Source organism: Dendrobates tinctorius, unplaced genomic scaffold (assembly GCF_039654945.1).
Source record: "Dendrobates tinctorius isolate UK_male_01 unplaced genomic scaffold, ASM3965494v1 ptg000107l, whole genome shotgun sequence".
In the NCBI taxonomy this organism is placed as follows: Eukaryota; Metazoa; Chordata; class Amphibia; order Anura; family Dendrobatidae; genus Dendrobates; species Dendrobates tinctorius.
The window spans coordinates 24,799,365-24,871,453 of record NW_027361775.1 but is presented as its reverse complement, the minus strand read 5'-3'; the positions used below and the strand labels follow the sequence as shown (position 1 = coordinate 24,871,453).

At 47.1% G+C, this 72,089-nt stretch overlaps 2 long non-coding RNA genes across 4 annotated transcripts; one reads left to right on the top strand and one right to left on the bottom strand.

Moving 5' to 3' along the window:
- Positions 1 to 28,993: 28,993 nt before the first annotated feature.
- On the top strand, positions 28,994 to 53,976 carry LOC141100660 (uncharacterized). 3 transcript variants are annotated; one of them, XR_012234734.1, is made up of 3 exons: positions 28,994 to 29,200; positions 51,644 to 51,768; positions 52,662 to 53,976. It is a non-coding gene; the product is annotated as an uncharacterized lncRNA (long non-coding RNA). The 3 variants fall into 3 exon arrangements; XR_012234733.1 differs by lacking the exon at positions 28,994 to 29,200 and adding an exon at positions 35,289 to 35,401; XR_012234735.1 differs by lacking the exon at positions 28,994 to 29,200 and adding an exon at positions 35,422 to 35,532.
- On the bottom strand, positions 31,251 to 35,254 carry LOC141100775 (uncharacterized). The gene is made up of 3 exons (XR_012234770.1): positions 35,224 to 35,254; positions 32,093 to 32,124; positions 31,251 to 31,464 (listed from the first exon to the last, which is right to left on the bottom strand). It is a non-coding gene; the product is annotated as an uncharacterized lncRNA (long non-coding RNA).
- Positions 53,977 to 72,089: the final 18,113 nt, after the last annotated feature.

Here is a 72,089-nt window from a genome sequence, read left to right as displayed (position 1 = left end):
ACCTATCTACCCTATTTACCAGAATTATTTTATACCATCTCCCACATAAGGTGATTTTATGAACAATCTTCTAAAGGAGTGCACCCCTATATGTGAACAAGGGAGGGAACTAAGGGTGCTGTCATGGGCTTCCGAAAAATACTGTTACCGGTACGTAACTTAATACTTTATTCGGACTCCCATGACAGCACCACGAGAGAATTACAGAGATGTAAACTAACTTAGGGAGGGACTACAGCCTGCAGCACCCTTAGCCCGAAGGTGAGGTCTGAGGAGGCACCCATGTCTAACCGATAGTGGTTAAAAAAGGTGGAAGGAGATGACCAGGTGGCCGCCTTACATATTTAATCAATAGATACTCCAGCTCTTTCCGCCCAGGATGATGCCATGGCCCGAGTGGAATGTGCCCTCAGATTCTGTGGAGCTGGGCCGCCACCTGCTGTGTAGGCAAGAGAGATAGCCTCCCTAATCCACCTTGCTAATGTGCGTTTTGATACTCTGTATCCTTTCCTGGGACCTTGGAAGGATAGGAATAATGCGTTCTCCTTCTTCCAAGGATCCGTGGCTGCTAAATATGTCAGTAAGCATCTCCTAATATCTAACGCCTGGAGTTTCTGCTCTTTAGGGTTGGTTGGATTAGGGAGGAAGGAAGGCAGAACTATCTCCTGTGTCCTGTGGAATTGTGTTGCTACCTTGGGAAGGTATGCTGGATCTGGCCTTAGGATTACCCTATCCTGTAAGAACTCTGTGTAAGGGGGCAATCTGGAAAGTGCCTGTATATCGCTCACCCTACGTGCGGATGTTATTGCTACCAGAAATGCTGTCTTAAGAGATATAATCTTTAGTGAGGCGGAATCTAAAGGTTCAAACGGACTTTCCGTCATGGCTGTAAGGACTAGGTTTAAGTCCCACGGCACGCATCTGTTTTTGTGTATAGGTCTCGATCTGGCCGCTGCTCTGATGAACCTTGCTACCCAATAATCTTTTGCAATATCACCTGCAAACAGGGCCCCTAAGGCTGAAACTTGTACTTTTAGCGTACTTGTGGAGAGACCCAATTCGAAACTTTTCTGGAGAAATTCCAGAATATGTTTCGTGGGAATTCCGTCTCTGATGTCAAAGTGAAAGGTGGACAGGAAGCGTTTCCAGGTCCTAGCATAGATATTAGTGGTAGTTAATTTTCTGCTTTTTAGGAGGGTGTCAATTAAGTTCTTGGAGAACCCTCTATCTTTTAATAGTGACCTTTCAAATACCACGCCGTCAAATGAAGTCCCGCTACTTGTGGGTGGCTGACTGGCCCCTGGTAGAGGAGATCCGGAAGGTTCGGCAGTACCCAGGGATCGCCTACCGACATGGTCCTCAACCACGCGAACCAGGTCCTCCTGGGCCAAAAGGGGGCAATCAGTATGACTTTTGCCCGATCCTCTCTGATCTTCCTGACTACCAGAGGAAGAAGATTCAATGGTGGGAAGGCGTATGCCAGAGAAAAGTCCCATCTTATCAGGAGGGCATCCACCGCCAGGGGATTTTCCCTGGGGTTCAGAGAGCAGAACAATCTTTCTTTTCTGTTTTTTCTGGTGGCAAAGAGGTCTACCTCTGGCTGACCCCATCTGCGGACAATCTGGTGGTAAATATCTTTGTTCAAAGCCCATTCTCCTTGTCTTAGAGCCTTGCGGCTTAAAAAGTCTGCTCTTACGTTGTCCTTTCCGCTGATGTGGAGCGCGGTTAAAGATAGACAATTTTTCTCTGCTATCTGGAGGAGCCGTTCTGTTATCTGCATCAGAGCGCTGGAGCGGGTCCCACCTTGGTGGTTGACATATGCTACCGCTACCTGGTTGTCCGAGTGTATCCTCACATGATGGCCCTGTAGGTAGATAATGAGTTTCTTGACTGCCCGTTCTATCGCCAATAGCTCTCTCTGGTTGGATGAGATATCAGAATCAGAATCCCACTGTCCCTGTAACACTATGTCCCCCATATGGGCTCCCCAACCGAAGGAACTTGCGTCTGTGGTTATAATACAGGTTATCTGTGTTATCCAGGGCACCCCTGACGCTAGGTTCTCGCTATCAAGCCACCATCTCAGTGATGTAACAGTTGAGGGGCTTAGCCACATCCGACCTTGTAAGGAGCCTCCAAGGGCCCTGCTATTAACCAAGACGTCGTTTTGAAGGGGTCTGGTATGGAACTGTGCCCACCTTACTGCTGGGATGCACGACGTTAGAGAGCCTAACAGGGACATGGCCTGTCTGAGGGTCATAGATGGATTATCAATTGCCCGAAGAACCTGCTCCTGTATCTTTTGTAATTTATCTAGTGGCAGCAGGCACCGCTGAGTCTCTGAATTTAGTACTAACCCTAAAAATTTCTGTATTTTTAAGGGCTGGAGTCGGGATTTCTCGTAGTTTAAAATCCATCCCAGGTTTTCTAACCTGGATCTAGCTTTTTCTATCTGGGATTTACAATGACCCACCGATTTTCCTACAATCAAGAAATCGTCTAAATATGGAATGATTAAGACGTCAACCTCCCGTAAGTGAGCCATAACTTCGGCCACTATCTTTGTAAAAACCCTGGGTGCTGCTGAGAGACCAAAGGAAAGGGCTCTATACTGAAAATGACGCACTGTGCCCTTTACTGAAACTGCCACCCTCAGGAACTGCTGGAAGTCTGTATGGATAGGTACATGATAGTACGCGTCTTTCAAATCTATGACTGCCATAAAACAACCTTTAAACAATATTTTTATTGTTGTATTAATGGACTCCATTTTGAATGTATGATTAATCAAAAACTCGTTAAGGGAACGAAGGTTTATAATCGTTCTGAATGTGTTATCAGGTTTCTGGATTAGAAACAGGGGAGAGTAAAACCCTCTTCCCCTTTCAGCTTCTGGAACCTCTACCAGGACATTTTTCTGGCATAGGCTCAAGACTTCCGCTTCTAAAGCCGCTTGTTCGAGATGAGAAGATCTTAAAGGGGTTAGTTTAACGGTGTCCCGCGGGATCTGGGTAAATTCCAACCTAAGCCCGGTGGATATTACCTTACGCACCCAATCACTATTCGTAATCTGTGACCATGCCGGGAAGAAGGATGACAGTCTACCCCCCACGGGAACTTCTAGTTATTGATTTGGTCTCTTTTGATCTCTCGACGAGCGTGTGAACATATAGCCCGTACCTCATCTCCTTCTGTCTTCCCATCTGGGCCGATCTCTAACAGGCGAAGAGTTGCGCCTTCTCCCCTGGCCAAATCTCCTTCTACCAAATGGACGACGGTAGGACGCTGACGAAAGGTTTGGGAATCTTTTCTTGTCGTCCCCTGCCTTCTCAAGCAGCTTGTCTAGGACAGTTCCAAACAAATATTCGCCCTCACATGGAATCGCACAGAGCTTTGCTCTGGACTGGATGTCTCCCTGCCAGCACTTTAGCCACAGGGCTCTGCGAGCTGCATTAGAGAGACCTGCTGCTCTGGCGGCCATTCTCACTGCATCGGCTGAGGCATCTGCTAGGAAGGCTGCTCCCTCCTGGATGGTCGGTAGGGCCCCAAGAATTGTCTGTCTTGATGTACCCTGTTTTAGTTGTGACTCCAACTGGTCCAACCAGACCATCATGGACCTGGCCGTGCACGTTGAAGCCACTGCTGGTCTTAAGGACCCGGCCGCCATCTCCCAGGTGTTTTTCAGGAAAGTATCAGCCTTCCTGTCTAGGGGATCTTTAAGGGATCCCATGTCCTCAAAGGGGAGCGAGGATTTTTTTGATGCCTTTGCAATGGCTGCGTCTAATTTGGGGGCTCTGTCCCAAGAACTTACTGTCGGATCGTCGAAGGGGTATCTTCGTTTGAGGGCTGGTGGTAGCGACCCTCTTTTGTCCGTTTTTTTCCACTCTCTGTGGATCAGATCCTGTATCTTTTGATTTAACGGAAAGACTCTCCTCTTCCTCTGTTCCAGCCCACAGAACATGACATCCTGCATGGACAAATGGGGCTTAGGCTCCTCTACCTCCATTGTCCCTCTGACTGCTTTGACCAGCTTGTCTACCCGGTCAAGAGGCAGACAAAATCGCCCCGAGTCCTCTTCTCCTGAGGAGGACGAGGGAGATGAAGCCTGGGAGTCTCTGCTTTTTCTCCACTCTACCGAGGAATCAGACTCCGCCGGGACCTCGCCCTTTAGACTTTGCGGCTGGGACAAGGACTTTAGGGTTTCCCTCATTTCTGCCCTGACAATGTCCCTTAAACTCGCCGCTACTGCGGGCGACTCTTCTGCCACCGTCTGCTGAATACAGGGGGGGCACAATCTTTTGAGGCACGCGTCCGGTAATGGGCATGCACAGAGTGCGCATTCCCTATGTTTATTTTTACTTGTAGCTTTTTTCCCCTAGAAAAAAACACAGAAGGGGGGTCCCGTCACTGAGTGAACTTTCACGAAGATCACTTACCAGTGCCACACTCAAGTACCGGAGAACGAGGGGGATTTCTTTCGGTCGATGCTCCTGTCTGCCTGGAGGAGCTCTTACGAGTGGACTGGTCACTTTGTCCCGTATTACTGTCACGGGACACTTTCTTTTTCTGTTTGACCTGCCGAAGGTCATCCAGGGGCGGCAGTGATGTTTGCCGCTGCTGTCGCCCTTGCTTCTGCCGCTGCTGCTGCTGCTGCTGCTGCTCTCGATCACTCTCCATTACCACTGCTGCTGCTGTACACTGCTGCATGTAGTAATGTGGCCAAGGCAAGGTACCCTGCCAGGGTCCCGCCTAAATACCCCTCCTCCAGTCAGCAGTATCCATGCCGCGCCCCTCCCCCCCCTTAACGGGGCTCCCTACCCCAGCTGGCGCCGGACCCGGCGCCATCGGTGTTTCCAATGGGCGCCGCCATTTTGGAATCCTCGCGCATGCGCAGTGGCGCGCTGACCCGGAAGCGCATCCTCCGCCCGCCCCCTGACGCCACCGCTACCCCGGGAAACACCGGAAGTCACGTGGGACGCCCGGGAGCCCCGGAAGCAGCGCCACCCGGTCGCAGCCCCCTGCACAGCGCTGCCGTCGTACCTGCGCTGCCAGAGCCAGGAACCCCCGGGGGGAATATACTTACCGGCGGCGGCCTAATTCCGGAGACGGACATCCTCCGGACGCCGCTCCCTGCTGCACACGCCACCGCCGTGACACCCATCCTGGGCCACCGTGGCGTCCTCCAGGAGATCCACACCAGGCCGAGGTAGGAGACCCCCTCGCTACCGGTATCGGCTGGCCGGCCTGGCATCCGGTTCTTCTGTAGGATCCCGTCCCTCAGGAACAGGAAACCAACTGATGCATGGGAGAGGTGCCGCCCTTTTTGTATCTGTAGGTTTCCTGTTCCTATAGGGCGGATCCCCTCTCTCGTGGTGCTGTCATGGGAGTCCGAATAAATTTGGCACAAAAACCTAGTGTACAACTAGCTCACATTACTGCCCTGCAGTAATTATGGGCGGAATCTGCTGACATAGGTGTGATGTCACTCCTCTCCTCCCCTTCTGGGTGTTTGCTAAGGGAAAAGCGAGGATGACATGTAGGAACACAGTGATCAGCCATTTTGATGGGGCAAAGTTCCTGACTGTCTTTGTATGTAAAGTCTGGATCAGAACAGGTCATCAATCAGCAGAAATGTTTCCTGGATTTCTGTGGAGCAGACAAACAGACGGTCCATCCAGGTGTATAAAACACAGCATTCTATGTACAATCCCTGGCACCAAACAGGGTGCCCCCCATAGACCAGCACACTGCTCTCCTGAAATACTCTGTGCTGCTGTCACCCAGCTCCTTCCACCATATATCAGGCCCGTCGCCTCGCTTTCACACATTGCCAGGAGAGGAATGTGGTCTTCTGTCACCGAGGATGGCAGGCAGGAAGGATTCTGGGAGCAGGGTGACAGCAGCACAGAGTATTTGAGGAGAGCAGTGTGCTGGTCTATGGGGGGCACAGAGGGAGATATATGGGGGAGGAGCAGGGTGACAGCACCACAGAAATCCAGGAAACATTTCTGCTGATTGATGGCCAGTTCTGATCCAGACCTTGCATGCAAAGACCCCATTCCCCTCCTCAGATCCTGTCCTGGCGATGTGTGACAGCGAGGCGACAGGCGCAGTCCGGGGTGACGCTGGGAAGCAGGCTGGGGGGGGAATGTAGCCATACAGTAACGATAAAAATGAGACCCCTCTCTTCAGCTGCCTCACCAGCCCTCCCCTGACTGCATTTATTACCCCTGACCCGTGTGCAGGTGCTCAGCCAGAACCACCCTAGAATGGGTCCCATTCCTGCAGATAATACTGCCATAGTGTTCTCACATAATACCGCCATATACTTCACACATAATACCACCATATAGTTCACACATAATGCCGCCATATAGATAATACACAATACCACCATGTAGATCACACATAAAACCAGCAGGGTGACAGCAGCACAGATTATTTCAGGGGAGCAGTATCACACGGGATAGGATTAGATACACGGCTCAGCAGACAGTATCACATGGGATAGGATTAGATACACAGCTCAGCAGACAGTATCACACAGGAGAGGATTAGAAACACGGCTCAGCAGTCAGTATCACACAGGAGAGGATTAGATACACAGCTCAGCTGTCACCATCACACAGGAGATGATTAGATACACGGCTCATCAGTCAGTATCACACAGGAGAGGATTAGATACACGGCTCAGCAGTCAGTATCACACAGGAGAGGATTAGATACACGGCTCAGCAGTCAGTATCACACAGGAGAGGATTAGATACACGGCTCAGCAGTCAATATCACACAGGAGAGGATTAGATACACAGCTCCGCAGTCAGTATCACACAGGATAGGATTAGATACACAGATTAGCAGACTGTATCACACAGGATAGGATTAGATACACAGATCAGCAGACTGTATCACACAGGTTGGGATTAGATACACAGCTCAGCAGAAGGTATCACACAGCATAGGATTAGATACACAGCTCAGCAGACAGTATCTCACAGGATAGGATTAGATACACGGATCAGCAGACTGTATCACACAGGATAGGATTAGATACACAGCTCAGCAGACGGTATCACACAGGATAGGATTAGATACACGGCTCTGCAGTCAGTATCACACAGGATAGGATTAGATACATGGCTCCGCAGTCAGTATCACACAGGATAGGGTTGGATACATGGCTCAGCAGACGGTATCACACAGGATAGGATTAGCTACACGGATCAGTAGACAGTATCACACAGAATAGGATTAGATACACAGCTCAGCAGACAGTATCATACAGGATAGGATTAGATACACGGATCAGCAGACTGTATCACACAGGATAGGATTAGATACACAGATCAGCAGACTGTATCACACAGGTTGGGATTAGATACACAGCTCAGCAGAAGGTATCACACAGCATAGGATTAGATACACGGCTCCACAGTCAATATCACACAGAATAGGATTAGATACACGGATCAGCAGACAGTATCACACAGGATAGAATTAGATACACGGCTCCGCAGTCAGTATCACACAGGATAGGATTAGATACACGGATCAGCAGACTGTATCACACAGGATAGGATTAGATACACAGATCAGCAGACGGTATCACACAGGATAGGATTAGATACACGGCTCTGCAGTCAGTATCACACAGGATAGGATTAGATACACGGCTCCGCAGTCAGTATCAGGATAGGGTTGGATACACGGCTCAGCAGACGGTATCACACAGGATAGGATTAGATACACGGATCAGTAGACAGTATCACACAGAATAGGATTAGATACACAGCTCAGCAGACAGTATCATACAGGATAGGATTAGATACACAGATCAGCAGACTGTATCACACAGGATAGGATTAGATACACGGATCAGCAGACTGTATCACACAGGAGAGGGATTAGATACACGGCTCATCAGTAAATTAGAAGAAAAAGCTACAGACTAGAACCAGGATCACCCGAATAAATTTAATATAAGTTTATTAGATACAAAAAGACAAAACCAAAATTAAAAACATTTAAAAGTCACAAAAAATGACAATAATTAAACCCTATTTAGCACACAATAGAGCTATATAACTCCAACAAGACTCAATATTGCACAACGGCTATATATATTATCAGATATCATATAAATCAATATATCCTTAAATGTAACAGATACACATACATGCAATAGGCACTCGGCATAATTCAACCTCAAAATTATTTATAAGGTAATTCATCTGTCCCCTATATGTAGATATAGATTATTATAATGTAGCTTAGATAAATGGTCCCAATGTTTCAAATCGCCATAAATAAAGCAGAGTACTCCATCAAAAGGGAACAGAAACAAACTACCAAAAAGGTCAATAAAGTATCACCAGGTAGATACAAGAAGCCAATAAGGCTAAAAAATACCCATCACGCCAAAAAGAAGGCTGAATGCCGTAACATGGGGATATCAGTTGCTGGGGGAGCTTGTGGAGATGCCCGACGCGTGTTCGCCACAACTAGGTGGCTTCGTCAGGGCTCAGCAGTCAGTATCACACAGGAGAGGATTAGATATACGGATCAGCAGTCAGTATCACACAGGAGAGAATTAGATACACGACTCAGCAGGCAGTATCACACAGGATAGGATTAGATACACGGCTCAGCACACAGTATCACACAGGAGAGGATTAGATACACGGCTAAGCAGTCAGTATCACACAGGAGAGGATTAGATGTCCAGCAGATGGCCAAGTGTTTTGAAAGAGCAGGGAGCAGCTCCTCCTATGTTTTGCAAGAGCAGGGGCTGCAGCTGGTCGGGTGTTTTGGAAAGAGCAGCTCGGTCTCCAGGAGCTCGTCCTGTATCCTCTCCTGCAGCTGGTATGTGCAGAGTGAACATCCAAGCCCTGTTATGCTGGAACAGTACAGCATCCAGGGCATGCAATAGAGTGTAAATGGAGCTAAAAGGAAAGCACTGGGCTCTAATAAAATGGCGCCTGGCCACACCTACAGCTGCCCACAGAGGCGTGCCCAGTTCACAGCTGATGCTGCTGCAATGATACAGATAGGGTCGGAAGCCGACTCTTGTCTCTTATGCCCAGGGACTGCCGTAAATGAGCATGGAAAGTGTCGTTCAGCAGCCAGAAAGGTAAGATGGCAGCCCCCAGTGGCTGCATTAATACAGTAAAAAAAAAAACCATACACACCAGAGTCAAGCTTAGGGGACAATATATGTTTATATTATTTTCTTTTTTACATTAAATTATGAAAAAACACGGCACCTTCCCTTTAAATATCACAAATATTATATTCTTTATGGTTTACAGTCCTGTTTTTAAGATTCTCTCAGATAGTAAGAAATGTGTTGTGGAATATAAGTATATTCCTCTATGTAAAGTAGTAACACAAGTATCAGAATTCTATGTGGAATGATCTGTGATTGTGGAATACGCATCTCCTTTTCATTCTCTACATTTACAATAAGTGGTAGAGTACTGAATAATCCTAGATAAATGTTTCAAAATTGTCTGGTCTGTAAGAGAAGTTGAGTTTGTTATTTGCTGCTGCACTCTGCATAGGCAGAGACCAAGATGACAAAGCTCATTTCAATAATGGTAATGTTGTCACTCTGGTGGCTGTTTATGCAAAGTGCATCTTGCTTTCTGTGCTCTGCATAGGCATTGCTGCTCGTTTGACAGGGTGGAAATGAGAAATTTGCGCTCTCAAAAACTTTGTTGCCAGGGCAACTGCTCATGTAGTTCTCTCATGCATCATCACTGGTATACATCATGACCAGCTCCACCAGAAGCTGTTACATCAGCAGCTGGGTATATGTGAGGCCATGCTGTACGTCCATCATTATCCATATTATCACAACTCCTTAACTCTCTCTACATACCTGACATCTCCATCATGCTCTTCTTCATTTTCTTCTTCACTATAAGAAATAATATGGACATATAGAGATATAACATGGTATACAGTATATAAAATTATGTAGTTACTAGCTGAAGAGCCCAGCGTTGCCCAGGCATAGTAACTAACTGTGGTTAGTTATAACAAATTATAATGATTATATTGCACATAAAAACATTTCACATCATATATTCAACACTACAGATTTGCAACACAAATTAACTAAACAATTACCTAAGTATTGTTAGTGTTTTTAAACAACATTTTTGGTTTTTCCTTTTGGTGCAAAGATAAACAGATTTTTGGCAGTTCCAACTCTTGAACAGGCCAAGTAAAGTTGACCATGAGAAAAGCATGGAGATTGCAAAACAATCCCTTCTATTTTCAAGGACTGTCCTTGAGCATTGTTAATGGACATTGCAAATGCCAGTCGAAGTGGAAACTGGAGGCGTTTAGAATCAAAACGTAAATCAGATGGAATGAGTGGAATTCTTGGAATGAAAAAGTCCTCTCCTTGAGTTGTGTATCTAATTCTATCCTGTGTGATAGTCTGCTGAGCTGTGTATCTAATCCTATCCTGTGTGTTACTGTCTGCTGAGCAGTGTATTTAATCCTATCCTGTGTGATACTGTTTGCTGAGCTGTGTATCTAATCCTATCCTGTGTGATACTGGGCTATGTATCTAATCCTATCCTGTGTGATACCAGGCTCCCCCTGGGCTGCCCCTGCAGTCTGTGTCAGAGGGTGGTCTGTGTCGGCACGGTAATAAATTGTGTCATTTCCAGCTTTACAGACGGACGATAACACCATAGAAATGATAAGAATAATAGGCCTCAGTTATCACAAGTGTCTACAAGGAAAACTGTTGCTCATAGCAACCAATCACGGCTCAGCTTCTTTTAACCCCTTAGCGACCGCCGATACGCCTTTTAATGGCGGTAATTAAGTGTACATAAACCACATAGCCGCTAATTCACAGCGCTGTGGAGAAAGTGAATAGCGCCCCCCGTGTCGGATTTTCTCTGGGGTCTCGGCAGCCGGGGGTAGCCAAGACCCTAGAGAACGTGAATCGGTCGGTTTTTAACCGACCCCGCTTTTGCGATCGCCGTTACTAACCCTATAACGGCGACCGCAAAAAAAAAAAAGCCGCGATTTTGCATTCCCTTCCCTCTGATGTGATCGCACATCAGAGGAGAGAGAACTAGGGTCCCCGATCCCCCCCCGGTACCTCTCCGTGGTCCAGGGTCCCCTCCCGGTGGTCCCGCGTCCCGCCGGCGTCCTCCGATGGGCGCCGCCATCTTGGATCCGGAAGAAAATGGCGGGCGCATGCGCAGTGCGCCCGCCGGGAATCTGCTGGCTCCGGCTGGCAGATTCCATTCATTCATTTTGATCACTATGATAAACTATCATAGTGATCAAAATAAAAAAAATAGTACATAACCCTCCCGTTTATCACCCCCTTAGTTAGGCCAACATAACGAAATAGAGAAAATATTTTTTTTTTCAGTTTTCCATTAGGGCTAGGGTTAGGGCTAGGGTTCGGGCTAGGTGTTAGGACTAGGGTTAGGGCTAGGGTTAGGGCTAGGGTTAAGGCTAGGGTTAGAATTAGGGTTAGGGCGAACTAGGATTAGGGTTAGAATTATGGTTAGGGATTAGGGTTGGGATTAGGGTTAGGGTTGGGATTAGGGTTAGGGGTGTGTTGGGGTTAGGGTTGGAGCAAGAATTGAGGGGTTTCCACTATTTACCAACTTTGCGGGTCTAAAAATTGGGGCCTAAAAAAATCACTTTTGTGGAAATAAAAAAGACTTTTTATTTTCACGGCTCTGCGTTTATAAACTTCTGTGAAGCACTTGGGGGTTCAAAGTGCTCACCACACATCTAGATAAGCTCCTTGGGGGGTCCAATTTCCAAAATGGGTTCACTTGTGGGGGGTTTCCACTGTTTAGGCCCATCAGGGGCTCTGCAAACGCAACATGACGCCCGCAGACCATTCCATCAAAGTCTGTATTCCAAAATGGCACCCTTCCCTTCCAAGCTCTCTCATGCGCCCAAACAGTGGTTCCCCCCCCAAATATGGGGTATCAGCGTAATCAGGACAAATCGCACAACAACTGTGGGGGTATGATTTCTCCTGTTACCCTTGTAAAAATAAAAATTTGGGGGCGAAAAGATCATTTTTGTGGAAAAAAATTGATTTTTTATTTTCACGGCTCTACGTTATAAACTTCTGTGAAGCACTTGAAGGTTCAAAGTGGTCACCACACATCTAGATAAGTTCCTTAAGGGATCTAGTTTCCAAAATGGGTCACTTGTTGGAGGTTTCCACTGTTTAGGCACATTAAGGGCTCTCCGAACGCAACATGGCATCCGATTTCAATTCCAGCCAATTTTGCGTTGAAATAGTCAAACGGCGCTCCATCCCTTGCAAGCTCTGCCGTGTGCTGAAAAAGTGGTTTACCCCCACATATCGGGTATCGGCGTATTCAGGAGAAATTGTACAACAAATTTTGTGGTTGATTTTCTCTTTTAACACTTGTGAAAATAAAAAAAATTGGTTCTGAAGTAAATTTTTTGCAAAAAAAAATTAAAATGTTAATTTTTTCCTTCCACATTGCTTTAGTTTCTGTGAAGCACGTAAAGGGTTAATAAACTTCTTGAATGTGGTTTTGAGCACCTTAAGGGGTCTAGTTTTTAGAATGGTGCCACTTTTGGGTATTTTCTGTCATGTACACCCCTCAAAATGACTTTAAATATGATGTGGTGCCTAAAAAAATGGTTTTGTAAATTTTGTTGTAAAAATGAGAAATTGCTGGTCAACTTTTAACCCTTATAACTTCCTAACAAAAAAAAATTTTGCTTCCAAAATTGTGCTGATGTAAAGTAGACATGTGGGAAATGTTATTTATTAAGAAATTTGTGTGACACATCTCTCTGATTTAAGGACATAAAAATTTAAAGTTTTAAAATTGCAAAATTTTCGCCATATTTCCGTTTTTTTCATAAATAAACACAAGACTTATCGAAGAAATTTTACCACTAACATGAAGTACAATATGTCACGAAAAAACATCAGAATCAGCGGGATCCATTAAAGCGTTCCAGAGTTATAACCTCATAAAGTGACAGTGGTCAGAATGGTAAAAATTGGCCTGGTCATTAAGCTGCAAACTGGCTCTGTCGCTAAGGGGTTAAACAGCTCTGGTGAAATGAAAGATGCTTAGTGATAGGTTGCTATGTGGAGTGGGCATGGCCGATACACACACACATACATACACTCATTTTTATATATATAGATTTCTTCTCCATTGAGTTCATCCATGATGAGACCTTTATTATGATCACTAATGGGGATGTCTGATGAAAAATCTTCATTAACCCTTTAAACCAGGAATATATTCTGGTTTAAGGGTAGGGGTGTGGGTATTCAATGATAGTTTTGTGTAACTATTAACCACAATGATATTATAGTTTACCTAACATGATAAGATTCTGGTCTGCAAATACTTTCGGACAGAGGTATACATAGTAATCACTGGGCCCCATAGCAAAAGTTCTAATTTGGCCTTCAACCAAAAAAAGAAATAAAAATTAATATTTAGTGGGGTCACAGAAGAGCATATCTCACAACATGGCAGACCTTACAAAGTAATTTTCCTCCCACTGAAGCCCTAGCTTCATCTTTCATTGCACCCATAAAGAATGATGCGAACAAAAGTGCCCAACAAACACTGATACCCTAACAGTGGCTTCCTCTACAGTCCTCCATCCAACATAATGGGCCTACATAACGAATAATGGCCCCCACACCTCTCTACAATCTATAATGGCCCCCACTAGCCCTCCAAAAAGCCCCCACGCTGCTTTTCACATAGTATTATGGACCCCACAAAAACCTTCACACTGTATAATTGCTTGCAAACAGTATAATGGCCCCACATAGCCCTCTATAAAGTATAAAGGCTTCCAAATAGCCCTCCAAATATTTTAATGGATCCCACATAGTCCTCCAAATATTGTAAGGACCCCCACATAGCCCACTAAATAGTATTATGGTCCCCCCAAGCAGCCCTAAAAACAGTATAATGGCCCCCACATAGCCCCCTAAATTGTATTATGGTCCCCCTAAATAGCCCTACAAATGGTATAATGGCCCTCACATAGCCCCCTAAATAGTATTATGGTCCCCCCAAACAGCCCTACAAATGGTATAATGGCCCCATATAAACCTCAAAATATTATAATGGCAGCCCTCCAAATATTATAAATAGCCCTCTATATGGTATAATGGGCCCCACATTGCCTTCCATATAGTATAATGCACATGCAATAGATCTCAATATAGTATAATGAGCATAGCATAGTCCTCCATACAGTAGAATGCTTCCCCAATAGTCCTCCATATAGTATATTGCACTCCACATAGTCCTCCATAGTACAATGCACTTGCCATGGTCTGCTGAGTTTTTGGGATTAGGTGGTTTTAGGGTTAACCTGGATGGCCTCACTCTGGGATTCTGGGAGGCTTCTTATAGCCTCATTGTGGGGTCATTCCCTGTCACTTATACTCTGACCCTTGCCCGAGTGTTTGACCCTGCTGTGTCTGTGTCAGTGCTTTGTGTCTATGCTATGTTACGTCTGTCTGGTTCTGATTTGGCTGTATCCCTGTTACGAGTTTTGCCTGCCCCTTTTGTACTGTGCTGCTGTCTCTGTGTATGACCCCTTGGCTACGTCCTGACTATCCGTTCTGTCTAATCCTTTGGTACTGTCGTGCTATCTCATGATTTGACCCTGGCCTGATCTGGTTTATGTCCCTGTCTATCCCCCTTGGTAACTTTGTCCCGTAATTACCCTTCTCGGAGTTTTCCTCCCGTTCCTGGCACTACAGAGATTAGGTCACGCCCCCAGCAGTCCCATGCTTCAGGTCCTGCTTGTCTGAAGCACACATCTTTACTGCTGCTGCCCCGCTCCACAGGTATCTTTGGGCACAGTTTGTTTTACTCAGGACACGAGCACTGGCTCAGTGAGCAAGCGCAGTGCGGTGTTCCTGACAGCACCCCACAGCCCTCCATATAGTATAATGTACCCCTTCTCCTGATATCTGTTGCTTGTCCTTATTACTTCCCTGGAATTTTGGTGTACATATTATATGAAATAAGAAATATATATTTTAAACTATTTTATAATTTATTTTAACTTTCTAAGTGTGATGTTTCTTCTTGCAGGTTATGTGATTAATTTTGCACACACAGTTAATATTTGGATTTTGTGTAAATCGGTAATCTTAGTCATTATCGGGTTAATAAACCCATCTAAGCTCCTGGTGTATTTCCTTAGAACTATTGGGTTCCTCTCAGGACTAGATTGCCTATTAGGCACAGTCTGTTATGGCAGGCAGTGTGATAGAAGGGGGCACTATCCCAGTACAGGACATACTGTGTATTCTAAATCACATTATATTACATTCTTACTGAATACTAGAACTACAGTACATTCATCTGTATTCATCTGTGTATTGTAACTAGAAAAACCTTGGGAATGTTTTGTAGAGTGTTCTGTGAAATATTCTGTGGAATGCTCTGTATTTGTGGAGGCGGCAGCTCCTTTTCAATCTTTACACTTACAATATGGTGTCCTGTGCTGGCCGCCTGGAGGCTTTGGTCAGAAATCTGTTTGACCTATAAAATAAAATAAATCTCCAGTTAAAATGATTCATTCACAAATGTCTAGAATACATCTAGGCCAAAATATTTTTGAGAATTACGAAAATTTTGTTTTTTTACAAAGTTTGCGGCTTCAGTGTTTTTAGATCTTTAAGATAGATGTTTCTATGGTGAAGCACAATTTATGAACATTTCCTAAGCTTTTAGCCTATTTTTTGACAAGTACATCAAGTTCATGGACAGACTCTATTTACAGTGTTGACCCTTATTTTTCAAGACGTCTGCCCTTCTCACAGGCATTGGATATCAGCTACTGCCACAAATTCTGACTGTTGACAAACCATTTCTAGCTAATCAGCTTGGAGGTGATCTTAATTCATCTGCTTCTTAGAGAAAACAACTTTGCAGGAATTAAAGAGATTGAGCCGCAGAGGACTGGGGAAAAGTCTTTTTCTCTGACAAAGCCTCCATCAAACTATTTGGGACATCTGTAAGTATTATTGACTGGATTGACTGGAGAAGAAAAGGTGAGTACTGTGAGTCCTGTGTCATGCCCTCAGTAGGTTATCCTGAGACCATTCATGTGTAGGGTTTCTTTTTATCCATGGAGTGGCCTCACTCACAATTTTGATTAGGAGCACTGCCAAGAATAAAGAATGGTGTCCAAATATCCTCGAAGAGCAACTTCTCCCAATGATCCAGGAGCAATTTGGTGATGAGCAGTGCTTTTACCAACATGGTGGAGACCATGTCACAAGGCAAAAGTGATAACTAAGTGGCTTGGGGAAGAAAACATTGACATTTTTGGCTACGAAAATTCCCAGCTTTCAATGCCATTGAGAACCTGTGGCCAATCCTAAAAACGGGAGGACAAACAAAAACACAGAATTTGTGATCAATTCCAAGCATTGATTAGAAAAGAATGAGCTGTCATCAGTCAGTATTTGGCCCAGAAGCCAATATCAAGCTGCCAGGGCGAAGGGCAGAAGACTTGAAAAATGAGGATTAACACTGTAAATATTGAGTCTTTGAGTAAACTTGATGTATTTGTCAAAAAAGTCTGAAAACTTATGAAATGTTTACAAATGTATTTCAGTAACTGTAGAAACATTTGACTAAAAGATCTAAAAATCCTGAAGCAGCAAACAATGCAAAACCAGAATTTGTGTCAGAGTCAAAACTTTTGGACACAATTGTATATAACATGCATCAGCAGTAATATTCCTGCTACTCGTTATAAGGAAGACTCATATTATAAGACCAGACATGGGTGATTCTAGATAAAAACCCGAATGCTGGCCTAGCAATGAGGACATTACGCTGAAATCTGTTACAGAAACAAAGGAGACATTTATATGGTGTTATACCCTGTACACGAGTGATAGAATATTATATAGATTTTCTTTCCTATCTTATTCGCATGTGTATATACAATATATATATATATACAGTATATATATATATATATATTTATATATATATATATATATATATATATATATATATATATGAAATGGTGTTGGTTCTCCAGGGATCAGTCCAATGGTAGAGTAAAATATAACTTTTATTTTTCCATTAAAAGTTCCTGGAGGAAGACACATGTAGTGTCGAAACATGTCGTCCAAAAGGGATTGACCATATGCAAAATTGTCACTGAAGAAACCTGGAACCTTTTAAGTGGAAAAATAAAAGTTATATTTTACTCTACCATTGGACTGATCGCTGGAGAACCAACACTATTTCTTTTCTTTTGCATGCAAGGATTTATCCCAATCCGTTTCCGTGCGAACTGCTACCACAGGCTGGACTTATTCCTGGTTTTCTTCAAAGCCGTGAGCTGGCTGTGCCAAAAAATCTTATATATATATATATATATATATATACAGTCATGGCCAAAAGTATTGACACCCGTGCAATTCTGTCAGATAATACTCAGTTTCTTCCTGAAAATGATTGCAAACACAAATTCTTTGGTATTATTATCTTCATTTAATTTGTCTTAAATGAAAAAACACAAAAGAGAATGAAGCAAAAAGCAAAACATTGATCATTTCACACAAAACTCCCAAAATGGGCCAGACAAAAGTATTGGCACCCTCAGCCTAATACTTGGTTGCACAATCTTTAGCCAAAATAACTGCGACCAACCGCTTCCGGTAACCATCAATGAGTTTCTTACAATGATCTGCTGGAATTTTAGACCATTCTTCTTTGGCAAACTGCTCCAGGTCCCTGATATTTCAAGGGTGCCTTCTCCAAACTGCAATTTTTAAATCTCTCCACAGGTGTTCTATGGGATTCAGGTCTGGACTCATTGCTGGCCACCTTAGAAGTCTCCAGTGCTTTCTCTCAAACCATTTTCTAGTGCTTTTTGAAGTGTATTTTGGATCATTGTCCTGCTGGAAGACCCATGACCTCTGAGGGATACCCAGCTTTCTCACAGTGGGCCCTACATTAAGCTGCAAAATTTGTTGGTAGCCTTCAGACTTCATTATGCCATGCACACAGTCAAGCAGTCCAGTGTCAGAGGCAGCAAAGCAACCCCAAAACATCAGGGAACCTCCGCCATGTTTGACTTTAGGGACCGTGTTCTTTTCTTTGAATGCCTCTTTTTTTCTCCTGTAAACTCTATGTTGATGCCTTTGCCCAAAAAGCTCTACTTTTGTCTCATCTGACCAGAGAACATTCTTCCAAAATGTTTTAGGCTTTTTCAGGTAAGTTTTGGCAAACTCCAGCCTGGCTTTTTTATGTCTCGGGGTAAGAAATGGGATCTTCCTGGGTCTCCTACCATACAGTCCCTTTTCATTCAGACACCGACGGATAGTACGGGTTGACACTGTTGTACCCTCGGACTGCAGGGCAGCTTGAACTTGTTCGGATGTTAGTCGAGGTTCTTTATCCAACATCCGCACAATCTTGAGTTGAAATCTCTTGTCAATTTTTCTTTTCCGTCCACATCTAGGGAGGTTAGCCACAGTGCCATGGGCTTTAAATTCTTGATGACACTGCACACGGTAGACAGAGGAACATTCTGGTCTTTGGAGATGGACTTGTAGCCTGGAGATTGCTCATGCTTCCTCACAATTTGGTTTCTCAAGTCCTCAGACAGTTCTTTGGTCTTCTTTCTTTTCTCCATGCTCAATATGGTACACATAAGGACACAGGACAGAGGTTGAGTCAACTTTAATCCATGTCAACTGGCTGCAAGTGTGATTTAGTTATTGCCAACACCTGTTAGGTGCCACAGGTAAGTTACAGGTGCTGTTAATTACACAAATTAGAGAAGCATCACATGATTTTTCGAACAGTGCCAATACTTTTGTCCACCCTCTTTTTTATGTTTGGTGTGGAATTATATCCAATTTGGCTTTAGGACAATTCTTTTTGTGTTTTTTCATTTAAGACAAATTAAATGAAGATAATAATAACAAAGAATTTGTGTTTGCAATCATTTTCAGGAAGAAACTGAGTATTATCTGACAGAATGGCAGGGGTGTCAATACTTTTGGCCATGACTGTATGTATATATATATATATATATACATACATACAATACAGTGGGTACGGAAAGTATTCAGACCCCTTTAAATTTTTCACTCTTTGTTTCTTTGGTAAATTCAAAAAAGTTAATTTTTTTTCTTATTAATGTACACTCTGCACCCCATCTTGAAAAAAATAGAAATGTAGACATTTTAGCAAAATTATTAAAAAAGAAAAAATGAAATATCACATGGTCATAAGTATTCAGACCATTTGCTCAGACACTCATATTTAAGTCACATGCTTAAGTCACATGCTGTCCATTTCCTTGTGATCCTCCTTGAGATGGTTCTACTCCTTCATTGGAGTCCAGCTGTGTTTAACTAAACTCATAGGACTTGATTTGTAAAGGCACACACCTGTCTATATAAGGCCTCACAGTGCATGTCAGACCAAATGAGAATCATGAGGTCAAAGGAACTGGTCAAGATGCTCAGACAGAATTGTGGCAAGGCACAGATCTGGAGAAGGTTACAAGAGAAATTCTGCAGTACTCAAGGTTCGTAAGAACACAGTGGTTTGTAAGAGCACAGTTCTTAAATGGAAGAAGTTTGGGACCACTAGAAGTCTTCCTAGACCTGGCCGTCCAGCTAAACTGAGCAATCGTGGGAGAAGAGCCTTGGTGAGAGGTAAAGAAGAACCCCAAGATCACTGTGCTGAGCTCCACAGATGCAGTAGGAAGATGGGAAAAAGTTCCAGAAAGTCAACTATCACTGCAGCCCTCCACCAGTCAGGCCTTTATGGCAGAGTGGCTTGATGGAAGCCTTTCCTCATTGCAAGAGGTATGAAAGCCAGCATAGTTTGCTAAAAAACACATGAAGGACTCCCAGACTATGAGAAATATGATTCTCTGGTCTGATGAGATGAAGATAGAACTTTTTGGTGATAATTCTAAGCGGTATGTGTGGAGAAAACCAGGCTCTACTCATCACCTGCCCAATACAATCCCAACAGTGAAACATGGTGCTGGCAGCATCATGCTATGGGGGTATTTCAGCTGCAGGAACAGGACGACTGGTTGCAATTGAAGGAAACATGTTTGCGGCCAAGTACAGAGATATCCTGGATGAAAACCTTTTCCAGAGTGCTCTGGACCTCAGACTTGGCCGAAGGTTCACCTTCCAACAAGAGACAATGACCATAAGCACACAGCTAAAATAACAAAAGAGTGGCTTCGGAAAAACTCTGTGACAATTCTTGACTGGCCCAGCCAGAGCCCTGACCTAAACCCAATTGAGCATCTCTGGAGAGACGCCAATGTTCACCATCCAAACTGACGGAACAGGAGAGCATCTGCAAGGAAGAATGGCAGAAGATCCCCAAATCAGGGTGTGAAAAACTTGTTGCATCATTCCCAAGAAGACTCATGGCTGTACTAGCTTAAAAGGGTGCTTCTACTCAATACTGAGCAAAGGGTCTGAATACTTATGACCATGTGATATTTCAGTTTTTCTTTTTTAAGGCACCGCCTGCACTGGAGCCACGATGGGAAGCAAAGAAGAGGACGTCATCACTAGAAGATGGGAGGCGCCGGACCAGGACCGCGACACCCATCAGACCTGGACCAGACCCGGACCAGACCCGGACCGCCCCTGGGTGAATATAATTTAACTCGATTTTCTTATCTTTCAGGTTACATCGGGGGCTTATCTACAGCATTACAGAATGCCCGTAGATAAGCCCCTGATGGCGGTGGCCGCATTTTATATGCGAAAAAATAGCTGACAGATTCCCTTTAACCCCAAATGGAAAATAGCAGATATAGGAGTAGACAATCCCAGTATCGGCCATCCTTCTCCATGATCAACTTTAGCACTGACTTCAAGGTTTTGTTGAACCTCTTCACCATTCTGTCAGTCTGCGGATGGTACACCGACGTCCTGAATCGGGTAATCTGGAGAGCCTTATACAACTCTCTCATCAATCTGGACATGAAAGCAGTTCCTTGGTCCATCAGAATCTCTTTTGGCAGGCCCATCTGAGAAAAAATGTGGACTAGCTCTTGGGTGGTACTGCCACTGGGTACCGTGTTGCATAGACTATGACCACCAGGAAATATTGGTGCTCTGTGGCAGACTTAACTACGGGTCCAACAAGATCCATAGCAATGCCATCAAATCGGACCTGTTTATTGGGTAATGGTAGTAGGGGACTATGGAAGTGATAGACTGGAGCAGTTAGCTGAAAGGTGGGACAGGACCGTAAATGGTTAACAATCTCTTTATGACATCCAGGCCAGTAGACACTCTGAAGGACCTGCTCTTGGGTTTTGTCTACACCCAGATGCCCATCCAAGACATGAGAATGGGCCAGGTCTAACACCCTACGCCTATAAAACCCCGGTACCAACACTTGCTCTATTACCTCCCCCCTCATTTTAGTAACCCGATATAGCAAGTCCTCATTTACCACAAAATATGGAAACCAGGTGCCTGACCCAGCTCTTAAACAACCCCATTTATCACATTATCAAATGCCCTCTTTAACATAAAGTCCTTTATTTGAGCAGTCACAAAATTCCTCCCAGAAACCCTCAACTCAAGAATGTCGGCCTCATGGGTCTCCGTCTCGTCCTTGTCGCCAGCAAGGACACAGAGGAAATCTCATCTGCCTCCGGCTGCGATGGTGATCCTTCATGGTCTAACCAGCTTTTATCTGAGTAACTTGGCCCCCTGCCTTTTTCCATAAGTCCCAAAATAAGTTAAAGTCCCATCCTATTATAATTATGTGCAGCAGATCTTTAACTACTCTGCCCTCATGGGAAGCAGTGCCAGAGTTAGTTTTTATAGTCACTCTTGCAACAGGGTAATCCTTGGAATCACTGTGAATACTGCGGATGCCCACAAGCTTCCCAGAGATCAACTGGTGGGAGTGTGTGGCCTTTACCAGGGTGACAAAGCTCCCCAATTCCAAGAGTACAGACACCAGTACTCCATATATTGTCACAGGACATGTCTGTGGCCCCTCACTGGGCTGATAGTCCATGCTGCAGGCCAAATAGGCATAATACGAACAGCGCCTCCCTAGGCTGCAGCCCATCTGTGTGGGGGACATATGACAACAGACGGCTATGTGCCCCAGACCATGACATCTCCATCAAATTATGTCCTTGCCAGCATCTTTTGGCAACCCCACAGTGGCCTCTTGGGACCTTGGACTCCTCCCAGTTGTAGCTCTATAACCCTTCTTTTGAGAGTCAGGCTACTTCTGTGTACCCCATGTAAGGTAGCGCCTATTGTTCGGGTTGGGGGACACTCACTTGGCAGCCGATTAATAGGGTCTGGCACGGGGCTTTTCAACATAGCCAGTCCATACGGTTTATTGTTACACAGCATAAACCATAGAAGCATGTAGAAAGGGTAACAGTCTTACATCAGACCAAACAAATGTTCAATGTAGAGCTCCGCTCTCTTAGCCCTGTGGTCACAGAGGCTGTGCTTTGTCCAGCAATCAGGCTCTACAGCCTCACGATTATTTCCCCCTGTCCAGGGTTACCTCTTAGTTGCTTCTCATTCAGGACGTCCCTTCCATCATGGGGACTGTCCCACAGACACAGGCAAATATACAGAGGCCTCGCCAGGTCTACCGCCTCAGCATGTGCTCTTCAGGGAGGCAGCACACCTTCCAGCACCAAGGCCTTCCGGGACCTTCCACATGGCCTAATCAGATCCATGCACTCTCTCTTATGTGACCAGACCTCAGGCACATTATATGATCCATAACCACACCCACAGGTGAGTCATGGATCACATGGTTCATGACCTCATTGCAGGTCCTATTTCCCACAGCCATACACACACATTCACAGGTTTTACTATGGGCATTCAGACACACGCCCCTGGGTGGGTTTGTAGGTGACTGGTCCCACCCATCTCACCAAGCCACCTGGGAGCTTTCCCTGATACAGAGTAACAAACCATCAGCAGAATATCTGCTGATTAATACCGGTTCCAGCTTCCATCACAAGGCCACCCACCTTGTGATACATATCGGTCATTTACCATCCTGCCATTCATCCTTTCTCCATTACAATAATGGAGATGCCTGTATGCATGTCCTGGGATGCCCACACAGCACCCCCTAGCTGTCACAGCGGTCACTGCACCATACCCAGTACAGAGATGTGCCCCGTTTCCTTAAGGTCTTCTCGACCACCTGGAACCTTTCCACTAGGGTAATCAGGTCATCCGCATTCTGGAGATCTTCCTGGTCAACCCATGTCTGCAAAGGCCTAAGAAGGAAGTGTATAAATCTGTCCATGAAAACACGCCTGACCATCTGGACTGGGGTGGAGGACTACAACCACTTCTGTAGACGAGGTAGCAGGTCAAACATTTGGGAGCAAGGGGGTTTCTCCCCGCAATACGTCCAGTGTTGGACTCTTTTTACTCTGACAGACATAGTCTGAACGTGCCAATATTTCAGCTTTTAATTTGGCATACTCATGGGGGTCCTGTAAGGCTAGGTCATAATAAGACTTTTGGGGCTTGCCAACAAGATAGGGGTCCAGCACCTCCACCCACTGCTATAGTTGCAGACTCCACTACTCTGCTATCATTTCAGACACATTTAATAATGCCTCAACATCACCACCCGGGGTCATCTTTTGCATGGCAGTTCTTACCGCCTTTCGGACAGTCATCACCTGGACTTGGGGGAGGGCTTTGTCGGTTTCCCACGAATGGCCTCTGCCAGAAGTTCTATCTTCCACATAAGCACCTCCCTTTGCTGTCGCTGCTGCTGTTGTTTGTGCTGCTGCACCAACAGTTTATTTGTTTCTTTTTGTGCTAGCTGCTGCTGTTGGGCTTGCTGCTTCTGTTGCTGGACTTGGACCAGGCTCCTCCATTCTGTCTGACTTCGCTTTCTGGCTTATAGCAGCCTTCACCCTAAACATTCAGTTTGTCCATTTCCTGGGGAAATTGCCCGCACTCCAGGCACCATCTGTGGTAGATCAGCTCACTCAGCGGGTCACAGGAACGATTTCCATTTAAGTTTGGCTTATTAAAATGTAGTGCATAAACCAGTTAAGTAAATAAACATGGACCTTCTGGCATAATGGGAAAAATAAAATAACATACCGTACAGTCTGTGTGGCTGCGAGGATTCGCCCGCTCAGGAAAAAAAACAACCACACACAGTTCAGTTCTCTTCAACACAAGCACAGCTCTGGAGAGCTCATCTCCAGACACACGGAACACTGAATGAGTCCAAATGCTCCATGTTTACCTTCTGGACCACACCCTGGGGTGGAGATATGGTGAACAGGCTCTCACCTACTCTTCAGCTGTCCACAAAAGCCCAGCCCTTAATATGGCTGATTAACCCCTCTCAGCATTTAGCATGCGGGAGCATTTTTCCAGGTTCATATCACTGAGGCTAACATCCTAAGTGACACTTATCTACCCTCCAGTATTCTACCAGTGATCTTCTCACATATATATATTTAGTTAGTTAGCATACAGAGGATAAAAGTGTAGTGTTATAGAGCTGCATCTCCATGTACCACTACAATGTACCTATTTAGAAGAACATATTAACTGCTGTGCTATAGTGTAATATAATGATGTACATACTCAAGATCTTCCATACGATAGATCACACAACTCCTGACAGAGAAAAGATAATAATCTATTAGACATTGTACTGGTTCTACAGCTGTTTAACAGAGGGACCTAATATTGGACCTCTACTGGAATATTAAGAAATATCGGCAGCAGCTTAAAATAGAAATACAAGAAGATATTTCTATCTATATATATAAAAGTGAATGTATGTATGTGTGTATCACCATCCAATCAAGAAGTATCTTTCATTTCACCAGAGCTGTTTAAAAGAAGCTGAGCTGTGATTGGTTGCTATGAACCACAGCATATGTGTGTATCAGCCACGCCCACTCCACATATCCCCAACCAATCACTAAGCATGTGTGTGTATCAGTCAAGCTCACTCCACATAACCCCAACCAATCACTAAGCATCTTTCATTTCACCACAGCTGTTTAAAAGATACTGAGCTGTGATTAGTTGCTATGAGCAACAGTTGTCCTTGTAGTCAGTTGTGGTAACTGAGGCCTATTATGCTATGGTGTTATTGTCCTTCTGTAAAGCTGGAAATTACACAATTTATTACTGTGCCAACACAGACCACCCTCTGTCACAAACTGCAGGGGGAGCCCAGATTTCTCTTTGTCTGGCATGAAGCATCTCCTTAAGGCCTGTTTCACACTTCAGTTTTTTTGTAACAGTGAAAATCCGCCAAAAAGGCGGAAAGCAGATCCGTTACTAACTGATGTAAACGGATGCCACCGGATCCGTTTTTTTGATGGATCCGCCGAATGAAGAATTTTAAAGGAACCGCAGAGATAGAGAGAGAATTTTTTCTGCCCGCCAGAAATGATTTCAGGGTTAAATTTCCGCCTGACATCATTCCTCCGGGCATGCGCACTATAAGAATGCGGATCCTTCAGCACAAAAAAGTTACATGGTCCGTCCAGGCATCTCGGCGGACGCAAGAAAATTGACGGATCCGCAAAAAAACGGATCCAACGGATGGCCATCCGTCAAGATCCGCCGGTAATGCAAATCAATGGGGAAAAATTGGATCCGCCAAAAAAAATGGCGGATCAGTTTTTTTGCAAAAATGGCGGATTTTGACTGATGGTCAAAAACGGAAGTGTGAAACAGGCCTAACTTAAAAATTCAAACACAGATTTAAAAAAAAAACACAAGATGGATTTCTCCAACCCAGGTATCATTTTAATCGGTTTAACAGTGCCATCCTGGCAATGTTGGCTCTGACAGGATGATGTGGGATATTAGGAGCAGTAGTCCAATGGCTCTGGCTGACTGGATGATGTGGGATATTAGGGGTAGTTGTCCGGTGGATTTGGCTGATGAGATATTAGGGGTAGTTGTCTGGTGGATCTGGCTGATGGGATGATGTGAGATATTGAGGGTAGTTGTTAGGCGTCGGGTTTCTGTAGCTGGACAGGTGAGATCCTGAGCCTTGCCTTCAGCGGTCTCCCATCCCTCTGCAGCCGCTGAGATTCCTGCTCAGCACGGTCGTCGCTTCTGGCGTCTTTCCCAGGCTGATGCTAGGCGTCTGGTTGCTTCTTCTGGCTCTGCTATAACTCCATGCCTGAGTCAGCAGCAAGTAGACGCTTCTGAGACTTCTTTTGGGTACGGAGCATACCCGTGGGACTACCTCCCATTGGAGGTCGGAGGTCACATGCGCAGGTACTGCTCCTGCTCGGATTGGTCCACCACTGGGAAGGTCCCGGAAGGATGCCATTATAACAGAGTCGCATGCCCTCTCGGCCATGCGCTAGTAGAGACTCTTATGCTTAATTGTGTGTATGATGATGAATGCATGTATCTGGTGAATGACTCATTAAATCTCCCCTTCCTTTGATACGTATGTTGGTTAGGGATTCAGAGTTAGAGTCAGCGCCAATGGGTGGCTATGCTCACACCACTGTGCTCTTAATACTCTGCACACACTAGCGTCCGATGGTGTCGCCCTCTGCAGGGCACTATCGTACAGCGGCAGGTGGCAGCTACCGCCTGTGCAGCGCCTTGCACAACCTGTGCGCTTATCTGGCCCAACCCTGGACGATTAGAGGCGTCTGCCTGAGCAGCTCTGTGCACACCTGCACGCCTATCTGGGGTTATTATCCCATGCTGGCACCACGGCGCCAAGCGCTAGTGGACTAGAAGGACTCTAATCCCGTGTCCTTGGAACAGAGCCCTTGTGTCCGTACTCTAGCTCTCATCTGGCTAAGTCCTGTGAGCTTAACAGGCTTCGGCATTTACTTTGTGCGGCACTGCGGCTCTGTGAAGTAATAGAACTCGCGTCTGTACACACCGAGTGACGCTAACCCGCGTGTGTTTATTTATTGTATGCCGTATAACCTCCGCCATTACCAAGCAGCAGTTTACCACCTCTGCACGGTGGACCCCGGGCTGCGAACGCACCTTATTCCATCTTTATTATTTGGTGTGTTCCGCAAGCCCGTAACAGTAGTAGTCCGATGGCTCTGATGGGATGATGTGGAATATTAGTGGTAGTAGTCCGGTACCTCTGGCTGATGGGATGATGTGGGATATTAGGGGTAGTAGTCCGGTGGCTCTAACAGGATGATGTGGGATATAGCGGTAGTTGTCCGGTGGGCTCTGGCTGACGGGATGATGTGGGATATTAGGGGTAGTAGTCCGGTGGCTTTGACGGGATGATGTGGGATATTAGTAGTCCGGTGGCTCTGGCTGACGGGACGATGTGGGATATTAGGGGTAGTAGTCCGGTAGCCCTGGCTGACTGGATGTGGGATATTAGGGGTAGTAGTCCGGTAGCACTGGCTGACTGGATGTGGGATATTAGGGGTAGTAGTCCGGTAGCACTGGCTGACTGGATGTGGGATATTAGGGGTAGTAGTCCGGTGGCTCTGGCTGACGGGACGATGTGGGATATTAGGGGTAGTAGTCTGGTAGCACTGGCTGACTGGATGTGGGATATTAGGGGTAGTAGTCCGGTAGCACTGGCTGACTGGATGTGGGATATTAGGGGTAGTAGTCCGGTAGCACTGGCTGACGGGACGATGTGGGATATTAGGGGTAGTAGTCCGGTAGCACTGGCTGACTGGATGTGGGATATTAGGGGTAGTAGTCCGGTAGCATTGGCTGACTGGATGTGGGATATTAGGGGTAGTAGTCCGGTAGCACTGGCTGACTGGATGTGGGATATTAGGGGTAGTAGTCCGGTGGCTCTGGCTGACGGGATGATGTGGGATATTAGAGTGAATGTGGCTATGTGGAGTGGGCGGGGCTCTGCACTCAGCTTTATATATATAATCTTAATTTGTTATAACTAACCGTAGTTAGTTACTATGCCCGGGCAGCGCCGGGCTCTTCAGCTAGTAGTGAAATAAATCTGGTGATGCAATAAAGCACAGCTGCTCCATAATCAAAACCCTGGCAACGTCCCATTTTCGTATCAAAAGTGGAAAAAGCTCTCCGAATCCAGGGAATCATTTTTAGAATTTGACCCATATCCTAAGTTCTTAAATTTCAACATGATGGCTTTGAACTAGACAGTTATTTAAAATACACCCAAACCCCCTCCATAATCAGCATTTATATGTACTGTACATTACACACTCTGCATATATATCAATCCATACATTGTGCACGCTCCCTCTAGTTTCTTTGGTTGCCTGTTATCCTTCCCACCGACTGTCATGGCTCTGTCTTTTATAAGGGCCAATTTGTATTGTTATATTACGAGATTGAAAAGAAAAAGTTACTTCGCCTCATTAAACAGTCTCGCCCGATGAATATCTTTTATTTTGTCACTTATCTGCACAATAAAAGTGATATTTATATGAAGTTTGGTGCTCCCACTGACCATTAAGAATGAATGAAGCGATGGTCACTCATGCACAGGATTGCTCCAACTGAAAAGGGATCGGAATAGTGGGCTCTGTGATAATATTTGTTTGTGGACCAACCCCTTTAAGAAATAATACAAATATTTACAAGACGACACCAGAGGCTTTTATGGCTAGCAATGCTCGCTGCATGGGCCCTGCACCTGAAAATGCGGCTTGCATGTGATTTCAGCTCAATAAAGTTCCACGTTGGCGAGTGCCACGGAGCGCTCCTCTTATTCGGATTTTATACTTATTGCATCACTAGATAAGGCTGTGAGCAGCGATAGATTGTGCTTTATATATGGCGGGAGTCTGACAGGCACAAGCGCTTCCCTTTTGCAGCAATAAGGATGTTATTAGGTAACAATTATCATGTTGTTATAAACTTATTAATGATTACGTTTTCTCCTTCTTCTCTCTCCACAGGCACGTTGGACCATGGCCAGTCTTAGCTAAGAGCGACCGGTGTGGTCGGTCGCACAGGGCACCGGGCCCCAGGCTGTAGGATCACCTGCTATAACTTCTGCAAGTATTTTAGGGTCTGTTGCCCATTCTTTTCTCTAAACTATCTCTATCGCAGTGAGATTGGATGGAGGCATCTGTGAACAGCAGCTTTCAAGTCTTGCCGCATATCCTCAGTGGGATTTAGGTCTGCACACTGACTGGGCCATTCACACACGTGAGTATGCTTTGGTCTAAACCATCCATTGGAGCTTTGGCAGACGACCTGACCACGTGTCCTAATAGTGTGAATATGTATACACATATATTACTATATATACATAATATCAGTTTACACACATATTACTAAACACATATGATATCTACAGTCATATGTAAAAGTTTGGGCACCCCTATTAATGTTAACCTTTTTTCTTTATAACAATTTTGGTTTTTGCAACAGCTATTTCAGTTTCATATATCTAATAACTGATGGACTCAGTTATATTTCTGGATTCAAATGAGGTTTATTGTACTAACAGAAAATGTGCAATCTGCATTTAAACAAAATTTGACCGGTGCAAAAGTATGGGCACCCTTATCATTTTCTTGATTTGAACACTCCTAACTACTTTTTACTGACTTCCTGAAGCACTAAATTGGTTTTGTAACCTCATTGAGCTTTGAACTTCATAGCCAGGTATATCAAATCATGAGAAAAGGTATTTAAAGTGGCCACTTGCAAGTAGTTCTCCTATTTGATTCTCCTATGAAGAGTGGCATCATGGGCTCCTCAAATCAACTCTCAAATGATCTGAAAACAAAGATTATTCAACATAGCTTTTCAGGGGAAGGATACAAAAAGTTGTCTCAGAGATTTAACCTGTCAGTTTCCACTGTGAGGAACATAGTAAGGAAATGGAAGAACACAGGTACCGTTCTTGTTAGGCCCAGAAGTGGCAGGCCAAGAAAAATATCAGAAAGGCAGAGAAGAAGAATGGTGAGAACAGTCAAGGACAATCCACAGACCACCTCCAAAGACCTGCAGCATCATCTTGCTGCAGATGGTGTCACTGTGAATCGGTCAACAATACAGCGCATGCATAACGCCTTTTTGTATGACCAAACAACTCAATCTTTGTTTCATCAGTTCACAGGACCTTCTTCCAAAATGTAACTGGCTTGTCCAAATGTGCTTTTGCATACCTCAGGCGACTCTGTTTGTGGCGTGCTTGCAGAAATGGCTTCTTTCGCATCACTCTCCCATACAGCTTCTCCTTGTGCACAGTGCGCTGTATTGTTGACCGATGCACAGTGACACCATCTGCAGCAAGATGATGCTGCAGGTCTTTGGAGGTGGTCTGTGGATTGTCCTTGACTGTTCTCACCATTCTTCTTCTCTGCCTTTCTGATATTTTTCTTGGCCTGCCACTTCTGGGCTTAACAAGAACTGTACCTGTGTTCTTCCATTTCCTTATTATGTTCCTCACAGTGGAAACTGACAGGTTAAATCTCTGAGACAACTTTTTGTACCCTTCCCCTGAAAAGCTACGTTGAATAATCTTTGTTTTCAGATCATTTGAGAGTTGTTTTGAGGAGCCCATGATGCCACTCGTCATAGGAAAATCTAAAAGGAGAACTACTTGCAAGTGGCCACTTTAAATACCTTTTCTCATGATTTGATACACCTGGCAAAGCTTAATGAGGTTACAAAACCAATTTAGTGCTTCAGGAAGTCAGTAAAAAGTAGTTAGGAGTGTTCAAATCAAGAAAATGATAAGGGTGCCCATACTTTTGCACCGGTCAAATTTTGTTTAAATGCAGATTGCACATTTTCTGTTATTACAATAAACCTCATTTGAATCCAGAAATATAACTGAGTCCATCAGTTATTAGATATATGAAACTGAAATAGCTGTTGCAAAAACCAAAATTGTTATAAAGAAAAAAGGTTAACATTAATAGGGGTGCCCAAACTTTTACATATGACTGTATATACACATATCAGTATACAAATATATTACTATATTGCTAATATGTGATATATGCTGCTGTGCAGGCGCCGTTTTGCTGAATGTACATTTTCTTTTCTAACCCCACAATAGTATGTGCATTATGTAAAATAGGGGGCAGGTCAGTGAGAGATCAGTGACCTGTCATAAGCCCACACTGATGAATATGCAAGCAGAGCACCACATAAAGACCCCACATGCCGCCCACGGGCCGCCCCGCGCACAAGAATCACATTCATTCAAAACTGGAAATAAAGATTAAGCAACAACCACAAGACGGATTTCATCCACCAAGGTATAATATTAATTAGTATAACACTGACAGTGTTTGTAGTTTAGTGAGCAAAATCCTGCTGACAGGTTCACTTTAAAAAAACAACAACTCTGGTATCTGCTGCATGGCCCCTGCAAAAGGCCCCAGGGCCACACAATGTCTGGACTTATCACAACACAATGATCTGCTTACATCATATCTGGACCATCATCAATCCTGTAAGAATAAAAACACAAGTGTAAGATTTATAACTCATTCTCCTTATTCCATATTTGCCCAATAATGCGTAACTTCCTTTTTCTCTTCTGACACAAATAAAACATACGTAATGGGTGAAGTCTTAGAGAACAGCGGAGTCCTCTGCTCCAGAAATAATTACTATCATTTTCTCCAAAAATGCAATTTCCTGGTGCCCCCCCATGATTTCTGCTCCATAGCTGTAGAACTACCCCAGTGCCTGGGAGAACTTGATATAATGAAGGCAGCTGACAATAGGAAAGCTCTGCTAGAACCTCCTGTCCACATGTGAGCTGTATACATATATCTCACTGCATCGCAGAATGTGTAACAGTCCTCTGCACACAACCCATTCTCCTATGTTTAGTAGGGACTATTGAGCTGATACATCTCCCCTTATCGGGAGCCCCTTTATTAGCTGGGTGCACCACCAGTGCCATGTGATCATTTATTTTCCATGCAGTAAGATTTCAAGATCTACCCCTTATTGGATCGTCCTGCAGAAAGAAAAGAAAACTGTAAAGGGACTCCAACAAAACCCCCTAAAAGCAATGATAAAATCTATAGGATTCTAGAGATCACACACTTATAATGAAGATTTACTTACTGGAATCCATCGTCAGCATTGGAAGACGAAACCTGTAAATGTAGAAATACTGATCAGAATGTTTGGTGTGATGAGGGTTACACGTCTATTGTGCGGACATACGACTATCAGCCTGACTTCTCCATTCTAGGTGGTAATTCATCACTTACATCCATGAGCCAACGTGAAATGATCTCCTCCAATGTAAATACAAACATCTCTCGTCAATCGCACTGGAAATGGTTAAAAATAAATAGGAAAAAGGTGAATGATTACAAGTAAATGGCGGAGTGCTGATCCCAGAGCCAGGAGTGAAGAATGGAGGGAGATAGTAAAGAGAAAAGCAAGACATGGTCATTGGATAGAGGAAAAGACTGAAAAACGATAGAAACTAGTAATAACCCGAGACAGGAGAGTTAGACGCAGCCGACTCACACTCCAACGCTGAGGTCACACTGCACAGGCTCAGGACATTCTAGTCTATGATGTCACCTTCACAGCAACGGATGAATCTGACCTAGAAACAGCTTTATATACAAATTCACATATATACAATGTACAGTATATAACTTGCAAAAAGGAGAGACCAATATATAGGGAAACACAAAATCTATCAGAATTGCTGAGTAAACTGTAATTAAAAGTAATTTTTTTTAATTACTTACAAAAGTGAAGTTTGTTAGCGCATAAATTGGCCAATTCATGTGAGCACATCAACCACAACAAGGTGACTCTTCTCTGATGGGCCCTGCCATCTAACACATGCCTCTCTTGTGCTCTAAGTCTACAGTGTGAATGGGCAAACATGCCTCTCCTGGGTGACAAAGCTACACATGTAAGTGGGCTAGCAGGAACCAGGGCCGATTGCAGAACGCTTGGGCTGATGGGTGGGGAGCAGAGTCAGGAAGGATGTACAGGTCATGCATAGAAGAGTGCCAGTAAGGGGCGTACTTGCCACTAGGCACCAGAGGGCGAGTGCCTAGAAAGCAGGTTGTGGAAGGGGGGGGATTTCTCCCTTCATACCTATGGTGTATGAAGTGCCAGGACTGGCGTTTATTTGGAGGGGACGTTGAGGTTGGGAGATCGAGATGTACTTGTAAGTGCCCATGCAGCGCTCATCAGCTTCCTACCCAGACAGGAGACATAAATCCTCCTGGCCGTAGCTTAGCTAGAGGGGGCGGTCGCCCCGGGCCCCATTCTCTAAGGAGCCCACCCGGAGCTACGCTACTGTTAACTCTATGGGCGTGCGCAGCACAGTTAAACTCGGAGGCAAAGCAGGGAGACTTCATCTCCCTGCATAGCCATCCAGCCGCTATGAGCCGGCCCACATGATAGTGCAAGTTCAACGGAACCAACTGAATGCCGATACAGATGAAAGCAATGATAAGAGGGAATATCACGCTCCCTCTCCCATCATTCCCCCACTGCTTCTGATGGCACTGACGCAGACACTGACACTACCAAGTAATGATGTCACCGTGCCCGCTGTCCTGAGATATTTTTTATGGGGAGTGCATTATACTACATAGATCCTGCTTATAGGAAGTACATTTTACTACATAAAGGCCTATGGGGAGTGCATTATACTATATAACGTTTACCTATGGGGAGTGCATTATACTATATAACGTTTACCTATGGGGAGTGCATTATACTATATAGCTTTTACCTATGGGGAGTGCATTACACTATATAATATTTACCTATGGGGAGTGCATTATACTATATAACGTTTACCTATGGGGAGTGCATTATACTATATAGCTTTTACTTATGGGGAGTGCATTATACTATATAGCGTTTACCTATGGGGAGTGCATTACACTATATATTTACCTATGGGGAGTGCATTATACTATATAACGTTTACCTATGGGGAGTGCATTATACTATATAACGTTTACCTATGGGGAGTGCATTATACTATATATTTACCTATGGGGAGTGCATTATACTATATATTTACCTATGGGGAGTGCATTATACTATATAACGTTTACCTATGGGGAGTGCATTATACTATATAAGCGTTTACTCGTACGCCTCATACACACGCGGCTCTGCTCCGTACACCTCGTACACACACAGCTCTGCTCCATACACCTTGTACACACGCGGCTCTGCTCCGTACACCTCGTACACACACAGCTACGCTCCGTCCACCTCGTACATGCATGGCTCCGCTCCATACACCTCGTACACGCGGCTCTGCTCCGTACACACACCGCTCCATACACCTCGTACACACACGGCTCTGCTACAGCCACCCTGTAATCCCCTCCTGACCCCACACAGAAACTGCACCTCATCATTATACTATATAGCGTTTACTCGTACACCTCATACATATGCGGCTCCGCTCCGTACACACGCGGCTCCGCTCCGTACACCTCGTACACACGTGGCTCCGCTCCGTCCACCTCGTACATGCGTGGCTCCGCTCCGTCCACCTCGTACACACACGGCTCTGCTACATCCACCCTGTAATCCCCTCCTGACCCCACACAGAAACTGCACCTCATCATTATACTATATAGCATTTACTCGTACACCTCATACATATGCGGCTCCACTCCGTACACCCCGTACATGCGCTGTTCCGCTCTGTACACCTCGTACACATGCGGCTCCGCTCCCCACACCTTGTACATACGTGGCTCTGTACACCTTGTACACGCGTGACTCCGCTCCGTACACCCCATACACGCGTGACTCCGCTCCGTACACCTCATACACATGTGGTTCTGGTCCATACACCTCGTACCCACACACACACAGCTCTGCTCCGTACATACACGGCTCTGCTACATCCACACTGTAAGGGTGTGTGCACATGCTGCGGACTCTGCTGCAGCACCATTATAATCAATGGAAATAGAAATCCGCAGCGCACAAGGTGCGGAATTCTCCGCACGGATTTGCTGCAGTTTCAAAACCACAGCTTGTCAATTCTTTGTGCGGACTCCGCTGCGGTTTGGCATCTGCTCCATGGCAGATATCAAACCGTAGGGGAAACCCGCAGGCTAAACCGCTGAAAATCTGCAGATAAACCGCAGGTCGATTTACACAAATCCACAAGGAAAATTCCGCAGGACAATCCGCAGTGTGTGCACACACCCTAAACCTCTCCTGATCCCACACAGAAACTTTACCTCATCCAGCATGACAGCCAGCAGAGACCAGACTCCTGCAGAGTGCAGACAGACATGGAGGCAGACACAGCCCCTGATCATGTGACCCCTGACTCCTCCCCTCTCACAGGTCCTGTGCGCACAGAACACACACAGCCCTGTCACATCATTACAGGCTGTGGTGCGTCTATCTGGGATGGTGAGCATGGCATCGGTGGATGGGGGGGCGTGGCGGCTCAGTGCAATGCAGGAAAAATACCGTCCCATGCGGGACGCGGGTGTCAAAAACGGAACTGTCCGGCTGGAATCGGGACGCTTGGGAGCTATGCTGTCAGTAATGTGCTGGGGTGCAGGCGGTGCGGTGCTGGTGGATGTGATGCTGTCAGTAATGTGCTGGGGTGCAGGCGTTGCGGTGCTGGTGGATGTGATGCTATCAGTAATGTGCTGGGGTGCAGGCGGTGCGGTGCTGGTGGATGTGATACTATTAGTAATGTGCTGGGGTGCAGGCGGTGCGGTGCTGGTGGATGTGATGCTATCAGTAATGCGCTGGGGTGCAGGCGGTGCGGTGCTGGTGGATGTGATGCTATCAGTAATGCGCTGGGGTGCAGGCGGTGCAGTGCTGGTGGATGTGATGCTGTCAGTAATGTGCTGGGGTGCAGGCGGTGCAGTGCTGGTGGATGTGATGCTATCAGTAATGTGCTGGGGTGCAGGCGGTGCGGTGCTGGTGGATGTGATGCTATCAGTAATGTGCTGGGGTGCAGGCGGTGCGGTGCTGGTGGATGTGATACTATTAGTAATGTGCTGGGGTGCAGGCGGTGCTGGTTGATGTGATGCTATCAGTAATGTGCTGGGGTGCAGGCCGTGCGGTGCTGGTGGATGTGATGCTATCAGTAATGCGCTGGGGTGCAGGCGGTGCAGTGCTGGTGGATGTGATGCTGTCAGTAATGTGCTGGGGTGCAGGCAGTGCAGTGCTGGTGGATGTGATGCTATCAGTAATGTGGTGGGGTGCAGGCGGTGCGGTGCTGGTGGATGTGATGCTATCAGTAATGTGCTGGGGTGCAGGCGGTGCGGTGCTGGTGGATGTGATACTATTAGTAATGTGCTGGGGTGCAGGCGGTGCTGGTTGATGTGATGCTATCAGTAATGTGCTGGGGTGCAGGCAGTGTGGTGCTGGTGGATGTGATGCTGTCAGTAATGTGCTGGGGTGCAGGCAGTGCGGTGCTGGTGGATGTGATGCTATCAGTAATGTGCTGGGGTGCAGGCAGTGCGGTGCTGGTGGATGTGATACTATTAGTAATGTGCTGGGGTGCAGGCGGTGCTGGTTGATGTGATGCTATCAGTAATGTGCTGGGGTGCAGGCGGTGCGGTGCTGGTGGATGTGATGCTATCAGTAATGCGCTGGGGTGCAGGCGGTGCAGTGCTGGTGGATGTGATGCTGTCAGTAATGTGCTGGGGTGCAGGCGGTGCAGTGCTGGTGGATGTGATGCTATCAGTAATGTGCTGGGGTGCAGGCGGTGCGGTGCTGGTGGATGTGATGCTATCAGTAATGTGCTGGGGTGCAGGCGGTGCAGTGCTGGTGGATGTGATACTATTAGTAATGTGCTGGGGTGCAGGCGGTGCTGGTTGATGTGATGCTATCAGTAATGTGCTGGGGTGCAGGCGGTGCGGTGCTGGTGGATGTTATGCTATCAGTAATGGGCGGTGCGGTGCTGGTGGATGTTATGCTATCAGTAATGGGCAGGCGGTGCGGTGCTGGTGGATGTTATGCTATCAGTAATGGGCAGGCGGTGCGGTGCTGGTGGATGTGATGCTATCAGTAATGTGCTGGGGTGCAGGCGGTGCGCTGCTGGTGGATGTGATGCTATCAGTAATGCGCTGGGGTGCAGGCGGTGCAGTGCTGGTGGATGTGATGCTGTCAGTAATGTGCTGGGGTGCAGGCGGTGCAGTGCTGGTGGATGTGATGCTATCAGTAATGTGCTGGGGTGCAGGCGGTGCGGTGCTGGTGGATGTGATGCTATCAGTAATGCGCTGGGGTGCAGGCGGTGCGGTGCTGGTGGATGTGATGCTATCAGTAATGTGCTGGGGTGCAGGCGGTGCGGTGCTGGTGGATGTGATGCTGTCAGTAATGTGCTGGGGTGCAGGCGGTGCTGGTGGATGTGATGCTATCAGTAATGCGCTGGGGTGCAGGCGGTGCGGTGCTGGTGGATGTGATGCTATCAGTAATGTGCTGGGGTGCAGGCGGTGTGGTGCTAGTGGATGTGATGCTATCAGTAATGTACTGGGGTGCAGGCGGTGCTGGTGGATGTGATGCTATCAGTAATGTGCTGGGGTGCAGGCGGTGCGGTGCTGGTGGATGTGATGCTATCAGTAATGTGCTGGGGTGCAGGCGGTGCGGTGCTGGTGGATGTGATGCTATCAGTAATGCGCTGGGGTGCAGGCGGTGCAGTGCTGGTGGATGTGATGCTGTCAGTAAGGTGCTGGGGTGCAGGCGGTGCAGTGCTGGTGGATGTGATGCTATCAGTAATGTGCTGGGGTGCAGGCGGTGTGGTGCTAGTGGATGTGATGCTATCAGTAATGTGCTGGGGTGCAGGCGGTGCGGTGCTGGTGGATGTGATGCTATCAGTAATGTGCTGGGATGGAGGCGGTGCAGTGCTGGTGGATGTGATGCTATCAGTTCAGTAATGTGCTGGGGTGCAGGCGGTGCGGTGCTGGTTGATGTGATGCTATCAGTAATGTGCTGGGGTGCAGGCGGTGCGGTGCTGGTGGATGTTATGCTATCAGTAATGGGCAGGCGTTGCGGTGCTGGTGGATGTGATGCTATCAGTAATGTGCTGGGGTGCAGGCGGTGCGGTGCTGGTTGATGTGATGCTGTCAGTAATGTGCTGGGGTTCAAGCGGTGCTGGTGGATGTGATGCTATCAGTAATGCGCTGGGGTGCAGGCGGTGCTGGTGGATGTGATGCTATCAGTAATGTGCTGGGGTGCAGGCGGTGCTGTGCTGGTTGATGTGATGCTATCAGTAATGTGCTGGGGTGCAGGCGGTGCGGTGCTGGTGGATGTGATGCTGTCAGTAATGTGCTGGGGTGCAGGCGTTGCGGTGCTGGTGGATGTGATGCTATCAGTAATGTGCTGGGGTGCAGGCGGTGCGGTGCTGGTGGATGTGATGCTATCAGTAATGCGCTGGGGTGCAGGCGGTGCAGTGCTGGTGGATGTGATGCTGTCAGTAATGTGCTGGGGTGCAGGCGGTGCAGTGCTGGTGGATGTGATGCTATCAGTAATGTGGTGGGGTGCAGGCGGTGCGGTGCTGGTGGATGTGATGCTATCAGTAATGTGCTGGGGTGCAGGCGGTGCGGTGCTGGTGGATGTGATACTATTAGTAATGTGCTGGGGTGCAGGCGGTGCTGGTTGATGTGATGCTATCAGTAATGTGCTGGGGTGCAGGCGGTGCGGTGCTGGTGGATGTGATGCTATCAGTAATGTGCTGGGGTGCAGGCAGTGCGGTGCTGGTGGATGTGATACTATTAGTAATGTGCTGGGGTGCAGGCGGTGCTGGTTGATGTGATGCTATCAGTAATGTGCTGGGGTGCAGGCGGTGCGGTGCTGGTGGATGTGATGCTATCAGTAATGCGCTGGGGTGCAGGCGGTGCAGTGCTGGTGGATGTGATGCTGTCAGTAATGTGCTGGGGTGCAGGTGGTGCAGTGCTGGTGGATGTGATGCTATCAGTAATGTGCTGGGGTGCAGGCGGTGCGGTGCTGGTGGATGTGATGCTATCAGTAATGTGCTGGGGTGCAGGCGGTGCAGTGCTGGTGGATGTGATACTATTAGTAATGTGCTGGGGTGCAGGCGGTGCTGGTTGATGTGATGCTATCAGTAATGTGCTGGGGTGCAGGCGGTGCGGTGCTGGTGGATGTTATGCTATCAGTAATGGGCAGGCGGTGCGGTGCTGGTGGATGTTATGCTATCAGTAATGGGCAGGCGGTGCGGTGCTGGTGGATGTTATGCTATCAGTAATGGACAGGCGGTGCGGTGCTGGTGGATGTGATGCTATCAGTAATGTGCTGGGGTGCAGGCGGTGCGCTGCTGGTGGATGTGATGCTATCAGTAATGCGCTGGGGTGCAGGCGGTGCAGTGCTGGTGGATGTGATGCTGTCAGTAATGTGCTGGGGTGCAGGCGGTGCAGTGCTGGTGGATGTGATGCTATCAGTAATGTGCTGGGGTGCAGGCGGTGCGGTGCTGGTGGATGTGATGCTATCAGTAATGCGCTGGGGTGCAGGCGGTGCGGTGCTGGTGGATGTGATGCTATCAGTAATGCGCTGGGGTGCAGGCGGTGCGGTGCTGGTGGATGTGATGCTATCAGTAATGTGCTGGGGTGCAGGCGGTGCGGTGCTGGTGGATGTGATGCTGTCAGTAATGTACTGGGGTGCAGGCGGTGCTGGTGGATGTGATGCTATCAGTAATGTGCTGGGGTGCAGGCGGTGCGGTGCTGGTGGATGTGATGCTATCAGTAATGTGCTGGGGTGCAGGCGGTGCGGTGCTGGTGGATGTGATGCTATCAGTAATGCGCTGGGGTGCAGGCGGTGCAGTGCTGGTGGATGTGATGCTGTCAGTAAGGTGCTGGGGTGCAGGCGGTGCAGTGCTGGTGGATGTGATGCTATCAGTAATGTGCTGGGGTGCAGGCGGTGTGGTGCTAGTGGATGTGATGCTATCAGTAATGTGCTGGGGTGCAGGCGGTGCGGTGCTGGTGGATGTGATGCTATCAGTAATGTGCTGGGGTGGAGGCGGTGCAGTGCTGGTGGATGTGATGCTATCAGTTCAGTAATGTGCTGGGGTGCAGGCGGTGCGGTGCTGGTTGATGTGATGCTATCAGTAATGTGCTGGGGTGCAGGCGGTGCGGTGCTGGTGGATGTTATGCTATCAGTAATGGGCAGGCGTTGCGGTGCTGGTGGATGTGATGCTATCAGTAATGTGCTGGGGTGCAGGCGGTGCGGTGCTGGTTGATGTGATGCTGTCAGTAATGTGCTGGGGTGCAGGCGGTGCGGTTCTGGTGGATGTGATGCTATCAGTAATGTGATGGGGTGCAGGCGTTGCTGTGCTGGTTGATGTGTTGCTATCAGTAATGTGCTGGGGTTCAAGCGGTGCTGGTGGATGTGATGCTATCAGTAATGCGCTGGGGTGCAGGCGGTGCTGGTGGATGTGATGCTATCAGTAATGTGCTGGGGTGCAGGCGGTGCTGTGCTGGTTGATGTGATGCTATCAGTAATGTGCTGGGGTGCAGGCGGTGCGGTGCTGGTGGATGTGATGCTGTCAGTAATGTGCTGGGGTGCAGGCGTTGCGGTGCTGGTGGATGTGATGCTATCAGTAATGTGCTGGGGTGCAGGCGGTGCGGTGCTGGTGGATGTGATGCTATCAGTAATGTGCTGGGGTGCAGGCAGTGCTGTGCTGGTGGATGTGATGCTATCAGTAATGTGCTGGGGTGCAGGAGGTGCGGTGCTGGTGGATGTGATGCTATCAGTAATGTGCTGGGGTGCAGGCGGTGCGGTACTGGTGGATGTGATGCTGTCAGTAATGTGCTGGGGTGCAGGCGGTGCGGGGCTGGTGGATGTGATGCTATCAGTAATGTGCTGGGGTGCAGGCGGTGCGGTGCTGGTGGATGTGATGCTGTCAGTAATGTGCTGGGGTGCAGGCGGTGCGGGGCTGGTGGATGTGATGCTATCAGTAATGTGCTGGGGTGCAGGCGGTGCGGTGCTGGTGGATGTGATGCTATCAGTAATGTGCTGGGGTGCAGGCAGTGCTGTGCTGGTGGATGTGATGCTATCAGTAATGTGCTGGGGTGCAGGAGGTGCGGTGCTGGTGGATGTGATGCTATCAGTAATGTGCTGGGGTGCAGGCGGTGCGGTGCTGGTGGATGTGATGCTGTCAGTAATGTGCTGGGGTGCAGGCGGTGCGGGGCTGGTGGATGTGATGCTATCAGTAATGTGCTGGGGTGCAGGCGGTGCGGTGCTGGTGGATGTGATGCTGTCAGTAATGTGCTGGGGTGCAGGCGGTGCGGGGCTGGTGGATGTGATGCTATCAGTAATGTGCTGGGGTGCAGGCGGTGCGGTGCTGGTGGATGTGATGCTATCAATGTGGTGGGGTGCAGGGGGTGCGGTGCTGGTTGACGTGATGCTATCAGTAATGTGCAAGGGGTGCGGTGCTGGTGGATGTGATGCTGTCAGTAATGTGCTGGGGTGCAGGTGGTGCAGTGCTGGTGGATGTGATGCTATCAGTAATGCGCTGGGGTGCAGGCGGTGCGGTGCTGGTGGATGTGATGCTATCAGTAATGTGCTGGGGTGCAGGCGGTGCGGTGCTGTTTGACGTGATGCTATCAGTAATGTGCTGGGGTGCAAGCGGAGCGGTGCTGGTGGATGTGATGCTATCAGTAATGTGCTGGGGTGCAGGCGGTGCAGTGCTGGTGGATGTGATGCTATCAGTAATGCGCTGGGGTGCAGGTGGTGCGGTGCTGGTTGATGTGATGCTATCAGTAATGTGCTGGGGTGCAGGTAATGTGCTGGGGTGCAGGCGGTGCGGTTCTGGTGGATGTGATGCTATCAGTAATGCGCTGGGGTGCAGGCGGTGTGGTGCTGGTGGATGTGATGCTATCAGTAATGTGCTGGGATGCAGGCGGTGCGATGCTTGTGGATGTGATGCTATCAGTAATGTGCTGGGGTGCAGGCGGTGCGGTGCTGGTGGATGTGATGCTGTCAGTAATGTGCTGGGGTGCAGGCGGTGCAGTGCTGGTGGATGTGATGCTATCAGTAATGCGCTGGGGTGCAGGCGGTGCTGGTGGATGTGATGCTATCAGTAATGTGCTGGGGTGCAGGCGTTGCTGTGCTGGTTGACGTGATGCTATCAGTAATTTGCTGGGGTGCAAGCGGAGCGGTGCTGGTGGATGTGATGCTATCAGTAATGTGCTGGGGTGCAGGCGGTGCAGTGCTGGTGGACGTGATGCTATCAGTAATGTGCTGGAGTGCAGGCGGTGCAGTGCTGGTGGATGTGATGCTATCAGTAATGTGCTGGGGTGCAGGCGGTGCGGTGCTGGTGGATGTGATGCTATCAGTAATGTGCTGGGGTGCAGGCGGTGCGGTGCTGGTGGATGTGATGCTATCAGTAATGCGCTGGGGTGCAGGCGGTGCAGTGCTGGTGGATGTGATGCTGTCAGTAAGGTGCTGGGGTGCAGGCGGTGCAGTGCTGGTGGATGTGATGCTATCAGTAATGTGCTGGGGTGCAGGCGGTGTGGTGCTAGTGGATGTGATGCTATCAGTAATGTGCTGGGGTGCAGGCGGTGCGGTGCTGGTGGATGTGATGCTATCAGTAATGTGCTGGGGTGGAGGCGGTGCAGTGCTGGTGGATGTGATGCTATCAGTTCAGTAATGTGCTGGGGTGCAGGCGGTGCGGTGCTGGTTGATGTGATGCTATCAGTAATGTGCTGGGGTGCAGGCGGTGCGGTGCTGGTGGATGTTATGCTATCAGCAATGGGCAGGCGTTGCGGTGCTGGTGGATGTGATGCTATCAGTAATGTGCTGGGGTGCAGGCGGTGCGGTGCTGGTTGATGTGATGCTGTCAGTAATGTGCTGGGGTGCAGGCGGTGCGGTTCTGGTGGATGTGATGCTATCAGTAATGTGATGGGGTGCAGGCGTTGCTGTGCTGGTTGATGTGTTGCTATCAGTAATGTGCTGGGGTTCAAGCGGTGCTGGTGGATGTGATGCTATCAGTAATGCGCTGGGGTGCAGGCGGTGCTGGTGGATGTGATGCTATCAGTAATGTGCTGGGGTGCAGGCGGTGCTGTGCTGGTTGATGTGATGCTATCAGTAATGTGCTGGGGTGCAGGCGGTGCGGTGCTGGTGGATGTGATGCTGTCAGTAATGTGCTGGGGTGCAGGCGTTGCGGTGCTGGTGGATGTGATGCTATCAGTAATGTGCTGGGGTGCAGGCGGTGCGGTGCTGGTGGATGTGATGCTATCAGTAATGTGCTGGGGTGCAGGCAGTGCTGTGCTGGTGGATGTGATGCTATCAGTAATGTGCTGGGGTGCAGGAGGTGCGGTGCTGGTGGATGTGATGCTATCAGTAATGTGCTGGGGTGCAGGCGGTGCGGTACTGGTGGATGTGATGCTGTCAGTAATGTGCTGGGGTGCAGGCGGTGCGGTACTGGTGGATGTGATGCTATCAGTAATGTGCTGGGGTGCAGGCGGTGCGGTGCTGGTGGATGTGATGCTGTCAGTAATGTGCTGGGGTGCAGGCGGTGCGGGGCTGGTGGATGTGATGCTATCAGTAATGTGCTGGGGTGCAGGCGGTGCGGTGCTGGTGGATGTGATGCTATCAGTAATGTGCTGGGGTGCAGGCAGTGCTGTGCTGGTGGATGTGATGCTATCAGTAATGTGCTGGGGTGCAGGAGGTGCGGTGCTGGTGGATGTGATGCTATCAGTAATGTGCTGGGGTGCAGGCGGTGCGGTGCTGGTGGATGTGATGCTGTCAGTAATGTGCTGGGGTGCAGGCGGTGCGGGGCTGGTGGATGTGATGCTATCAGTAATGTGCTGGGGTGCAGGCGGTGCGGTGCTGGTGGATGTGATGCTGTCAGTAATGTGCTGGGGTGCAGGCGGTGCGGGGCTGGTGGATGTGATGCTATCAGTAATGTGCTGGGGTGCAGGCGGTGCGGTGCTGGTGGATGTGATGCTATCAATGTGGTGGGGTGCAGGGGGTGCGGTGCTGGTTGACGTGATGCTATCAGTAATGTGCAAGGGGTGCGGTGCTGGTGGATGTGATGCTGTCAGTAATGTGCTGGGGTGCAGGTGGTGCAGTGCTGGTGGATGTGATGCTATCAGTAATGCGCTGGGGTGCAGGCGGTGCGGTGCTGGTGGATGTGATGCTATCAGTAATGTGCTGGGGTGCAGGCGGTGCGGTGCTGTTTGACGTGATGCTATCAGTAATGTGCTGGGGTGCAAGCGGAGCGGTGCTGGTGGATGTGATGCTATCAGTAATGTGCTGGGGTGCAGGCGGTGCAGTGCTGGTGGATGTGATGCTATCAGTAATGCGCTGGGGTGCAGGTGGTGCGGTGCTGGTTGATGTGATGCTATCAGTAATGTGCTGGGGTGCAGGTAATGTGCTGGGGTGCAGGCGGTGCGGTTCTGGTGGATGTGATGCTATCAGTAATGCGCTGGGGTGCAGGCGGTGTGGTGCTGGTGGATGTGATGCTATCAGTAATGTGCTGGGATGCAGGCGGTGCGATGCTTGTGGATGTGATGCTATCAGTAATGTGCTGGGGTGCAGGCGGTGCGGTGCTGGTGGATGTGATGCTGTCAGTAATGTGCTGGGGTGCAGGCGGTGCAGTGCTGGTGGATGTGATGCTATCAGTAATGCGCTGGGGTGCAGGCGGTGCTGGTGGATGTGATGCTATCAGTAATGTGCTGGGGTGCAGGCGTTGCTGTGCTGGTTGACGTGATGCTATCAGTAATTTGCTGGGGTGCAAGCGGAGCGGTGCTGGTGGATGTGATGCTATCAGTAATGTGCTGGGGTGCAGGCGGTGCAGTGCTGGTGGACGTGATGCTATCAGTAATGTGCTGGAGTGCAGGCGGTGCGGTGCTGGTGGATGTGATGCTATCAGTAATGTGCTGGGGTGCAGGCGGTGCTGTGCTGGTTGATGTGATGCTATCAGTAATGTGCTGGGGTGCAGGCGGTGCGGTGCTGGTGGATGTGATGCTATCAGTAATGGGCAGGCGTTGCGGTGCTGGTGGACGTGATGCTATCAGTAATGTGCAAGGGGTGCGGTGCTGGTGGATGTGATGCTGTCAGTAATGTGCTGGGGTGCAGGCGGTGCGGTGCTGGTTGACGTGATGCTATCAGTAATGTGCAAGGGGTGCAGTGCTGGTGGATGTGATGCTGTCAGTAATGTGCTGGGGTGCAGGCGGTGCAGTGCTGGTGGATGTGATGCTATCAGTAATGTGCTGGGGTGCAGGCGGTGCAGTGCTGGTGGATGTGATGCTATCAGTAATGTGCTGGGGTGCAGGCGGTGCGGTGCTGATGGATGTGATGCTGTCAGTAATGTGCTGGGGTGCAGGCGGTGCGGTTCTGGTGGATGTGATGCTATCAGTAATGTGCTGGGGTACAGGCGGTGCGGTGCTGGTGGATGTGATGCTATCAGTAATGTGCTGGGGTGCAGGCGGTGCGGTGCTGGTGGATGTGATGCTATCAGTAATGTGCAGGCGGTGCAGTGCTGGTGGATGTGATGCTATCAGTAATGCGCTGGGGTGCAGGCGGTGCTGGTGGATGTGATGCTATCAGTAATGTGCAGGCGGTGCAGTGCTGGTGGATGTGATGCTATCATTAATGCGCTGGGGTGCAGGCGGTGCTGGTTAATGTGATGCTATCATTAATGTGCTGGGGTGCAGGCGGTGCTGTGCTGGTTGATGTGATGCTATCAGTAATGTGCTGGTGTTCAAGCGGTGCGGTGCTGGTGAATGTGATGCTATCAGTAATGTGCTGGGGTGCAGGCGGTGCGGTGCTGGTGGATGTGATGCTATCAGTAATGGGCAGGCGTTGCGGTGCTGGTGGATGTGATGCTATCAGTAATGTGCTGGGGTGCAGGCGGTGCGGTGCTGGTGGATGTGATGCTATCAGAAATGTGCTGGGGTGCAGGCGGTGCGGTGCTGGTGTATGTGATGCTATCAGTAATGCGCTGGGGTGCAGGTGGTGCGGTGCTGGTGTATGTGATGCTATCAGTAATGCGCTGGGGTGCGTGTGGTGCTGGTGTATGTGATGCTATCAGTAATGCGCTGGGGTGCAGGTGGTGCGGTGCTGGTGGATGTGATGCTATCAGTAATGTGCTGGGGTGCAGGCAGTGCTGTGCTGGTGGATGTGATGCTATCAGTAATGTGCTGGGGTCCATGCGGTGCTGGTGGATGTGATGCTATCAGTAATGCGCTGGGGTGCAGGCGGTGCGGTGCTGGTGGATTTGTTTCTATCAGTAATGTGCTGGGGTGCAGGCGGTGCGGTGCTGGTGGATGTGATGCTATCAGTAATGTGCTGGGGTGCAGGCGGTGCGGTGCTGGTGGATGTGATGCTATCAGTAATGTGCTGGGGTGCAGGCGGTGCGGTGCTGGTGGATGTGATGCTATCAGAAATGTGCTGGGGTGCAGGCGGTGCGGTGCTGGTGTATGTGATGCTATCAGTAATGCGCTGGGGTGCAGGTGGTGCGGTGCTGGTGTATGTGATGCTATCAGTAATGCGCTGGGGTGCAGGTGGTGCGGTGCTGGAGTATGTGATGCTATCAGTAATGTGCTGGGGTGCAGGCGGTACTGGTGGATGTGATGCTGTCAGTAATGTGCTTGGGTTCAGGTGGTGCGATGCTGGTGGATGTGATGCTATCAGTAATGTGCAGGCGGTGCTGGTGTATGTGATGCTATCAGTAATGTGCTGGGTTGCTGGTGGATGTGATGCTGTCAGTAATGTGCTGTGGTGCAGGCGGTTTGGTGCTGGTGGATGTGATGCTATCAGTAATGTGCTGGGGTGCAGGGGGTGCGGTGCTGATGGATGTGATGCTATCAGTAATGTGCTGGGGTGCAGGCGGTGCGGTGCTGGTGTATGTGATGATATCAGTAATGTGCTGGGGTGCAGCCGGTGCGGTGCTGGTGGATGTGATGCTACCAGTAATGTGCTGGGGTGCAGGCGGTGCGGTGCTGGTGGATTTGTTGCTATCAGTAATGTGCTGGGGTGCAGGCGGTGCGGTGCTGGTGGATGTGATGCTATCAGTAATGTGCTGGGGTGCAGGCGGTGCGGTGCTGGTAGATGTGATGCTATCAGTAATGTGCTGGGGTGCAGGCAGTGCGGTGCTGGTGGATGTGATGCTATCAGTAATGTGTAGGCGGTGCGGTGCTGGTATATGTTATGCTATCCATAAAGTGCGGGGGTGCAGGTGGTGCGGTGTTGATGTATGTGATGCTATCCGTAATGTGCTGGGGTGCAGGCAGTGCGGTGCTGGTGGATGTTATGCTATCAATAATGTTCTGGGGTGCAGGTGGAGCGGTGCTGGTGGATGTGATGCTATCAGTAATGTGCTGGGGTGCAGGCGGTGCGGTGCTGGTGGATGTGATGCTATCAGTAATGTGCTGGGGTGCAGGCGGTGCGGTGCTGGTGGATGTGATGCTATCTGTAATGTGCTGGGGTGCAGGTGGTGCGGTGCTGGTGTATGTGATGCTATCAGTAATGCGCTGGGGTGCAGGTGGTGCGGTGCTGGTGTATGTGATGCTATCAGTAATGTGCTGGGGTGCAGGCAGTGCTGTGCTGGTGGATGTGATGCTATCAGTAATGTGCTGGGGTCCATGCGGTGCTGGTGCAGGCGGTGCGGTGCTGGTGGATTTGTTGCTATCAGTAATTGGCTGGGGTGCAGGCGGTGCGGTGCTGGTGGATGTGATGCTATCAGTAATGTGCTGGGGTGCAGGCGGTGCGGTGCTGGTGGATGTGATGCTGTCAGTAATGTGCTGGGGTGCAGGTGGTGCGGTGCTGGTGGATGTGATGCTGTCAGTAATGTGCTGGGGTTCAGGTGGTGCGATGCTGGTGGATGTGATGCTATCAGTAATGTGCAGGCGGTGCTGGTGTATGTGATGCTATCAGTAATGTGCAGGCGGTGCTGGTGGATGTGATGCTGTCAGTAATGTGCTGGGGTGCAGGCGGTTTGGTGCTGGTGGATGTGATGCTATCAGTAATGTGCTGGGGTGCAGGCGGTGCGGTGCTGGTGGATGTGATGCTATGAGTAATGTGCTGGGGTGCAGGCGGTGCTGGTGGATGTGATGCTGTCAGTAATGTGCTGGGGTCCATGCAGTGCTGGTGGATGTGATGCTATCAGTAATGTGCTGGGGTCCATGCGGTGCTGGTGGATGTGATGCTATCAGTAATGCGCTGGGGTGCAGGCGGTGCGGTGCTGGTGGATGTGATGCTATCAGTAATGCGCTGGGGTGCAGGCGGTGCGGTGCTGGTGGATTTGTTGCTATCAGTAATGTGCTGGGGTGCAGGCGGTGCGGTGCTGGTGGATGTGATGCTGTCAGTAATGTGCTGGGGTCCATGCGGTGCTGGTGGATGTGATGCTATCAGTAATGTGCTGGGGTCCATGCGGTGCTGGTGGATGTGATGCTATCAGTAATGCGCTGGGGTGCAGGCGGTGCGGTGCTGGTGGATGTGATGCTATCAGTAATGCGCTGGGGTGCAGGCGGTGCGGTGCTGGTGGATTTGTTGCTATCAGTAATGTGCTGGGGTGCAGGCGGTGCGGTGCTGGTGGATGTGATGCTATCTGTAATGTGCTGGGGTGCAGGCGGTGCTGGTGGATGTGATGCTGTCAGTAATGTGCTGGGGTTCAGGTGGTGCGATGCTGGTGAATGTGATGCTATCAGTAATGTGCTGGGGTGCAGGCGGTGTGGTGCTGGTGGATGTGATGCTATCAGTAATGTGCGGGGGTGCAGGCGGTGCGGTGCTGGTGGTTGTGATGCTATCAGTAATGTGCTGGGGTGCAGGCGGTGCGGTGCTGGTGAATGTGATGCTATCAGTAATGTGCTGGGGTGCAGGCGGTGTGGTGCTGATGGATGTGATGCTATCAGTAATGTGCTGGGGTGCAGGCGGTGCAGTGCTGGTGGATGTGATGCTATCAGTAATGTGCTGGGGTGCAGGTGGTGCGGTGCTGGTGTATGTGATGCTATCAGTAATGCGCTGGGGTGCAGGTGGTGCGGTGCTGGTGTATGTGATGCTATCAGTAATGTGCTGGGGTGCAGGCAGTGCTGTGCTGGTGGATGTGATGCTATCAGTAATGTGCTGGGGTCCATGCGGTGCTGGTGCAGGCGGTGCGGTGCTGGTGGATTTGTTGCTATCAGTAATTGGCTGGGGTGCAGGCGGTGCGGTGCTGGTGGATGTGATGCTATCAGTAATGTGCTGGGGTGCAGGCGGTGCGGTGCTGGTGGATGTGATGCTGTCAGTAATGTGCTGGGGTTCAGGTGGTGCGATGCTGGTGGATGTGATGCTATCAGTAATGTGCAGGCGGTGCTGGTGTATGTGATGCTATCAGTAATGTGCAGGCGGTGCTGGTGGATGTGATGCTGTCAGTAATGTGCTGGGGTGCAGGCGGTTTGGTGCTGGTGGATGTGATGCTATCAGTAATGTGCTGGGGTGCAGGCGGTGCGGTGCTGGTGGATGTGATGCTATCAGTAATGTGCTGGGGTGCAGGCGGTGCGGTGCTGGTGTATGTGATGCTATGAGTAATGTGCTGGGGTGCAGGCGGTGCTGGTGGATGTGATGCTGTCAGTAATGTGCTGGGGTCCATGCAGTGCTGGTGGATGTGATGCTATCAGTAATGTGCTGGGGTGCAGGCGGTGCGGTGCTGGTGGATGTGATGCTATCAGTAATGTGCTGGGGTCCATGCGGTGCTGGTGGATGTGATGCTATCAGTAATGCGCTGGGGTGCAGGCGGTGCGGTGCTGGTGGATGTGATGCTATCAGTAATGCGCTGGGGTGCAGGCGGTGCGGTGCTGGTGGATTTGTTGCTATCAGTAATGTGCTGGGGTGCAGGCGGTGCGGTGCTGGTGGATGTGATGCTGTCAGTAATGTGCTGGGGTCCATGCGGTGCTGGTGGATGTGATGCTATCTGTAATGTGCTGGGGTGCAGGCGGTGCTGGTGGATGTGATGCTGTCAGTAAAGTGCTGGGGTTCAGGTGGTGCGATGCTGGTGAATGTGATGCTATCAGTAATGTGCTGGGGTGCAGGCGGTGTGGTGCTGGTGGATGTGATGCTATCAGTAATGTGCGGGGGTGCAGGCGGTGCGGTGCTGGTGGATGTGATGCTATCAGTAATGTGCTGGGGTGCAGGCGGTGCGGTGCTGGTGAATGTGATGCTATCAGTAATGTGCTGGGGTGCAGGCGGTGCGGTGCTGATGGATGTGATGCTATCAGTAATGTGCTGGGGTGCAGGCGGTGCAGTGCTGGTGGATGTGATGCTATCAGTAATGTGCTGGGGTGCAGGCGGTGCTGGTGTATGTGATGCTATCAGTAATGTGTTGGGGTGCAGGCGGTGCTGGTGGATGTGATGCTGTCAGTAATGTGCTGGGGTGCAGGCAGTGCTGGTGTATGTGATGCTATCAGTAATGTGTTGGGTGCAGGCGGTGCTGGTGGATGTGATGCTGTCAGTAATGTGCTGGGGTGCAGGCAGTGCGGTGCTGGTGTATGTGATGCTGTCAGTAATGTGCTGGGGTGCAGGCGATGCGGTGCTGGTGGATGTGATGCTGTCAGTAATGTGCTGGGGTGCAGGCGGTTTGGTGCTGGTGGATGTGATGCTGTCAGTGCAGAGCGGCCATATCTGCAGATGAGCGCTGTGCACTCTGGTACCCAGCACCCAACACCTGTATGTTCTGCAGTTCTCGCCCCTCTGAGCCTCACATTATCACACCTCAGCTATAATGTTCGCTCTGTGTAACATCTCCTGGAGGCTCGTGCATGATTCCAGAGCTCTGCAGTCACATATTTATTGTTCTGGTCATTCTAGCAATGGACCTAATAGTCCGGGCACTGGTGACCACGGTTATTTCACTATATTTAGATATAATGAGGTGTCTGGGTTTAGGTTCTATATGTCAGTTCTGTGTGGGCGACCAAAGTCTCTTTTTTTTGTTTGACTAAACTATTAGGCCAGGGTAATACTTGCGAGATATTCGGACGAGTCTCGCACGTCAATGCCCGGCACTTGGATCGGAGCGTGCAGAGGCATGTATTTCTATTGGGGACGTATGCTGCCTATTGGGGACATTTACCTTCCTATTTGGACATTTACCTTCCTATTTGGACATTTACCTTCCTATTGGGGACATTTACCTTCCTATTTGGACATTTACCTTCCTATTGGGTACATTTACCTGCCTATTGGGGACTATGCTGCCTATTGGGGACCTATACTGCCTATTGGGGACTGTGCTGCCTTTTGGGGACCTATACTGCCTATTGGGGACCTATACTGCCTATTGGGGACTATGCTGCCTATTGGGGACTATGCTGCCTTTTGGGGACCTATACTGCCTATTGGGGACCTATGCTGCCTATTGGGGACCTATGCTGCCTATTGGGGACAAATGCTGCCTATTGGGAACATTTACTTGCCTATTGGGGACTTATGCTGCCTGTTGGGGACATTTACCTTCCTATTGGGGACACTCGCACCACACCAGTCTGAGCCTGAGGTAAAAGCGGAGTTCCACTAATATGGGTACTAATGAGACTGAAATGATATGGACTGGCTAATCTGCATTGATGGGCACTGATCAGTCTGCATTGATCGGCAGTGCAGTCTGTATGACTCTGTGTGGACAATTTTATTGCTGGTATATTGTTTTTGTAGCGCTGTGTATATATTGGTATTTTACTAATAGCAATTTGAAATCCCTAGAAAACAATGATATCAAGAAAGAGAACAATTGCTTCACTTGTTACGACTAGCAGAGACAAATATGGAGCCGGACATTGACCATCTCATTACCCAAAAGCAGGCCCATAGTTCCCATTGAAATACCGGTAAGATTGTTGATTTAACTTGTTTACTTGTTCTTCATTTTAAATATTGTATTTGTTCCTGTTTGTTATTTTTTTACTTTAAATTAATTTCCTCAGGAAATTGTACTGTTCTAGTATGTATTTTACTGGAGATAAGTCCCTGTTACCACTATATACTGTAGCTAGCTTAATAGGCATCATGCGGGTGACAGACTTCCTTTTTAGGTAGTGGTGTTACCATTTTTTGGAATGTAGAAATTTGGTGGGGCGCAGTACGGTTCGTGGGCCGGTGAAGTCTGGTGGGGGGGCCCAATTAGAACTACTGCTATGGGGCCCCATAAGTTCTGTCTACACCCCAGCTGCAGGAGGCATTGAACCATTCACATACGCCTCTGCTGCAGGACTGACAGGCCATAACTTACACATCACGTCCAATGTCGCCCCTCGGTACATACAGGCATCCAGTCATGTTTCTCCCAAGTAGCAGTTGGTTGGTGGTGCTTGTCCCCCTTCCCACTCCCATATCCCTCGCTAAACCCAATGAGAAGGCCCCTGCTATTAGCCCTGGACAGCCGTGTGCGCGGCGCTTGTGATTGGCTAAGCGTTTCGGGACAAGGAGTTGTGTTCTGTTAACGATTTAAAAAATTTACTATGGGGGAGCGCCGTTTTGCAGTTTGCAGAGAGGCTAGGTTCACCCCTGGCTGTGGTAGTTAAAGTATATAAAAGGTGGAATGTGTGGAAGCAATATTTTATTGGGGAGGAAGCCATGTATCTTGGGAGTGACACTTTTTGGGCAGGGAGCACAGTGAAGCCCACTTATTTCTTCAGGGGCACAGCATAGGTTTTCTTTAGAGAACGGCGTTTGTGGCAATTTGTTATTCAGGTGGCATTATAATGACACTGTTATTTTTAAGGGCACTGTATCGGAATGTGCTATAGAACACCGGAGAAGAGAGACGTCTGCGAAGAGGAGCTGTGGATGTGAAAACTTATGCGGGCATCAGGACCAGATGAAATAGGAAAGGATGAGAGCTATTTCAATCACAGAAGATGTCACCTATAAAGTTCCTGGCACTAAGGGTGCATTTACACTGGTCAATCACTACACCTCAATAACTGCCCATCGGATAAATGAAGCCGATCGACTGTTATTTAATAGCCTGCATGGAACAGTCCTTAATGTCATCGTTCGGTGTGCATAGAATAACATTGCTCTCAGCCTCACATATCTACACAGAGCGATTTGCTGTCAAGAAACAATGATAGTTAAGCAAGCTTAAAAGTTATTTCACCCAACAAACAAACATTTTGCTGGTACATTGGGTGATTGACAGTCTGTTAAGAAATGACGATATTTGTTTTCTGATTATCGGTTACAATGTAAATGCACTTTAGCCCGGGGTCAGACTTGCGAGAAACTTGCACAAGTCTTGCATCTCAATTACCCTACACTGCCGACGGCACCTGGGACCGGAGTGTGCTTTTGCATGTATTTCTATGCATGTATTTCTATGCAGCTAAGCGCCCCGGTCCGAGTGCCAGCGGCAGTGCCGGGTATTGAGACACGAGACTCGTGCGAGTTTCTTGCGTGACCCTGGCCTTACAGAGTAATCAGTAAATAGTAGATAGTGGCAGTCACCACAGGCATTTCTGTAAAATGAGACCTCAGATGACTGACCAACATCTGTTTTGCGTGAGTACAATCTACTTTAGTTATCCAAGCTGAGCCCCGCAATAGCTGACAATCGGGTATGAAAAACTTTGGTTTGATCATGTCTTTCCTGGATTTGGGCATGGTAACAGTGCCAGAGTTTTTCTCTTCTATTTTTTTCCACTTTATAGAGTAGCTAAACTTTTTGGAGGTTTTTTTTTGCATGTTTTTTGGCTCATTAATTCTGACCAGATTGGTGCGAATTCAGGTTCAGAGACCCCCACCAATTGCTCAATAGATGTCTTCAAAGGGCGGATCTCAGTCAACAGGAGGACAAATAGCAGAGAGCGGATGCAGTGAACAGTCATAGGCTAATGCGTCTTGAGCTGCACACTTCTAAGGGTATGTTCCCACTGTCAGGAATGGCTCAGTATTTGCTCAGGATTTGATGCAGGTGAAATCTGCATCTGAGGTTACTGGCAGGTCACCTGCGTTTTTGATGCTTTTTTACATGCGTTTTTGATGTGCTTTTTCTGTATGCATTTTTTGTCACTTGAAATAAAGCTAATTGAAACTTGGCTTCTGGGAAGGGAAAAAAGTGATTTCCTGTTTGCAGATATGTTGTGGTATGTTCCCACGGTCAGTAAACCCTGCGGGTTGGACGTTGCGTACATCCACAATGTCCAACCTGCAGCGCCCAGCTGTTACAGCATAGTGGATAAGATTTCAAGAAATCCCATGTCTACTATGTGTGCACCAATGCCCGCGGCTCACCCGCAGAGACGAACATGCGGCACGTCTTTCCAGACCGCAGCATGTCAATTTATGTAGTGGAGACGCTGCGTAAATTACCCATACACTTTCATTAGATGCGCTAAAAACCGCATTATCTTCCTAGCCATGCGTATTAAGTGCAGGAACACAGCTTACTACACATGTACTAATTTACATAATGGTGAATCTTGTGACACAGCCGGACGTACATGACACAGGAAGTGGAGAAAAGCACAGAGAGGGGTCCCCTTTTTAATAAATAAATAATAGTTTAAAAAAATGGTGTGTGGCCCCCCTATATTAACCAGCCAGAGTAAAACAGACTACTGGGGCTAGTATTTCAAGCCCCAGATGGAAAAAAGGATCCAATATCCATGAACCTTACCAGCCTGATAATACCAGGCCGCAGCAGTTTGCTTACCTTGGATGGTTAGCAAAAATATTTTTGTTAACCAGCCAAGGAAAAAGCAGACAGCATCGGCCTGGCATTCTCAGGCTGGCAAGGCGCATGGATTTTGGCCCTCACCAACCTAAAAATAGCAGCCTGTAGCCACCCTACATACAATTGGTGCATCCACTTTACCCACCTCTTCCCACTTGTCCTGTAGTAGTGTTAAGTGGGGTAATAATTGTGGTGTTGATGCCATCTTTGTATTGTCCGGTGACATCAAGCCCACGGCTTAGTAATGGAGTAGCGTCAATAAGATACCTATCCATTATTAATCCTATAATGGTATGGTAAATAAAGACACAGCCAGAACAAATTCCTTTCATTTTAAAGGCCTATTCCACCAAAGTTCTCTCCTGTAAGAGAAATAAAAAGCAACAGTATACCATACCTGTCCGCCGAGAAGATATACATCCTGTCCCACAATGAGTCCAGCTCTGCTACATCTGAATGTCAGCCTGAACAGTGGCATTATGCCACCATCCAGCCTGACATCCAGACCCAGTGGAGCTTGTAGATGACTACCGGAGATAACTCGGTCAGCTGACCGTGAGAACTTGCCTAGTGACTGGAGATAACCCCGGCGGTCATGTGCACAGCAGTTCTCGCGGTCAGCGCATCTCATCGCGATAACTGCAGTGGATGCGAACTTCCGGCTGTGGCACAAGGTAAGACATTATTTAAATTAGTCCACATGTGTAGTAAGCTGCGTACCTTTCATTTTGTATCCCTTCCCTGTTTTATACAGTTCAACTACCTTTTCCCGTAGATCCATTGACAATTCCTTTGTTTTCCCTATGACTCACAATCTGGAAACATCAGTGGCTGGATGAAAGATGCAAGAGTCTGTCTGGATCCCAGAAACTCAATTTGCTTTTATACACACACACTGATTGCAAACAAACAGGTCACAGGTGATGATGTTACCTTTAGTATCCATTCAAACCCATTTGTGTCAACTTCTGTGCATGTTATAAGGCCAAAATCACCAGGGTATGTGAACTTTTGATCAGGGTCATTTGGATGTTTTGGGTTGTTGTTATGATTTAAAAAGAGAAAACACAGCAGTTTGACAATAAATTGCTTCACCCAACCACTAACCATGAGTGGAGAAAAAGTTTTGGTGTTATCATTCATATTCTCTGAAAAAAAAGCCAAGAAAGCAAAAACTCTGCAGGAGTATGTAAACCCTTGAACGCAACTGTATGTATATACAGTATATATATATATATATATATATGTGTGTGTGTGTATGTTTTAGTGCATTTCTGCAGTGGAAATATAACAAAGGTGCATGTAATCCACAAATTACTTTTTAATGATGTTATATCAAAGCCTAATAACAGGATTTATCCAAAATAAAGTAGTTTTATTTGAAGCATGACAAACCAAGAAGAGACAGAGGACAGAAAAAATTGTCATAAAAACACATATAAAAATAACCTAGTTTATCTAATTGGTGCAGAAAATCTGCAAGATCAAAAATTCACCAAATACTTATTGTGGGATCTTAGTCTTAGGCTACGTTCGCACACCTGGGTGACATGTCTGAGTGCTGTCCAGTTATTTTTCCCTTTGGCAGCACTCTATCCCACAGTATAGAATGGATGTATTCACACATCTGTTAAAATCATGGATCTGAGAGTGAGATCCTTGTGACTCAGAGCAGGTTTTATTCTCATCTGATGTTGGGCTGATCAGATTCGGCCAATGAAGTGTATGGGAATCCAGTTTTCTTCCATTTTGCATTTGTGTCTCAATGATCTGTTAGTGATAAACTTGAATAAAAACGTGACTTTCGAAAGGGTCTTTGTTGGCTAGGAGCAAGCACCACCTCCTCAGTGGAAAAGAGAAATAGCAGAAGGTACTAGGATGACAGCTGAAAAAAATTGTTACTAGTAGGGGGCATTACTACTTAGGGTGCCTATGGCAGCATGAACACCAAATACGGCCCCAGTGACACTTATGCATTCAATCACAGGTGCAATTAAATAAATGGGTATAGAGGCAGATCTAGGGGTTTGGCACTGGAGGGGGGCAAAACACATCTGAGCAGACCCCTATCCTAGATAACCTTCATTGTAACTACAGGGGCACACCCTAATCATAGTGGAGGTAGTGGAACTACAGTAGCTTGCCAGTGTTGTTAAAGGGATTCTGTTAAGTTATTTTTGCATAGTATACTAATAGTATCCTGAAATAGGACTTGGGCAACCCTTTCACGATGTGTAATTTTATTTCTGTCCGTGGCCCCGTTGTGTTGCTGTAAGCCCTGGATAATTTTATTGTCTCATGCCCGAAAGTCAAGCATATGAAAATGGAAACTGAATATTCACCCCTTCCCCCACCCATAATCCCACCCACCTCTCTGCACTGACATGACTGATTCAGTCAGACTGCCGCATGCCTAAGGATGGTATCGCAATCCTTGGACGGACCGTCAACTCTTCTTACCTGATAGTGACAGCTGCCTAGAAATACATGTTGTCACTCTTAGGTCAGCATAGCAGACGGTCAGTCCGAGGATTGCTGTGCGATCATTGTGTGAGTACCACAGCAGTCTGACTGCACCCATCAGTGATGCCGACCGGAAAGGGTGAATATTTATTTCACATTTACATATGTGACGGCAAGTCAAACGTATGTAAATGCAAAATATTCACCCATTCACCCACCCATAATTTATGCACATTGCAGGACATTAATAAAAACTGTCTTTTCATATACAATTTTTAAAACAATAACCCTGGAGGATGCTGTACTACATCTATAAGGATGCACAGGACTCTTAATTAATATGGCGCATCTTTATCTGTTTGTACAGCAGAAATTGCAGGATTTTAGGAAAGATCAACATGAGATACTTCCAATCTACATCCATGACGAAGTGGTTCTTAGGGTCACAGAGACCAAATTCCTTGGTGTTATCTCTCATGATCTTAAATGGGGGAAAAACGTGGATGCTGTTATAAGAAAAGCACAACAGAGGATGTTCTTCCTGCGTCAGCTGAAAAGATATGGTTTGTCTAAGAATCTGCTGATCTTATTCTTTAATGCTGTCATCAGATCTGTGATTTGTTCCTCTCTGATAGTCTGGTATGGGGGAGCCACTGCGCATGACAAACTCTGCTTACAAAGGACTTTCAGAACAGCAGAGAGAATTATAGGCTCCCCCCTGCCTAAAATCCAGGATCTTTATGATAAGAGTATTCGATCCCACACATTGAAAATTTCATCCGATCCCTCTCACCCGGGACACTCCTCATTCCAACTACTCCCTTCAGGACGTCGCTTCAGAGTCCCCAAATGCAGTACCAACCGCCATATGAACAGCTTCTATCCACTCTCTGTTCAACAATTAAATCGTCATGTGTAGACTATATACTGTATCTGTCTTGTTAGATGTTACTTGTTGTATCTGTTGTTATATATTATGTTGCCTCTTTGCCACAAAGAATTCCTTGTATATATGTAATATGTACTTGGCGATAATAAATTTGATTGATTGATTGATTGAAATTGGAATATGTGATCCTGCCTCCTCTACTAACACCAAGAAAACAGCAGCAAAAAGGGTATGCTAAAAATATTCTACTCTTCTTATTGAATGAATGTGGTATAAGGCTCTTGATAAATTCCTCCATCATTTTTTTGCAGTACACCGATGGAACGGATTTAAAATATTGAAATATTGTTTTGCAGCAAAACCCCATGGTTTATCTGCTCATCCTCTTGATTAAAAGAAAACATGTTCGGTAAATTGAAGCTATTTATTAGAAATGCTGAAATTAGTAAAATGTCGCAATAGAAACAAATAAATGAAGAAGAATGTTGCAGGATTCATGACCAGGTGTCCATTTTTAAGTCTTCTCATCAGTGATGGAAAGGCAGTGGCCAATGCTGTAGATAGAAACAAGAGGAAAACTGATTATCTCTATGTATAAAATTGAATGTGTGTGTCACCAACCAATCGCGAAGCATCTTTCATTTCACCAGAGCTGTTTAAAAGAAACTGAGCTGCGATTGGTTGCTATGAGCAACAGTTTTCTCACTCCACGACAACACCTCAGCAGACACTGACTGGGTGGGAGAAATTTAGCATCCCCGGGAACATAAGCTCCCAGCCATTGTCTGCGCCCCCAGAAAGGAGCAGAGAGCACATTACAGAAATGAATCCCCCCTCCTTTCCCATATACCCATCACACATCCTTCATCCCATAGGCACATCTTCCATCTTAAAGGGATCTCCGGTATGGAAGTTAGGGCAAATCCATCCAGCGCTTTGGTTTGACCCCAGGCCTCTCTTAAAGGGATCCCCGGTATGGAAGTTAGGACCGTTTCACTTAGCGCTGTGGTTCTGACCCCAGGGTCTCTTAAAGGGATTATTTGTATGGAAGTTAGGGCAGTTCCACTACTGAACCCAGGCCTCTCTTAAAGGGATCTCTGGTATGGAAGTTAGGGCAAATCTCTCAGCATTCTGAATCTGACCCCAGGCCTCTCTTAAAGGGATCATTGGTATGCCAGTCAGGGCAAATCCATCCAGCGCTTTGTTTCTGATGCCAGGCCTCTCAAAGGGATCCCCCGTATGGAAGTTAGGGCAATTCCACTCTGCACTTTGGTACTGACCCCAGGCTTCTCTTGAAGGGATCTCCGGTATGGAAGTTAGGGTAAATCACTCAGCGCTATGATTCTCACCCCTGGCTTCTATTAAAGGGATCATTGGTATGGAAGTCAGGGCAAATCCACTCAGCGCTCTGGTTCTGACGCCAGGCCTCTCTTAAAGGTATCCCTGGTATGGAAGTTAGGGCCATTCCATTCAGCGCTCTGGTTCTGACCCCAGGCTGACGGGATGATGTGGGATATTAGGGGTAGTAGTCCGGTGGCTCTGGCTGACGGGATGATGTGGGATATTAGGGGGAGTAGTCCGGTGGCTCTGGCTGACGGGATGATGTGGGGTATTAGGGGTAGAAGTCCGGTAGCTCTGGCTGATGGGACGATGTGGGATATTAGGAGTAGTAGTCCGGTAGCTCTGGCTGACGTGATGATGTGGGATATTATAGTGAATGTGGCTATGCGGAGTGGGCGGGGCTATACACTCAGCTTTATATATGTAGATATAATCATATAATCATTACAGACAATGAAAAGTTGTTAATGGCTAATAAATTGCTCAGTAGCACAGATGAACCATCAGAGCACGCTAACCTACATGAGTTGATAATTTTACATAGTTATCTAATCTATTCTAGAGCTTTTGTTAAAGTAGTTTTTGAAACGTCAGAATATAATGCTCGGCATTTGCTTACAACTTGCAGGACATATTGCTTTTGTTCTTCATCTTTTGTCAGAAGGTCGTTAAAGTCGGTTACTTCCTACCTCTTTTAATTTTTCTTTCCTAACTTTTGGATTTACAACCCTAGCGTGCTCTGATGGTTCATCTGTGCTACTGAGCAATTTATTAGCCATTAACAACTTTTCATTGTCTGTAATGGTGGGATCAAAAAACGATAATCCCACCAACTCTGCATTCAAATACCACAAATGGTTCGAAAATTTGGTCAGGGCTATTTCTGCAATGTTGTTGTCACATTCTTTATAGTCTAACAGACTATGCAAAATACCTAAATCTTAAAATACCTCAATTTGGATTTTTTCAAACTTTGAGCGACGAGCGGCACGGGTTAACGTCGTTTGATCGAGCTCAAATTTTGGCTATCTCAATATCTGGAAAGGGGAATCGTTTTGTGGGGTCCAGACGGACAAAATTCCGACATCGATTTTTTGCGGTCACCCTAATGTACAGCATATGTAGTGTAGTGTAGGTGTATTAATATACTCACTGATTGTCGTCTGCCCCGGTTTCCATTGCCGCTCCGCTCCTCATCATTTGATGGCTTTTCTAAATTATTGTCACAAACTGAGGTTTATTTGTGAGCCAGAATTTGCTACCCTACATACAGTTGAAACTAGAAGTTGAGATGCACTATATAAAAAGATACATATGCATGTTTTTCTCAATATTTGACATGAAATCAGAATAAACCTTTCCCGTCTTAGGTCAATTAGGATTACCATAATTATTAATATTTGCCAAATGCCAGAATAATGAGAGAGAGAATGTTTTAAGGCATTTTTATTACTTCAAAGTCAAAAGTTTACATATATTTCATTTGTATTTGGTACCATTGCCCTTAAACTGAACGACTTGGGTCAAACGTTTGGGATACCCTTCCACAAGCTTCTCACAATAGTTGGTTGGAATTTGGACCCATTTCTCCTGACAAAAATGGCGTAGCTGATCCAGGTTTGTAGGTCAATGTGCTCACACCGACCTTTTTGGCTTTGCCCTTAAATTTTCAATAGGATTGAGATCAGGGCTTTGTGATGGCCACTCCAAAACATTGACTTTGTTATCCTTAAGCCACTTTGTTACCATTTTGGCAGTATGCTTCGGTTCATTGTCCATTTGGAAGACCCATTTCCGCCCAAGCTTTAACTTCCTGGCTGATGTCTTGAGATGTTGCTTCAGTATTGTCACATAATCTTCTAATCTGGTGATGCCATCTATTTTGTGAAGTGCACCAGTCCCTCCTGCAGCATAACAACCCCACAACATGATGCCGCCTGCCTGCCACCGCCATGTTTCACAGTTGGGATTATGTTCTTAGGTGTCCAAGCTTCTCCCTTTTTCCTCCAGACGTAATCCTCTAGATCAACGTGTTAGGGCAAGTTAGGATAGGATATGGGTTGAACTAGATGGACTTAAAGTCTTCCTTCAACCTTAATAACTATGTTACTATGATGCCAAAAAGGTTCAATTTAAGTTTAATCAGACCACAGGACATGTCTCCAAAACTTAAGGTCTTTGTTCCTGTGTGCATTAATCTGGCCTTTTTATGTTTATTTTGGAGTAGTGGCTTCTTCCTGGCAGAGCAGTCTTTTAGCCCATGTTGATACTGTTATGAGCGGTGGAACGCACTAAATAAAATTAAAATAAAGTGCGTTCACCGCTCGGGGTCCACCGTGCGGTAGATGGAGTAACCGCTGCTAAAAGAGGCAGGGCACTCAGGCGGTAATGTGCACAGGGTTTTAGCTGCACCCAGTGCACTAAAGCAGACTCTGTTATATGCACAGAACTGCCAACAAAAACATAAATAACGCTGAGTCTGTATAGGGTCACAGACTTCAGCGATGTGGACACGGTATTAGAGGTCACAGAAATAGCCTTAAACACCAGGACTATCCCCTCTAGACCTACCGTAAAAATAGGATGCGGGACGTCGCAACTGCGAACGCCCGAACAGCTGCTACCGGAGCGCAGCGAGAACTGAGCCGCAGAAAAGGCACCGCTACGCTGGCAGCGCGATGCAGGACGCTTAGCTGCTGGCAAGGCTGAAGCTTGGGCGCGCTGGCGCTAATACTGGCTGAACACAATTACTCACACATACGTAATAACCAAGGAAGGGGGTATTTAATGAGTCATTCACCAGTCCAAGCATCCATCAGCAAACACACAGCAGCAAGTATGAAATACTAGCGTATGGCGGAACGGCCATGCGCACTTTTTATTGCGTACAGGACCTGTTGTTACAGATGAACAAGGCACCTTCAGTTATCTTGAAATTGTATCCAAGGATGAGCCAGACTTGTGCAAGTCCACGGTTCTCGTCCTGATATCTTGGACAATTTATTTAGACTTTTCCACGATGCTACACAAAGAAGCAGTGTGTTTCAGGTGTGCATTAAAATACATCTACAGGTGTGTCTCTAATTTACTCAAATGTTTCCAAAAAAACATCAGAAGCTTCCAAATACATGACCTCATCATATGAGCAGTCCAGAATTGTTTAAAGGCATAGTAATCTTAGTGTATGTAAATTTTTGACTTTGCAGTATGTAATAAAAATGCCTTAAAACATTCTCTCTCTCTCATTATTCTGGCATTTAGCAAATATTAATAATTATGGTAATCCTAACTGACCTAAAACGGGAAAGGTTTATTCTGATTTGAGAAAAACATGCATATATGTCTTTTTATATAGTGTATGTAAACTTCTAGTTTCAACTGTCTGTATACATTCTTAAAAATGTAAAAAAATATAAACATAAGAAAATTATGTGATGATCAAACTAAAAAAAGTAAATTAGAAAACCCAACAAAAGGGAGGTCCTGATAGTGTGAGTTAATATGACTCCATGGGACAGATTCCAACAGGTATTGAACCATACAAGTGATTTTGTCAAACAGTCGGTATGTACAGGGAACTTATACCAGAGAAATTTTCATTTAGCACGCCAAAAATAAGCAATTATGCAGCTCCACTAAGAAAAAAATTATAAATCTTAGATTAAAATTGTACTGATCCATATAATAGTGCTTTATGTGTCTAGCTTTGAATAGAGACAAATTTAAAAAACAATGCAATTGCTGTTTTTTATTTTTCCCAATAAAGATGTAATAAAAATGAACGTTTGTGTGCTATATACCCCAAAAGGGGGCCACCAACAAGTACATGTGTTCCTTAAAAATAAGCCTTGCTCAGGTGTTGTTGGTAGTAGTGTACCTTACCTAGCATATCTTATTTGTCATTTTTAGGAAGGGGGTTGAGTTCAGTTGAAAAAAATGCAGGCATTTAACTGTGATTGTCTGTTTTTGCACACCAATTTTAGTAGTTCAATTTGACAACCATACAGTACATGCCATACCTATACTGTGACCTGCTGCAAAAGTTTACTTTCTGTAAATACCTATCTAGAATTTCTTGATTCATCTTTTTTGGAAGGGTTGATTATTTGAGGTTGTACGTTTTGTCAAGTTAGTTACAGTATTGCACAAAATGTATGGTAAAAGCAAATGGGACAATGGCAATAGATGCTGGACTGTTAAAAAAAATCCTTACCATGGCTAAGAGTGTAGCAGCCACTAGCAGCAAGTGAAGCAGCAACACCAAAATGACAATTCTTTTTGCCTAACATACAAAGGAAATGTGTCATCTTTAACTATAGAACTTTTAGAGATCATGTAATCTTAAACTTGCTTAACTCTTCACAATAACAGTAATTTTGGCTAGAGATGCCCAAACTTTTACATGTCACTGTATACACAAAATGCGACATCCATCATACAATAGTTTTCATGAAAATAAAAACAGCAAAGGAACCTCAATTTTTTCATACTGGCCCCCTGAAGTAAACCATTAATAGCTAAAGTGCATAGGGTAATTCACATTGGAAAAGAATGTTAGAGAAGGCACACTTGCATCAATGCAGTGCTCAATGGATGTGCGGTACATTTGACAAAGTCTTACTAATGCATGTGATTCTCACTGATTATTACTGGATAATGTATACACTTTGTGTTATTTTTCCTTCAGGAAAAAATCCAGCACCTTGGGCAAAGGATTTAAAATCTACAGATTTTGAGTTATGTCTTGATGGATCTCGTGCCCCTGTCAGCGACTACAAAAAATGTAAACTTTTTGCAGACTATAAACAAATTATGGTTTCCAGACCGGAGAGTGTCAGTGATGTTGTAAGAATTACACTTAATCAGCAAGTAAGTGTCTAAATATGACTATGAAAGTTTCTGACCCAATAAGGGTGATTTCACATTGCCTTTTTGCCCACGTTCTAAGTATCTGCCTCCAGTAGGCGTATAAACCAGGAAAATGATGCACGTCAGAGCACACATTGACTGTTGGCACCATTATAGTCCATGGCCCCATTGGCGCATATGCCCAAATCCCGTTTTGAGGGGGGTTCGGACACAAGCCCCGATGGTACCACTGAATGTCGGTAGCAACGCAAGGAGCCTAAGGCAGAAATTAAATTTATCATAGTAAGAAGTTATGTATTTTGTGTTTTCCACATGACACCGCTTTATATAATAATGATAATAACATGCATTGTATTATATTATTATAATTAGGAATGTTAGAATCTTTTGAAATTTAAATTTGCCAGACTTGGTAATTTTTTCCAAAAACCTTTTTATCAACACAGCCTTAATAATGTCAGAGTGACCTCACCATAGAAATAGATGGTAACCCAGTAAAAACCAAAAACCTATTTAATAACACAGTGCACTGACAGATATTTCATGTTTTATAAAATTAAAAAAAGGTCCAAAATATATCCTTATTAGTCATGTGTAAACACGCAGACTGTTCTGTGCAGAACACCATCTCAAACTGTCAGTGTCGCTGTTAGAGGTAACATTATGGTGCTGTGACTGAGATGAGTGTGACATATATATTATAATGCTCTCAGACACCTTCCCACTAATACTGTTGTCTGAGGCAAAAAAAGGCGATTGTGGCCTTTGTTTGCTTGTACTACCGCTCTAACATCTGGTGCCAATTGTGATTATCATCAGGAGCAAGAGTGAAAGCAGGATCAATACAGCACAATACACAATGCAGTCAATGTTGATCCCGAGGACACTGTTGTGTTTACTGCTAGAATATATTCAAGCAGGAAACACACCAGTATCATCAGGAGCAAGAGTGAAAACAGGATCAATTCAGCAGTACAATACACAATGCAGTCACTGTTGATCCTGAGGACACTGTTGTGTTTACTGCTAGAATATATTCTAGCAGGAAACACACCAGTATCATCAGGAGCAAGAGTGAAAGAAGGATCAATATAGCAGTCCAGAGGCCCCCCGTTGAGAGGGGGGTACTGTCATGATCCCAGTGCAGGTTTTTGAGCTGCACGTCAGGGGTTAATGTCTGGAGCTCAGTGCAGTTTTTGACCTGCACACCTGGGGTTGATGATTGTGGCCTCTTTTTGGTTCTGGGAGAGCTTCTTAAACCCCTGGGAAGCTCCAATCCCTGTCAGTTATACTTTTGCCTTTGGCCGAGTGTGGTGACCTCTGTGTGCCTGTGCCTGTTCGTTGTTATAGCTTGTTTATATGGTTCTGACCCGGTTCTGTTCCCCGTTGTGAGTTGCCTGTTGTTTCTGTACTTCGCTACACTCTCTGTGTATGACTCGTTGCCTGTGATCTGACTATTCTCTGCTCGCCCCTCTTGTACTTTGCAGCTATCTCTGTGTATGACTCATTGGCTACGTCCTGTCTGTGCTCCTTAGTAACCTTGTCTCGCAGTTACCCTGCTAGGAGTTCTCTTGCAGCTCCTAGCTCTCTGGAGTTTAGGCCACGCCCCCAGCAGTCACGTGCTTCAGGTCCTGCTGTTCTGAAGTACGCACCTACTAATTTCTCCCATAGAAGAAGCTAAACGCGCAACGCGCGTCGGGGCACCAGGACTACTCCCAGGTCAGGTATTATTTACAAGGTGTTATTTTTTTTACATCATGATGTGTCCAGTGGATTGAATCTCCATATGTTTACTAAGGCTGCTATGCACTATTTGCACTTTGCCGGCGTATTGTCACTATGATTGACTTAAAGTCCATTGGATTATAGATGTATTGCATCAATGTACTTTATAGGCAGCTTTCACTTTATGGCATTGACACTAAGTATATATTAAATAGTTTTGCTTTGCCCTATTGCACTTTATTGAGTTAAATTATTAAGATTTTTTCTTTAAGAAAGTGCTGCTGGTACATTTTTTTGATACATTTTGAAATAAATTATATCCTTTGTAATACCTTAACTAATTTCATATTTGTGGGATTTCTTTGAGGAATTTTTTATCGACTGTATGGAAACACCTTCCAGTTCCCATCCCCTAGACCGCTGCCGCAAACATCTGGTCCACCTATGCCTTTTGTCTGTGAAGGGGATGAAGCATTCCAGCTGTCAGAACACCTTTTGAAACCCTACTGTAGCAGAGGATTGACAAGAACAAAACGCATTTTTAATTACCGGCTAACAAGAGCAAGAAGAATGGTGGAATGCTCCTTTGGTATTCTGACAGCCAAATGACGTGTCCTATTGACTGGGATCAACCTCAAGACAGAAACTGTGGATGAGGTGATCAAAGCCTGCGTGGTACTCCTCAATTTTGTTATGTGCAAGGAACCCATTTCCATTGAGGACACCGCTGAAGAAACCACCTTGCAAGATTACCAGAACATTACCAATAGAAGTTCTGTGACGGTGTCACGAATGAGGGACAATTTTGCAGAATACTTCGTCACCTCAAGGCAGAATAGACTGGCAGGATGACAGAATTTGAGAAATTTCTGCCCTTAACCAAAGTTGTGTACCGTTTGTACCAACAGTATATACCTTTGCCAACCAAAGTTGGCTATCTTGTCCTGGTTTAACTATTTTTACCTTTAGGCCACAGGTGTGTACCTGGTTGTGTTTTATGCAAAGTATTTCACCTTTTAACAAAAGTTGTGTACATTGTTAGGAAATCACCAACAAGATACACAACTTTTTTGGTGAAATAGTTTGCTTCAAACACAACCAGGAACACAACTGTGGCAAAAAGGTAAAATTTACTTACCTTTTACCTACAGATAGATACTTGGTTTTGAGAACCTTTTTACCTTTTAAATACCCTGTATTTAACCTTTTTTTTACCATATTTCGCCGCAGAAAGAAATGACAGACAACCAGTGTAAAACAATAATTAAACTTTTATTGAAAATTTTTTAGAATACTTTTTTGAAATTTAAAAACTTTATTAATAAAACTTTTAAACCACAAACTTGTTCATTTATTTAAAAACACACATTCTTATAAATTTGTGTAGTGTGGGGTGGAAATACTGCTGGAGGGGCTGCAGGACACTTCGACACTGGGAGTGTGGAGAGAGGACTGGGATCGTGGTGGGAAGGAACAGTTAGAGGTGAAGGTGTGGAAAAAGCTAGAGAATGGGTGGACATGTGGGAGGCAGAAGAGGTGGTGGGTGGTGGAGTGGAGGGTTGGGCAGGGACTGTAGGAGCAGATGATGTGGATGGAAAGTGGTATGGGGAAGGAGTTTGGTACGGGGAAGGAGTTTGGTAAGGGGCAGGTTGCTGGAAGTGGGGAGATGTCTGGTAATGGGGAGGTTGCTGGTACTGGGGAGGTGGCTGGTATGTAATAGGAGTGGGAGGATGGAAAGTGGCTGGAGGGGGTGCAGGTGGAGGAACTACTGGGGTGGGAGGAGGAGGTTGGGAGGTAACGTGCTGGAGAGCACCGTGGCACGAATGCATTACATGCATCTGCTGGCTAGGAGAGAGCGTTTCCATGCGCTCCACAACAGACCTGAAAAAGGTGTGGTTTGGCGAAGATCTTGCTTCTGAATGCATGGTTTGCAGAAGTGTCTTCACCTCCAGAATGCTGGAGTTGATCTGCTGAAAGCCTGCGGAGATTTGCTCTGACAAGACTTTTAGACAGTTCTGGAAAGATGCATTCAGATGCAAGAACTCTGACGCATAAGTCTTTTCCTGACCCTTCTGCCACTGCCGCCCAGTACCCGCAGGTGTACTAGAGGTGGCAGGGGCAGAAAGGTGGGGTAAAGGGAAAGCGATCTCCTCACCAGCAGCTCCATGTAATGTTGTCGGCCACGATGCTCCTGCGCTGGTGGATGGGACAGATGGGTCTAATGTGTGGGAAGGCTGGGAAGGTGCAGATGTATCGGGGCGGTCGAAGTGTCCCTCGGTGCCGGTCTCCTCAGGGATCGCCTCAGAAGGGTCCAACCGTGCAGGCTCCCGAGTGCTGCTCACCGTGCTGTGGAATAAAGAGAAAAAAAAACAATTAAAATAGTGACATGGCATGGCCCTGGCTGAAAAAATTTTTTTTACATCTAAACATATTTTTTTTTTACATGTGGTGTGTAATATTTACCTTCTGGTGACCATTGTATCCCGGAGGAACGACAGGGCTCGTGCGTACTTGTACTTGCTCCTGCGTCCTCCAGCTCCACTCGGGGCCCGCATCTCTTTATTGAACTCCTTCTTGAAACGATCCCTCACAGTCCGCCACCGCTTCACAATTCTCTCCCCTGAAACGAGAAAGGACAAAGTGGTTAGTATACAACATCAGTGTTTCCCAAACTCCAGTCCTCATGGTCCCCATGGGTCATGTTTTCAGGATTTCCATAGTAACTAGAAATCCTGAACACATGATCCGTGGGGACCACGAGGACTGGAGTTCGGGCAACATTGGTTTACATCAAGCAACCAGTACTGTATATACTTACGCTCTTTAATCTGGGCCCGAGCATCGAGGTCCTCCCAGCGGTCCACAAGGAGCGAACAGATTTCCTCCCAGAGCCGTCGGGTAACTATCAGGTCAGCATGGCTGCGGTCAGCCATATTCCATAGCGGCTCCTTTTCTCTGACGAGATCGATGAGGTGGTCCACATCTATTCCTCCATCCTCACCGTCAGAGTCGGGAGCACGCTGTGAAGGCTGTTAAAGTAAAAGAGAAAAATAGCAAAATTAGGCACCACACTTTAAGACATGAAATAAAAAGTGTACCAAAATTTAACTGAAATATTATACTTACACGCTGGTGACCGCCGCGTTGCTGTCGCCGACGACCCTGGGAGGCACTGCGAGGACCTCTTGGCCGAGCACCAGATTGGGAAGACTAGAGAAGAAAAGAAAAAAATTTATGTGTTTGGATGTTGGCATATTTGTTTGCTGTGTGATGTCTGCGGTACATTGTTTTCTATGTGTTGTGTGTAGTGTGATGTTGTGTTTCTGCGTTTGATGAAAAAAACGTATCAATTGTGAGCCCACTCCAGGTGTCTGTCCACCCCTTCCTTCTTCTTCTGGGAGCTCCTCTTCAGCTTGTGATTCCTGTTTTGAAATAAAAGCCAATGAATAGACATATATTACAGAGATGATGGATTTTGGAAATAAAAACTTACCATCAAACGCTGACGATGCGAGGGAGGGCTCCCAGAAGAAGATGTGGTGTCCTCCTGCTGGCCAGACTCCATGCCTGTGGGTGGTGGTGCTGCTGCTGCTGCATCTCTTGGGCGGCTGTTGAATAAAGATAAACAAAGGGCCAATGAATATCTTGATATTCCATGGCCCTAGTTTTGAGGAATGGGGGATTTGATAATTACCGTCTCTCATCTGCTGGTGGACTCCCCTCCCGTTGTTCAGCATGTTCGCTTTGCTGCTCCATTTGGGGTGGTGGTGGTGCTGATGGTGCTGCAGTGGTCTCCTGCCTTCTGCGCCTGGTTCCTGTCTTGGGTGGCATGTTGGGTGTGGCTGAGGGTCCCACTGTCATGGTTTTATATATGTGTGCTGTGGGCAGATCTACTGAGCATGCTCAGACCCAAAAAAACGGATCCGGCACATTGCGGCGCTCATAGACTTTCATTGTGTGAAAAAGCCGGACGCGTCGGATCTGGCGGGTCCGGCTTTTTCGCTGGAGACCAAAAAGTTACAGTTGCCGTTTTTTTCAGACGCCGGATTGCGACACATTGCCGGATCCGGCGAAAACCGGACGAAACGCATGGCCATCCGGCGCAAATGCAAGTCAATGGGGGGGGAACCGGATCCGGCATTGCATTTCGCCGGATCCGTTTTTTGTCAAAAGAGCCGGATCGCGCCTGAGGCGAAAACCTGATGTGTGAAAGAGGCCTTAGCTGTCAGAAGATTGCCGCCATCATCACTCGCTCTTACGGCACTTCTGATATATCACTGGCACTGCGTAAGTGGCGTACGAGTCCCACTCTGCCGCCAAAAAACCACAGGACTTCAAATAGTGTTTGCACATTGTAGTGAAGCAGTGGTATAAAACCACTCATGCAGCCCCTGACCAGGTGCCCCCATGTTATATACATTTGTTTACAGCATACATTTTTTTTTAACATTTACACATTTTATAGCCTTTTTCTCAGTCCCCAGACCGCTTTGTAGGGTCCAGCAGACAATTACTTGCATTTTCCTTTGACTATCATTGGACTCGCTGCTCGTACCGAATACCCGAGTATTATGGTATACTCGGTACGAGTATAGCGAGTCCGAATACTTCACTACTTGCTCATCCCTAGTGTCAGCAGCTGACACCGGCCCAAATTACCATATATACTTGAGTATAAGCTGAGATTTTCAGCCCATTTTTTAAGGCTGAAAGTGCCCCTCTCGGCTTATACTCGAGTCATATACCAGGGGGTCGGCAGGGGAGGGGGAGTGCGGGTGTCAGATCATACTCACCCCCTCCTGGCATGGTCTCTGCAGCCCCCTGCATCTCCCATGGTCTCTGGCACCTGTGTTCAGCGGTCACGTGGTACCGCTCAATATGCGCATATTCATTACTTTAATGAGCGGTACTATGTGACCGCTGAAGGAAGGAAGAGCTGGGGGGTCAGTATGATGGGGAGGACGGGGGAGCCATGCTATATTCACCTGTCATCGTTCCACCACCACACACCACTCTGTCCTCCACGTCCTCTGGCTGTGACGTTCAGGTCAAATGGCGCGATGACAGTTAGTGCGTGCCCTCTGCCTGAACAGTCACTGACAGAGGACCCGGAAGACAGAGCGGTGCACAGCGGTGGAACGGGGACGGGTGAATATCGCAGGTGCCGGTGTCCTGAGCCAGCATCGACACCGGCATCTGGCCCCCATAGCGCGCCAGTGTCCCCGCCTGCTCAGGACACTGGCACCTGGCCCCCAGCGACGAGAGGTATGTCTTTTTTTTCTTTTCGCAGCAGCATATGGGGCCTATTCTATGGAGCATCTTATGGGGTCATAACCTTTATGGAGCAGCACATGTAGCCTATTCTATGTAGCATCTTATGGGGCCATAACCTTTATGGAGCAGCATATGGGTCATATTCTATGGGGCATCTTATGGTGCCATAAGCTTTATGGAGCATCATATGGGGCATATTCTATGGGGCATCTTATGGGGCCATAACCTTTATGGAGCAGCATATGGGGCATATTCTATGGAGCATCTTATGGGGCCATCAAGATATATGGAGCAGCATATGGGGCATATGCTATTGAGCATTTAATTGGGCCATAACCTTTATGGAGCAGCATATGGGGCATAATCTATGGAGCATCTTAGGCCTCTTTCACACATCCGCCTGTCACCATCAGTCAAAATCTGCCGTTTTGCAAAAAAAACCGGATCCGTTATTTTTCTTAGCGGATCCGTTTTTCTTCCCATTGACTTGCATTATCGGCGGATCTTGAAGGATGGTCATCCGTAGGATTCGTTTTTTCAGGGATCAGACAAAATTTTGGCGTCCACTGACATGACTGGACGGACACTGAAACATTTTTTTTGCTGGCCAGATCCGCATTTGCCCGGAAGAATTGCCTTTGCTGGAAATTTAACCCTAAATCCCGTTCTGGCAGCTTAGAAATATTCTCTCTCTCGCTCTCCTTTTTCCAGGCACGGGTTCCTTTCAAATTCAACCTTACACGGATCCGTAAACACAACGGTCGGGTGCCACCCGTTTCTTTCAATCTGCCTACGGATCTGTTTTCCGCCATTATACCGGATTTCGACTGAGCTGAAAAATGGATGTGTGAAACAGGCCTTATGGGGTCATAACCTTAATGGAGCAGCATATGTGGCATATTCTATGAAGTATC